Raw genomic sequence first — 72,089 nt, forward strand, 5'->3', positions numbered from 1 at the left:
AAAGTACGTGTTGGAATGAGGGGAGAGAGAGAATGGGGGGGGGGGGGGAGGTATAGGGGTTGAGGGTAGGGTAACCACGGAAGAGGTACTCTCACCTACCTGGTAAAGGGAAGCGAGGGTATAGCGAATGTAGGACAGAGACACCAAGGGAAGGAAAATACAGTATTAGAAAAGTAAAGGGGAGGATGGCCAATTTTGGGAGGGTCTCAAAGGGAGGTGAATTATGTAACAAAGAGGATAGAGTGTATCCAAGGGAGACGGCGTCACCACTGGAGAGAAGGGGAGCAGGGGCGTCAAGGGAGATGAGAGCATAGTATAGATGAAGGAGTACAGTGTAACCACGGGAGGGGCGAGTATATAACCAAGGGAATGGAGGGTCACCTCAAGGGATGGAGGAGTTTCGAACAGAGGGGGCAATGTCCTAACGGAATGGGGGGGGGGGGATAGGGGATGGGAAAACTGGAAGTGAAGTGCAAAGAAGAAGAATGTGCCAAAGGAGGGACGGGCGGAAGGAAGAGAGGAAATTAAAGAACAAGTTCACCTACATGTGAAATGAGTGAATGCAGCAATATTAGAACACAGTGAAAATTCTAAGAAAATCAGACATCAATCTGTTCAATAGTTATGAATTTTGAAAGTTTCTGTGTAGTCACTTATTATTATGATATAACGAAAATGTAAAGAAAATTACACAAAATTTCATTCTTTGAAAAAGTACACATTCACTGACGTATGTTAAGGGTAATATTATGTCCCCTGCTTTCTAAAAGATGCAAGTCAAGTGCTCTTTTATTATGCGCGAAAAGTGAAAATGTGTTGAATTTTCTTATGTTTTCTTTATATCGTTCTACACATGAGTCATCACAAGTTGTAGTAGTCTTCTCATCCAGCGATGGTGGCACTGAATTGAAAGTTCATTAAAAAAAATCACAATTTTTGAACAGATTGCCCGATTTTCCTCAAATTTTCACTGGTTGTAATCTATTAACATTGCTGCATTCTCTCAATTCACATGAATATGAAGTTGAACTCCCTCGTCCTTTAAGGATAGGGAGGCTCCCACTGAGGCGACCACATCGCAGCCATCGTTGGAGGAAGGGGTCTGATATAGATTCAAACTCATTGAAAATGGCGTGTATTTCTGCCCAATAATACGTGCCTTGGGGAAATTACGTGGCGATCACCGGGGAAATAAGAAAGTTGAAAACGTGCGCAAATTAGCTCTGAGGGTGTCAAACGGCGCCCGGCAGTTGCCCGCATTGGTTCTGTGTCTGTCACCGGTGTCTCGCTAGCTGGGGAGTTCATAGACTGAGTAGCAAGTTCAGACGTAGGTACCATGAATTAAAACCAAACAAACAAACAAACCAAGAAACACATAAAAGACAGAACGCTCACAGGGAAAAAATCTCACGCGAGAAAAAAAAAAGAAGATTTAAGAGCACTGAAGGCATAATTACAGCAATATTATGTACAATATAATGCTGTGATGACTATAACCTTGAAGAGTGTAATCTTTCCCTTCATGTCATTGCACATAATCTGTATTCCAATTTTCTCTTTTAAAGGACTACATTCTAGTGCAGTATAAAGATACATAATTACACACACAAATCTAAACGTAAATTTACACATTATAATGCATGCCACCGTAGAAAATTTCACCAATTTTGATGAGAAAGATAAGAAACATATTGCTGTTTTTCAATTCAACAGTCAAATGTTATCTCAACTGAATCGCTCTTCGAGATAAGAAACAAAAAACTATGATACATTATTTGTTTACGGAAACACAGTCAAACATGCTAACCTATACATCCGCCAAGAGAAACCAAAGATATCATTCGAAGACGGAACGCATGCCTTGCTAGAACCATACCCATTCCTTGAAAAAAACAAAAAAACAAGCAAACATTTATATAGAAACAAGATTGGGGAAACATCCCGCTGAGTACTTTTCGTTTTCTGCCTGAATGATAAAAACAAGAGCCCTTTTTGCTTCTTTTGACCGAGTGAATTTTATAGCTTCTGAAAGAGCCTTTTTTGACGAGCACTTTGAATCTCAGAAATCGTCTTCCAGACCATGACACGCCAAAGTGCACTCAACGCAAGTCTGCGTCACGACCTGTCACCCATCCCTGATGACTGAACAAAGACAGCGCACGTAGTATTCTGTTTGTTCCTTTTTGAAATCGTCATCCGAATTTCCCATACAGGCGAACAATCCTGATTCTTATCAACCTCTTTCTATCTTCTTTCATTTACTTCTGTATATCATGTCTGTCTTGCCTCTCACCAACTGTTCCTCTTTGTTGCTTCCATATAATAAGAAAAAAAAACTATGAGGATAATAATAATGATAATAATACTACTACTAATAATAATAACAATAATGATAATGATGATAATAATAATAATAATAATAATAATAATAATAATAATAATAATAATAATAATAATAATAATAACCTATTATTATTATCATTACCATTGTTATCATTATCATCATCATTATTATTATTACAATAACAACCATAGCTACAATAATAATGATAATGGCATGACGGTAACAATGAAAATGATATCAGTAGCAACAATAACTATATCATAGTGAATCTTATAGCCGTTATGACATAAAAGCGTTTATTTGATCGGTGTTCCCTACGCGCTTTGCAACTGTTGTCTATTTTACACAAACAAACATAATCATTAGTAGTCATCAATTACATTAAAGATGACAACAGATATAAATCTTGTATACCTATACCCTCTGGATTATGTATTATCTTATATTTTCATATATCACAGAACGGTTCAATTCGATTATCTTCCAAAATGGTGATTTCCATCAAATGATTTTGACATTATTTACTTAAATTACGAATGGAGGTGTATCATGCTGTCATGATGTCAAACATGACGATGAATGAATGAATGAATGAATGAATGAATGAATGAATGAATGAATGAATAGACGGATGGATGAATAAATGAATGAATGAATGAATGAATGGAATGAATGAATGAATGAATGAATGAATAAATGAATGAATGAATGAATGAATGAATGAATGAATGAATGAATGAATGAATGAATGAATGAATGAAATAATTAATTAATCAATTAATTACTATACGTCATTAGATGGTGAAAGAGTAAGAAGTGAATGAGGACTCAAACACGTGAGGGATCAAAATACAAGAAAAGTAATGAACGCATATGATTTAAAGAGTACACGCGTGTAATGTGGTTATCAAGAATAATAAAAGAAACAGAAACCTATTATGACATCATACAACAATGCCTTTGTATTGTGGTATCTTAAAAGTATGAGACAACAAAACACAAACATGATAGCCCTAACGAAAATAGGAATGCCTGAATACTACAATAGTGGACTATATTGCCATTGTGATGCCTGTCGAGTTTTTCCATCCCCTCACATCGTTCAAGTTATTATCTAGTGGAAAGAGCTGTATGTGTTTCTGTGTCTACATTATTTTGTCCGTGTGTGATTCTAAATACATGTACATGTGTATTTACATGATATCAACACGACGTGTTCCATCATCTTGCCAGCTAGCTATCTTTCTTGCTTCCTGTCATTCTGCGTGTTTATGTTTATGTTTATTATTATTCATTCTTAAATTCGTGTCCCATTCCTCCTTTCCGTTTGTCTCACGACTGCTCTAAGCATTTTTTCGGTGTTTTCTTTATACCTCTTGTCTCTTTCATCTTTGTCTCGTATAGGGCCCCCTTTTAATCTCTCAATTTCTTCTCCTTCTTTGTCTATGTCTGGTTTTTGTTTCATCGTATAGGATGAATAATGTATACAGATGATTCGACACCACCAAACATGGCAAGAAGTATTACTCCGCATACGTTTAAACAGATTAAGCTATGCAATGTACCATGCTGATCCTCACAATTCAAAGGTATTGGTGTCATCAGCGGTCTCTAAATTTCAGATAATGACGATTGATATTTGACGTGAACGTTTTGAAATTGATAGTGGACATTACATGCATTTGGGTCAAGCAACTCTTTACTGTCAATAGCATACCTCATTTCGCCTCTGGACAATAGAACAAGAAAAAAAAATTATCCACATCGCAAGCAGCCCCTAGCCATCCCTTTAACCTTATTTCTTCAGGCTGGTGCTTGTAAATGGCTATTGGATTGACATAATAGCTGTCAAATTTGACGCGGCTAGGACGTGACCACTGCGAGACGAATCACCGCGTTTTATGGTTTTCTTGGGGCATAATGCCGCTGGTCAAGTGTAGGTGTGGAAGTGGCCACTGGCTGCATGCAGTGCCGTACAAGAACAAAACTTAAGCCGCAGCTCATCAAATGAAAAATCGAGCAGCTAGGGGCATGTTTGGTGAAAGTATCACGGGAAAATGAAATAATGGGGTCGTAGAGGATGGAGTAATTTAGAAAAGCGAGAAAGTCACGCCGTCTCCGAGCCGACTCTTCAATGTAAAAGCATCGCAGTTTGATCGTTGTGTACCTCTCTGTCAAAGAGATTATACCTATAGAGTAAGTAGTCGTCATACGCGTGCGTACAAATAGTGCGTCCAAAATTGAAGAGGGAGCGCACACTCAGCTCCTGGCACTGGATCTAAGTCTACGTTCAAGTCATATCTTCTCATATCATATCTGGAATGATTCTTATTCTTCATTACACATTTTCATTTTCAGAATCACAATGTCGTTAATTGTTTGAATATTAGTTTCCACGATGGTATCACATCATTTGAACCATTTGGTAGAGTCCAGACTTTTTTGTTGTTCGCAAAATAAAGAGTGGGAACTTGGGTGTAGACTAGACAGTACTTGAGCATTATGACGTTTGTTTCGCGTACATTCCCACTCAAGCCATAAAATCAAACAACCTCAGCACCATTATGACGCTTAAAGATGACCATTGTGACGTCACAATAAAGCAACGCAAGGTCACTGCGCCGAATGTTCAAGTCGAGCGCATTAAACAGTGCGCTGCCAGGATCCGTGCAATGGCGGCTCCCACAACGGGAAATGGCAGCTACCTCGCGCGGCTGCCTCCCCACTGGACTACGCCCTCTTGTGTTATAATCTCTTTGCTCTCTGTCTGATGCCGCGCGTGATATAAAAATAGCGCGCCCGCCCGGAGCGCGAGCGTGCGAATGCGATTAAAAGCTCTCCCACTGTACATCAGCTTCTTCGCACATCTCGTCCCGGTTCACCTTTGGCGCCTTCGGACCTCGCAGCTTGGCGTATTGGAGAATTTCACACACCATCGATCTGCATTTTGGCCAACGGTGGATAGTACGGTGCATCGTGATTGAAAAAACACGAGGAAATCACATAAAACTCTCCCCACACCTTCAAAAGACATCAATATTACGGTGACGCCACCTGGCCACGTGTAATTTCTGCACTGGTGTTTGCGTGTGTGTGCGCGTGTACGTTTGTATATAGTGTATCAATAATCATTGCTAGCAACGACAGAATATCACGGTAGGCCTACTTTAAGTTTGTCGTCTAAAATGAATACATGTAGGCCTATAACTTGTAAGTGTAAGTAGCTCATCTTGACATGTGTGTAAATGATTTCCAGCAGTAATATTCGGAGTAGGCCTAAAAATAACTTTCTGATCGGCACTTCCGTGATTAATTATTGTTCATCTTCGGTTTATTACTGGTTTGGTCTTCAATGACATAGCAAATATCAATAATCCATCATATTGATTTTTACTGACACCACTGTAATGTACATGTTTTTATAAAAGGGAACAGAGAGGCGTTTTCCCGGCGATAAAGTTAAACGTTCATGAAAAACATAATGATGAAGAACCCGCGACACATTATTTTCCATGTTCAAACGGCACGGGCTTTTCTATGGAACGACATGTCTTGAAAAGTTAACTAAAAAGATGCTCTCAAATTTAGAAAACAAAATATTAAAACAGGAGTCAATGTTTATCGAATAAAATTGATATTGATATGTAGGCCCTACTTGTACAATGTATTATAGGTTTCCCCGCCCAATTTCATCAGATTTGCATTCGAATTGATGAAAAGGCGTTCAAATTCAAGCGATTTTGGCCACTGTTCTACTCTCACGGTTCATTTTAATTCTTAGAGCATTCAATTTCATTTCATGTCATTCCTTTTAGATTTTATTTCATTCAATTTAGAGAGAAATTCATTCATTATTTAACGACTCAAAGTTGGCATTCAGTTTCGCGCCAGCTGGAAAGACGTTCAAATTCGTTGCAAATACTAGTTTCAATTTCATTTATAGGAACACAACTTCGCGCTTTGAACGTTCGAATTCAATCAACATACACAACTTCTACGGGCCTTTTTTCACTGTTATACGATTGGGTGATACAATTTCATTTTCATTTCAAAGTCTCATTTGATTATCTTAATTGTTACAGTATTACATGTATATCTTTCCTGTTGACCTTTCTGTCACTTTCAATACATCCCTAACAGTATGGATGTAACATTTAGGAAATAGCCATATCCCAGAATATCTTAGTAGTCCTATTGTACGTCCAAATCCATATTGATCCATTTTGATTCCATTCCTTAGTTCCCCGTGTCCATATCATAAGTTGCCGCAATTTGATCAGCTGTAGATAGACCTATTTCACCAAAGGGTTATATCGCCAGTTTTGCTGGTTGTCAAGGTCATGCTTCATCGACTAATTCTGTCCGTATTCGAGATGTTCACGCATACTCTGTAATGTATCAGCGGCTAAAATCGTGCATGAACAAAGTGTAAATGTATGCAATGTTTGGAAGTGGGTTTACACGAGTTATTAGCTAGTATGATTCATAAATCACATTTCAATGTATATATTGAGTTTGCATATTCATACAGCTGAGTAACTACAAAGAATAAAAGCAACAACGAAAGAGACTGTCCATACTTTGTAGTTGTTTGCCTTATCGTGAATTTGAATTCTTATGGCACAGTACTGGTGGAGATGAAAATTGGGCTTTTAACTTTTTGCGATATACCAAGAAAACACCTATGATAATTATAGTACAAAACATACCATTTCAAGAGGAATTCAAAGATTATTTAATGAAAATCGGGTTTGGACTGACTGGAACATCCAAAAACAAAGTCGAACAAAGCGATCGTAATAATGTGGGTCCCACACTTTATTAGAATCGCTCTGTTTTGGATATCTCAGCCATTTCAAAACCAATTTTTATCAAAAGAAACGTTGAATTCCTCATGAAATTACATGCTCTTTCATATTTCATAAGAGATATCTCATTATCTCACCAAAAATGTTAGAAACCTGAAATTAGGTCTCAATCAAGACCATACGATCCCTTTAACGCTCTCACGGCGGTGCTGATGTGAATTTGAATGCGTTGCACTTGCATTTTTAATTTGAATGCCCTTTTTACACCCTTGTGTGAAAAACCCATGAAATCGCATGCTGATGAAATTAAACTGGATGAACTATATCTGTATTTACCTTTTCGAATGTCGATCTCGGTGATCATTCAAATTCACTCGAACTTGAATAACCGCGTCGTTAAATCGAATGCAAATCTGATAATATTGGGCGGGAAAACCTATAACATAACTTTCATAACAATTCAAAAAGACGCAGACAAGCACGTTTTTCAAACATAAGTATGTCACATAACATTACGGGAAGGTGCACTCTGCCTTTCTTCCACGCTGATCGATCTCGGATGATGCAAGGAATTAATATTCATGGCAACAGCGAAGTGTCCAATATTGCAAAAACACACAAAATATTAATCATGTCCGCGACGTCTTCTCAATTCTCAATCAGTCATAAGTTTTCTTATTAATTTCTTTGCTGCGTTTACGTGACTTTCCTAATACACAGAAACGACGAAGGATTCATCGGAATACACGACAACACTGGAGGTCGCATTTCCTATGTATCACCGCACATTGAACTTTCATTTCCAGTCATTTTCCTCTCTCTTTCGCTCTCCCTCTCCCTCAACCCCTTTCTCCTCCCCCATCCCCTCCCTTCCTCTTACTTTTTTTTCCCCGGTAGAAACGACTTTAGTCGTTAGTGGCACTCTAAAGTGCATGCACTTGACAGCGAAGGTTACCACAGGGGCGCGAAAACAGCGGACATTGCGCAGTCTCATTTTGATATACCAAAGAAATCAAAGTTATGCCCCCAATCTGCCTAAATCTCCGCACAATATGCGCATGGCGTCCCATTGATGCATACCGACCAAACCAAAATTGCTTTCTACTTTTGCTTGGGCGAATAACGGCGTCAAGGCTCAAAACCCGAAAGCATCGGATGACTATAAAAGTGAGTCCAACCACGGACTTTTTCAAACTGCATGTCGTGTCCTTTCACCCCACCCCCAATCAAGTAAAATCTTTTCTCCGATGAATATGCACAAAATTCTTTTACATCGTCCCGAAAAATCTGAAAATGAGTTTTCGACCTGCAGAAACGGTCTAAATAATCTACTTTCTTCTTTTCGGACATATTTCTTTGACACGTCCCACAAGGACAGAAAAGCAATCACAGATGATACTATGTGGGTGAGAGCCATATCTACAAAGCCCCATATATACAGTTCATTTTTCCTATCCCTTCTTCTTTGAGATTCGCGTTTGAGATGCCGTGTGGAGTGCGAGCAGTCTTCTATTGTGCCCATTGGAGGATTTGCGCAGGGACTATTCTGAGCTTTCACGAGTCACATAGGTGGAGATCAAATCTAAAGTTGTTTCTGATCCTGGATGATTGCCTCTACATTCTCCATCTATTTATATCATTTAAGTGCAATTCTTAGATATTTATCATCACAGTGAGTAAAACAAACAAACAAACAAACAAACAAACAAAAAACATATTCGAATGACTTCAATAAACAGAGTAAAATCAGACGAAAAGATTTGACAAAATTTTGTCCATATCGAACTATCGAGGTGAGAAATTCTTGGAATTTGAAGGTCGTATACATTTTCATCAAGTTGTGATACCATTCACAGCCATGCACTTATGCATATTAGCTGGAATGTTTTATTCACAACCTCCCCATTGGCATGCTTTTCCTTTCATGTCAGATGGAAACTTAAGTAAAGATTTGTGTGTGTAGGTCACTGAGAGAATGTCTTGTGGTGTCGTAAAAATCATAACCTCATTTAAACTTCACTACCCGTGGTTACTATACATACACGTACTATTTCATACACACGCATACAATTTGAAATTCCGTTACTTTCTTATACCACACTTAGGTTCGATTTTGATAAACCCTCTGCCTTATTATACTCTACTTACTGCTGCCAGTTGTACATTGTGTGAACTACTCGTATAATGTTTCATGATTTAAAAAAACCCCAAAAACCTTCAATTAATTCTTGTGCTGATTTGGAGGGGCGCCAGCAAGCGATCGCATGCAGACAACAAACGCATGGCGAGATCACAAAGTCGGCAAAAACAATTCCTCTTTTACAGCAATAAGACCCTTTCATGTTTGAGTCCTTCCAAAATACAAGTGTAAAAACAGTCACAAATTACACTTCGATGATAATAAAATTGCGTGACAACTTCCATCAGGTATAATCATAATGACATGAATGAAATGGCAAAAATACGTTTTCGTTCTCTTTATCTCTTTATTACCTCTAACAAAATCAAAGTGGGAAACTAAAGGGGGAAAATAAGAATTTCCTGTCAACTCAAACTGCAAATGATATAGGTAGTAATAAGCATGAATCAAGATGATAAAACGAGCAGAATTTCTTTATTTCTTTTAATCTAGTAATTTAAGAATTCATAAGACAAATTCAAGAACCAAACATTAGTTACAATTTCTTAATTTAAAAAAAAATCCTCAAATTTCTACCATTTTTGTTAATCATTACTTCTTCTCTATTTCATTTAAATTTAGATTTTTACAGAAGATTCTTTCTTTTCTTCCTCCATTGTTTTTAGCCTTCATTGATCTTTTGGGCTTCTAAAGATATCATAAAAGATCATAGGTTTATTTTTGCAACTTAATTCATGTTTCTTTTTGTGTGAAATTAGTTGTTTGCTCTTATTGTTAAATGGAAGAGCACACAATTATATTACGCATGAATGACAACTTCAGTTTTGCAATTTTTACCTTTGTGCCCTGGATAAAAAAAAAAAACCAAAGGTGTTCACTCATGCGTAAAGTTTCCCTTTTTGTTGACCTTGGTTATACCAGGATGATAGCTTATTGAGACTATATGGTATGTAATGCATTAATCTTTAGCCAAATATTTTGAGAAATTTAAACTTGAAAAAGCATTTACTTTTTTTTTTCTTTTTCGTTGAGTGCATATTGACTCTTGAACTACAAGTACGTTGTATATACACGAGTTTCGCGTCTGTATAGCATGCATAGTATGCAACGTATACTAACGATTTCTGCACGGGGCTTGATGTGGTCAAAACTCAGGATGTAACTGATTTCTAGACTACATGTACATTGTATGATTTGCGGATGATGCTTCCACCCTCGTATGGGTGGAATGAATCTCAAGTTTGTCATCGGAAACGAGTGGAACTTCCTCGATCCCTGCCCCCCCCCCCCCCCCCTCTCTCTCTCTCTCCACGCGGTGTTTACACTCGCAAACACACACATCGAATATTCCTAGTAAATACAGTAATCGGGAGGTTTCACTGTGTACAAGGGGCAGAAGAACTCTCCCACATCCCTACTGCGAGTTTCCAAATTTACTTTCCAAATACATGTACTCCGTTATTTGACACAAACATATTGTATGCTAACAAGACGACTCCCTCAGCTGCAAGTGGTGTTTACTGTGCCGCGACTGTCTGTGGGCCTACAAGTGTAAATCGAGCGAGATCGACTTAAGCGAGGTCGACTGTATTTTATGAGGGAAACCTATGGGCATCCGTTCTAACGAGACTTCGTTATACATGCAACGAGAATAATATTCTTGCGGTCCAGAGTATCTCGTTATAACGGGGTTTGCCTGTACAATAGTACTGGAGTACCGGTCTGTCTAAGTGATTGTTCATGGGCAATGTCGTTGATGGTGCAATTGTACAGTGTAAAAATGTTACCCATATGTCATATCACGAGTAGGTCCATACTTACTACATGTATGTTCTTTATAGTTTGTCGACAACTTTGTTTATACATAAGAGATATTGACACAGATCATACAATGTTGGTTATCATTGTTCTTTTTTATTTTCACAGCCGTTTTTATTCCAAAGGAAAATTACATATTCAAAATAGCACTGGAGCCTTCACATTTCAACACGCCTTTAAGAATGTCCATACAGGCAGGTGTGCATTTTAGCAAAACAATTCAGGAACATGCTGATATTCCCACAAGAAAAGAACAGCACCTGGTGTAGAGCATTTGAATCACACCAGAAAAGATAAACATGTCACTCTTGTCACATCTAATTAGAAAATCAACAGGAGATCACGCAATTATCTACAGGAATGAACAAATTTGATGCATTTTGCTGGCAATTTCTGTTCTCATTTTCATATACGAAGGTACTTTACACATCAGTGGCGGATCCAGAGGGGGCGCAACCGGCACACGTCCCCCCCCCCCTTTATTTTTTGTTAAAAACAAAAGAAATAAAAAGAAAACTAGAAATGTCGCTATGGCGACTGATGCCTCCGCCATAATGCATGATTCTCCCAATAGGCGTATAGTACAATGTCTTCACAATGTGTGATCCATGACAGTTTCACATAACTGGCAAAATATTGAAATGACAGGTTTGTCAGTAATGTCTTGAACTGGGTTTGCTATAATTTTCTAAGAGTGCAGGTACACATATTTGGGGAATTTTGGGGAAGTTTATGCATTGAGTAATTTCCAAGGTATGAAGAAAGAGTGTGATGACAGTCCAAAATAGATTTTTTTTTTTTTTTTTTTTTTTTGGGGGGGGGGGGGGGGGGGGGGAGGAGGCATTGAAACCTAGCCTTTGACCCTTAACCTTTGACCTTTTGGCTGGAAATTTCCCAGAGAATCTCCATTAGGTAATGCATGTATTAAGTTTTGAAACTAATAATGCAAGCATTGCATATACTAGTATATGAGGGAAATAGTAAAATTTTGAGGAGTTGACCTTGACCTTTGACCCATGACTATTGACCCATGACCCCTAAATTCCCTAGATAATCCCTGCCAGACAGTACATTCGTATGTACCAAGTTCCACGAAGATACATTGAACCATTTGCGAGAAAAGTGATATTGCAACATTTTCACCTAACCTTTGACCTTTTGACCTTTGACCTTATGACATGAAACTCTCTGGACAATCTTTACGCAGTAGTACATGTTCACACCAAGTTTCAAGAAAATACCTTCGGGCATTGCATAGATATGGGGGAAATTGCAACATTTGTAGCATTTGACCTTGACCTTTTGACCTTTGACCTCATGCCAATGTCACTAAAATCTACTCAACTAATTGTCCCATCATACATCATCCTTGGACCAAGTTTGGTGAAAGCTGCTTCATCCAGTTTTGAGTTATCACATAAACAGATAAATTTTAGGATTTGACCTTGATCTTTGACCTTTGACCTCTGTCCGATTTCACTGAAAAACTAATCAAGTAATTGTCCCGTCATACATCATCCTCCAACAAAGTTTGGTGAAATTTGCTCTATCCAGTCTTGAGTTATCTCGTAAACGGATACAATTTCATGATTTGACCTTGACCTTTGACCTTTAGCCGATTTCACCCAAAATCTATTCAAATAATTGCCCCATCATACTTCATACTTGGACCTAGTTTGGTAAAATTCCAGTAAATATTACTCAAGTTATCGCGTAAATGAAAGCGGACGGACGTACGTATGGACGTACGGACGGACGGACAACCCGAAAACATAATGCCTCCGGCACCACTTCGTGGCGGAGGCATAAAAAAGAAATGAAACCCGGAAGTGGCACCAGAAATATTAGTTGCGCCCCCCCCCCCCCCATTTACAGAATTCCTGGATCTGCCCCTGCACATTGACACACTTTTCAAATGCTACCTTTAAGCAATATCTGTCACAATTAAGATAAGCCTCTACGTGGATCTATGATGAAAGTTAAAGTAACACCCCCCCCCCCCCCCCCCCCCCCCCACGAGGTACAGTATTTCAATGTTTCTAATTTTTGCATGCTATTTGCACAAAAGGGAATATCTGCTCCAACTCATTTCAGACTGAATAAAAGTTTACACACATATCTGATGAGTATCAATGGCTACACTCATAAGAAAACCAATACAGGTGATTGACATGTGTAAATATCACGAAGCATGATTACACCATAATTATTGATGATAATATCCTCCTGAATGAACACTACCACATGCTCTCATTAAGAATTACAACAAAAATCAGTTACAATGACTACATCTGTATCTCTCAAGTTAATACTTGCAGTATTACTTCTTTTTTTTTTTTGTTAAATTTGTGATCATTCAGTAGCTTGGGAACATATACACTTGAATATGATAATGATCTTTTATTACACCTTCAAGTCCACAATAGGATCACTCATACAGCTTGGAGGGCAGCTAACTCTAATGCTGAATCAAGTGTTCAACTGAATCATTTTGTCAAATCCAAGTATAATAACAATGTGTACATTATTATTTGTCATACGGATGTGATCAATTTTTCTTGACTCATAATTTATGTTTTCAAATTACAATGGGTAATTTCAAGTTTGATGCTGCAAACACATAGTGTTACTTTTGGTCCTATATCAACAACAGCACCAACAATAATCCTAAACTTGAAATTGCAGGTGTTAGCAGATTGACGTCAAAATTGTGAAGATGTTTTGGTAGCTGCAGTTGAAAGTCATCTGCTGAACTGAGCTCCACAATTCTTGTTGGCCAATTACGTGATTATTCCCCTTTGGCTAACACCAGCCCCTAGAGACCATCATATTTGTCATTTCAAGTTCAGTGTTAGTATTAGCATTGCAACACTAAGACCCACATTCGCGTCCATGGATGCACTTCGTCCCCATTCACATCAAGTATGTGCATAGTCTACACAGTCTATGCAAGTGAAACAATCACCCGTGGAAAGTATATGAACACTCTGGACATGGCCACATAAATTTATGTCTTGAGGCAAAATTCAGATCGCTGTATTTTTTGAGACGTTAAGATATTTACGACATTTTAATCATGCTTCCACATCACTTGTCTTATGCTTAGCACTCATGGCTACATCTTCCTATATTCGACTTGAACCATGTGTAATAATTTTTTTTTTTTTTCACTGTGCAAATCCTGCACGACTTTGCAGAGGTGTGAAGATAACACAAGTGTTGGGGATGAATAATCATAATCGGTATAATTTGCATTAATATGACAGCCGGTTTTGGAGCTTGATTTAAAGGCAGTTGAGGTTTGGGAGACAATAGTGAACACCATCATCAGCACTAGCGATAAACTTAAAATCACCCAGTGTATTACATCATATTTTTGGTTCTTTTATTTATTTTGTGCAGTATGCACGTGCATATGCATACAAAATAATAATACAAATAATACCCAGAAATCCTTCAGTCCTAAGCAAACATAATGATGGTATGAACGGACACATATTCTAAAATGAAATGCCTCCTACACCCCGACAGCACAGGAATAAAGAACAAATGTCCAGCATTTTTCAGCAATACTGGTGTCACTTTGTTTCTATCCCCACAAAACAAATGTACACCCAAAAATGGATGTTAGGCTAAAGGTTCAATGGCGTGGTATTGTAACGTATTGAGCTTGTATCTCACCCTAGGACAAAAAAAAAATTAAAAAAAGGTAACTGGTGGTACATCAAACTCACTTGCATTGTCCAATTTTGCAAGCATATTCTGTAGAAAGCAAAGACTTCACTAAAAGCTTTTAGCAATATGGCAGTGTAACCTTTGCTGAGCTCCAAAGAAAAATACTTGAATGAGCTCATTGAAAGGCAGAAAGAGACAACAGGTCAAAAATGGAGATGGTCCTTTTTCATCATTCCATCATAGTTTTACACTCCTGGCGGATACATATTACTACACGTACTTCCAAAGTCTTATTTTCTAGCACATCGTACAATGATACACAAATTAAACAAAAACAATGCTGACTTTAAGTAAATGAGAGTCTTCTCTCTTTTTGTGCGTTACAATTCAACCACAGGCAAACTTGTAAACAAGAATACAGTACATGTATAACATAGTTTGTACCCTTGCTTCATAGCTTACCTATGGAGAAAATAAATAAACAACTACAGACAGTGGCTGTTGGAAACAAATGTCCATGGCTCAACTTAACCCGTTGAGGACGTACTGATTTTGTTAAAACACACATTTCCCACAGACGCCTGCCCAAGTATACTTGGGACTAGTCTTCAATGGGTTAATACATTTGTACCACATGGTCTTGTCCATAATCATGCTGACTTGTTTGCAACCTCCCTCACTTGGCAGGACATGAACATCAAGTATCATAGACAAGACAATCTGACAAAAATATGTGAGTACAACATATTGTGTAAACACAAGTACATGCAAATGCAATTAAATACGCACCATGCTGATTAAAAACTTAATAGCAACATAACTCACTGATAGTAAAAGCTACAAATTCAACATGAAACAGATTAACTTTGGGACAAGCAATGTCCATAATACAAAACACAGCACCAGACCGCAACGAATGATGGGAAGGCATTTAAGAGAGCAACGGTAATATCACCCACTGAAGAATTGATGCATATATGTAAGAATGTGCATAAGTTCAAAGGTCAGCCACCAATTTCTCTCCATGTGCTTACTTGAGCACATCTATGTAATCATTTCATAGGATCATGATCAAGTGTTTTACTCCTAAATAAAGGTGAAATCACAGGGGAACATGCAATTCTGTAGAAGAGGCAATTTTTCCACATTACCCTCAACATGACACTTAAGTAGTGCGAAAATAATAATGTACAAATTTTTTGCATTCTATATGATTGTATATCTTTGATTTTGCGCTATAAAAATTATGCTGCATGCCCGAGCACATAAAATTACTCGAGTAAACATTTCCACTTTTACACAACAGGGATTTATAGGCAAAACCTAGTCATTTTCAGTCTCATGATGAAAAAAGTTTGAATCCCGGGGGGACTGAGGTGCTTGCTAATATACACCAGTACTGGTGGGAAACAAATGTAACTCACTGCTCCTGAGATTCTTGATAACAGCCTAGAGGGGAAAAAAAGAATAACAAAACAGACCCTGAAGTGTGCATGGGATGACAAAATTCACACATTTAACTCTGCCATCATGTCCAGGACATCTTTGAATGGAGCCAGGGCAGGTTCTACTTCCTCTTCCAGGAATCGAGTTACCTGAAAAGAATTTTAAAAAAGGCAAAAGCATGACAATAATATTCAAACTTTGAGGTGGCCAAATAATAGCTCACACTAGCAATGTCGCTATGGCGACTGATATGCCTTTGCCAAAATGCATGGTTCTCCCAATAAATCTATAGTTGTACGTCTTGACAATGTGTGATGACATTTTCATGTAAATGGCCAAAAATCAAAATGACATGTTTGTCACAAACGTGGTGATTGTTCACTTTCCTTGAAGTAGGTTTAATTGGATCAATGGCTATATTGTTTAAGAGAGCAGGTATTAGGGGATTTCACGATTGTTACTTGACCTTTAACCCTTTCATATGCACTGACTAATTTCCGAAGTATGGAGAAAAAGTGTAATTTCAGCATTAAATAGTAAAATTTTAGCATTTTAACCTGGCCTTTGACCCTTGACTTTGGAACCCATGACCCTAAAATTACACAGGGAATCACTGACAGGCAGTACATGCATAGATATGTACGAAGTTTCACGATACCTTGAGCCACTTCCGAGATATGGAGGAAGAAGTGAAATGTAGCATTTCACTTGAGCTTTAACCTGTTGAACTTTGATATTTTGGCCAAAAACTTTCCCAGAGAAATTCTACTGGGTAATACATGTATACACTGAGTTTCAAGAAAAATCCTCCAGGCATTGCATAGATATGAGGGAAATAGTGAAATTTTGACCTTTAGACCCTTGACCTTTGACCCATGGCCTAAAAATTCCCAAGAGAATCATTGTCAGGCAGTACAGGCACATGTTCTAAGGTCCATGAGGATACCTTGGACCATTTCCGAGATATAGAGAAAAAAGTGAAATTTTAGCACTTTCACATGACCTTTGACCGCACGTCCTGAAACTTTCTCAGGTAATGCATGCATACACTATAAAGTTTCAAGGAAATACCTTCAGGCATAGCATATATATGGCGGAAATAGTGAAATCTTGAGCATTTGACCTTTGACCTTGAGCATGTGCCCTTAAAAGTTGATAGGCACAACTTCGTCCACTCATGCATATACATACCAAGTCTCATTAGGATACCGCAAACGTTTTTTTAGTTATGCTGTCCACAAAATTCATTACGGACAGACGGAACGACAGATGGAAGGACAGAAGGACGGATGGATGGAAGGATGGACAACCTGAAAACAAAATGCCTCCTGCGACACTTCATGGCGGAGGCATAACTAAAAAACAACGTGTCCTTCCCACCCTATGTATTCAGTGGAATGAAAAGGCATATTTTTGGTGTATAAACAGTATTTTTACCTTTGCTATCATAGTCGTGTGTAGTAATACAATTTGGAACTAGAAATGTTGCTATGGCGACTGGGTATGCCTTCGCCATTTAGCATGTTGCGGTTCTCCCATAGGTCTGTTGTACATATTGACAATGTGAGACAGTTTCTATAATTAGTGAAAATTGAAAAGACATGTTTGAAAGTTTGATGCCCAACCCCAAATATATTAAATGTTCACAAATTCCTTGAACCAGGGGCCCGTTGCATAAAACTTACCGTTGAATTTCAATGGTAACTACCGTCAAAATTAGGCATCACAGCCAATCAGCATCAAGGATTCTAAAATTTACCGCTAATTTGAAGACTTACCGCTAGAAAGGAGCGGTAAGTCCAGCGGTAAGGGGTAAGGGTTTTATGCAACAGGGCCCTGATTTCATTTGGATGGCTGGATTGTTTCAGAGAGCATTTATTTGAGAATTTGAACATTTTCACTTGACCTCTGACAATTGCCCTTTGACCCCATGGCCTGTATTTTTCTTCAAATGATCAATAGTTTTGGTAATATCCAATCTTCAGGACAATACTTTGAGCCTTTTTCAAAATATGGGGAACAATAGTGACAATTTAACATGATCATTCAACCATTGACGCCATGGCCCAAATCTTTCCTTACAGAATCATTGTGTAGTAGTACATGTATACACATATGCAACTAATTCAATAGTACATGCACTGAGTAACTTTCAAGGCATGGAAAAAATAGTGCAATTTGAGCAAATTTTTGGATTTTCACCTGATCCTTGACCTTTAACCTCATGACCAAGAAATTATCAAGAGAATCATTTATGAACAGAACATGTTTATAAGCTAAGTTTCATGATGATAGCAGGAGCTTTTTCCAAGATACAGAGAAAAAAGTGAAATGTTAGCATTTTCACTTGACCTTTTCCCTTTTGACCCCATGACCTGAAACTTTGCCAAGAGAATCTTGACCTGGTTATTCATGAAAGTACCATTAGGCATTGCATAGATATGGGGAAAATAACAAAATTTAATGAATTTCACAATGACCTTTAACCTTCAACCTCGGGCATGTGCACCTAAATGTTGATAGGCACAACTTTGCTCACTCATACATACATATCTATGCCAAATTTCATTTGGATACAACGGTTTTCTAGTTACCCTGTCCTCACAAATGATTAAGGACGGAAAGACAGACGGATGGACGGATGGACAACCCAAATACACAATGGCTCAGGTGTCACTTCATGGCTGAGGCATAAAAACAGTGTTTTTTTGGCAGTACAAAATACTGTAAAACTAGAAATGTCGCTATGGCGACTGGTATGCCTTCTCCATAATGTATGATTCTCTTAATAGGTCTACAGTACATGTGGACAATGTGTGATTACATTTGCACAAAATTGGCAAAATATAAAAATGACTTGTTTGTAACAAATGTGTCGAATGTTCACCTTCCTTGACCTAGGTTTAATTGGATGAATGGGAGAGCATGTATTTGGGATTTTAGGACTTTTACTTGACTTTGACTCCTTCATATTAAAGTTTATGCATTGAGTAATTTTCAAAGTACAGTTCGACCTCGATTATCCGGCCTCCTTTTATCCGGAAATCTCTATTATCCGGACGCGTTCACGCAGTGAAGGACTCTTTTTAAACATCTTTTCATGGATCTATTTCACTAATTTCATAAGATGTGCATGATAGGTTTCTCAATATCTAATGAGGTAAAAGTAAAACATGTATGATTTTCACATAAAGATATACTTTATTTTTGTGAAGAAGGGACTACAATTTTGCGCAGGCTAGCATAGATTACACCACCGTTGCAGGTAACTATACACAGCCCAGTCGCTGTACGTAGGTACGTCGCGACAGGGCTGTACTCGCAGGACCACCAACCACGAAGAGAGCTCAGTAATCGGATTACGATCGCTTTCAATTTTGATACGTATGATCATTTTTGTCACCTCAAACTCATCTAATACAATCTTCAATAATAAGACTCTATATCTATGCTATCAGTATTCAAATTTACGTCATGAAACTTACCGAAATTGATGATTATATCCAGCATGTCCAAGCGGTACATTGTCTTTCACGCCAGGCCAATTTGAATCACATACGTATACGTGATGTGAATGCCCCATAGAGCTGTATGCTATCGACCGTGCTGCTACACTCAAGCAGCGCACGCACGCATAATGGATCTTTCCGCAGCTAGCAGACGACGTTAGGCAGTAGGCTCTACGCAATACAATATAGGTTCTGTAATACAGTACGTTCTCACCGCATACACCGCATTGGAGCACGAAGGCGCCATTTTGAATTCTGCAACGATAAACGGTAAAACGCCACCCGGACGGTCAAATTGCGCCAGAAATTGTCTTTTTTTTTTGTTCCACGGACTTATCGCAAGGGGTCTCTATGGACCCGGTGTGGTGAACAATTCTTCTGTAATACAAGCATGCATTTAGCGTGAGTAACATATTCTTTGTAGAATAAAAGTATAAATTTTCATAAGTTTTTTAGTTGTGTTGAGGTTCCTCACTTTGAAGCTATATGCCTCGCTTGTCAGACGCTGTATTCGCACGGCGTAATTACAGCGTCTGGTCGGGCTACGTTGCGGGGTACGCTACCTGCCTAGCTGCCAGTGCACTGGGACGGCAGCTTGGACGGCAGCTATATACATTAACATTGTGTCTCCCATATCCGGCCAATTCGTTTATCCGGATGAGCACTGGTCCCGACATGGCCGGATAATCAAGGCCGAACTGTATGGAGAAAAAGTGCAATTTCTGTATTGAATAGTAAATTGTTACCATTTTCATCCGGCATTTGACCACTGACCTTTGACCCTAAAATTCATAGGAGAATCATTGTCAGGCAGAACATGCATAAAAATGTACTAATTTTCAAGATAACTTGGGCCACTTCCAAGATATGGAGGAAGAAGTAAAGTTCAGCACTTTCACTTGATCTTTGACCTTTTGACCTTTGACCTTTTTGGCAAAAAAGAAAAGAACACTTCCCAGAGAATCTCTATTGGGTTCAACATGCATACACCACGTTTTAAAAGAAAATAATCACGCAGGCATTGCATAAATATGATGGATAGAGTAAAGTGTTAACCTTGACCTTTAACCCTGACCTTTGACCCCATGAACCCCAAATTCCCTAATCACTGCTAGTTAGTACATGCATATATATACTGTGTTCCATGAAGATACCTTGAACCATTTCCAAGATATAGAGATAAAAGTGAAATTTTAACATTTTTACTTGACTCTTTGACTGCTAACCTTTGACCTCATGACCCCAAACTTTCACCACACAATCTTAATTGGGTAATACATGTATACACTAAGTTTCAAGAAAATATCTTCAGGCATTGCATAGATATGGGGGAAATAGTGAAATTTTGAGTATTTGACCTTGACCTTTTGACCTTTGACCTTGAGCACATGCACCCAAAAGTTGATAGGCACAACTTCACCCCCTAATACACATACATGCCAAGTTTCATGAAGATACCTCAAAAGGATTTTTAGTTATGCTGTCCACAAAATTCATTACGGACGGACGGAAGGACGGACAACCCGAAAACATCATGCCTCCGGCACCATTTCGTGGCGGAGGCATAAAAACTGTTGACACCACACGCTTATGAATGTTACATATCTCAGCAGAGAAGTTGGTGAAAGTTATGAGAGCTTTTCATCTCTTGGCAAATCTGTCCACAACTTTATCACATTAGCATTTACTCTTCATTGGTATCTCACCTGTTCTGGTGCCCTCCCAATGAAGGTAGCAGGGTTCAGTAATTCTGTCAGCCTGTTGTGAATGGGTGCAAAGTAGGGCGTGGCTTTGATCCTTTCAACGAGGTCATTGTCCCCACCCTGTTCCTTGACCACTGCAGCAGCTTCCTGGGATAACTGCCGTATATGTTCATGGCACACCTGAAAACCAGCAGAAAACAAAAAGAAAACTGCATTTAGCATATCATGACAAACAAATTTCATAGTATTCAGGGGGTTTAGTATGGGGTCCAGTTTAGGCCAAAATCCAAAGGTTCATTAGTGAAAACAAGCAAAAGGAAGGGCATATCAACCTGACTTTATTAGCAAATTTACTTGCAAAGCAAAATAATGTATTTCACACAATGCACTGTATAGGTATAGGAATCTGTGAAGGTGGTTACTTTTTACATATTTTTATTCCTTTCCTATTTTAAAGATAATAAAAAGTTTTGGTACCTCAAAAGCTTCCCTGAATTTCCTTGTCTTGGTTTGTGTTTCAGGTTAAAGTACGTTGTCTGTGAGAATTACTCGCCCCAAAGTGCTCTCATGTCTTAGTAATCATGCAATAATGGTTTCATACCACAGCCGTCGCGGTACCGCGTTGATAACTATTGTACAAAACAACTGACTGCGACCAGAAGCGTGCAGCCCATTGTACGCATAGCTAACTGCGACCAGCAGCCCCATACGCATAGCGTAATGATGCTTCGCATTGTAGCATTCAGGATCATGACAGAATTAGTATCGCGGGTAAATAAATGTCAACTTAAAATCCAAAAATTTCATAGTATTCAGGGGTTTTAGTATGGGGTCCAGTTTAGGCCAAAATCCTAAGGTTCATTAGTGAAGACAAGCAAAAGGAAGGGCATATCAACCTGACTTTATTAGCAAATTTACTTGCAAAGCAAAATAATGTATTTCACACAATGCACTGTATAGGTATAGGAATCTGTGAAGGTGGTTACTTTTTACATATTTTTATTCCTTTCCTATTTTAAAGATAATAAAAAGTTTTGGTACCTCAAAAGCTTCCCTGAATTTCCTTGTCTTGGTTTGTGTTTCAGGTTAAAGTACGTTGTCTGTGAGAATTACTCGCCCCAAAGTGCTCTCATGTCTTAGTAATCATGCAATAATGGTTTCGTACCAGAGCCGTCGCGGTACCGCGTTGATAACTATTGTACAAAACAACTGACTGCGACCAGAAGCGTGCAGCCCATTGTACGCATAGCTAACTGCGACCAGCAGCCCCATACGCATAGCGTAATGATGCTTCGCATTGTAGCATTCAGGATCATGACAGAATTAGTATCGCGGGTAAATAAATGTCAACTTAAAATCCAAAAATTTCTTCGATTTGAAGACTTACCAATTAAGTTGAAGTATTGAAAACAGGCTTCGAACAACGTTTGGTTCTGCCAATAGTCCCTTTCTGTTCGAATTGATGACTGAATGTGACTCGGTTGAGAGGACCTTGGGAGAGCTACATACACTGACTACTACGGCCAGCGCATGCGCACACAAACATCTTATCCCTTCATGGATTTGAAATTTGTGCGCATGTGATGTGTTCGCATGCACTGGCTGTAGTATTCATGATCTGTCATGATCCTGAATGCTACAATGCCAAGCCCGATTACGCTATGCGTATGGGACTGCTGGTCGCTATGCGTATGGGGCTGCTGGTCGCAGTTAATTGCATGATTACTAAGACATGAGAGCACTTTGGGGCGAGTAAGTCTCACAGTGTTAGTTATATGAAAGGTACTTTAACCTGAAACACAAACTAAGACAAGGAAATTCAAGGAAACTTTTGAGGTACCAAAACTTTTTATTATCTTTAAGTCATTTCATTTTATTCATCTATTTTCTTTCTCTCTCTCTCTCTCTCTCTCTCTCTCTCTCTCTCTTTTTTTTTTTTTTTTTTGGGGGGGGGGGGGGGGGTTAGGTGAATAAAGGGTTCCCACACATCATTCTCTTTTGTGCACCACCAACCCTGTCATCACATTATCACAGTGAAGATTTAGTTTTGGTTGTCTCCTCTATAGGGCATAATACGATATCATATAATCCTCATACATTACAAGTGATTTTTTCACTCTTCTTTTCACTCTACACAGTATCCTTCTCATAAACACCCGAAAACTACTTTGCAAGTTGACGCCACTTACCTGTCTATTCCCTCCTTCTTTCACCATGGCAACAATGATATTCTCTGATGCCATGAACGGAAGCTCCTGAAGAATGTGACGCTCTATGACCTAGGGGTGAAATTAAAGGTTTCCAAGTAAAAATTTGGAATGCAATGAAGCAATGCCAGGCTAGCAAGCTTGAATACAAAGAAACCATATTTCAGCGGTCTATGGTTGAAGCTGCATATCAAAACTTGATTAGTCATTTGAGCTCTACAATCATTCATTCACCATTATATGAAGTACAACTGATCCTTAAAGTGGCGACCTATTTGGGAGACGAAATGTTCCTCTCATCTCTACAAAGTTAGCAACTGCATATCAAAGTTCTTTCTGATTTTGTAACATAAAGTGAATTCAAACAGTTCCATCCGATTTTACTGCAATATGAGATGTGCAGTAAAATTCAGATTTGCCTATTAACTGATGACAATATGGTAACTTCTGCAGCAAATTGAGGGGATAAATTGGAGTTGTCTCATTTAAAAATTGACTAATAAAGAAAGTTACATCAGTGTCCACTAAAGACCAGAAGTTGCTTCATGATAAAATTTTCCTTTGTTTTGAGCAGTTTATGGGCTTTTTGTTTTTTTTGCTAACTCATGACTTCATATTGATGGACCCTTTCATTTTTCTAAATTGTCACAGAAATACTGTTCTAAAAGAAAACCAAGGAATTACAAATGCCTGGGACTAGGCCTTCACTACTGTGAACACTCTCTAAAGAATGCTGATACTTCGGCTCTAGTTGTCACAAGCATTTGCCCAGGTTCTGGCATCCCAGAGTTACCACTTCAATTCACACATACCTTAGGATAGACCACAGTTCCTTCCGCAATGTTCTGGAGAGTGTTTAGTAGGACATCAGCAGTAAGAAACGCCTCAGCGATACAGATTCTCCTGAAATGAAATCATGCATGACTTGTCAGTTTAACCCGTTGAGGATGAGTCCGGAGTATACTCGGGCAAGTTTCTATGGGAAATGACTGCTGTAGCAAAATCTGCCCGTCCTCAGCGGGTTAATAGTTAGAAGTGGGAGCACAGAAATTATGTTGACATGAAAGTTGCTAATTATGTGGAATTAGCCATACCTTGAATGTTAAGTTTAATTACTGAATGTGGCATGGGCATGAAGTAGTGCTGGAACAGTGAGATACATTGCTTTAGGATTCTCCATGCAGAACAATACATGTGCAATGCTATGAGGAGGTTTTAACCTTTGACTTCTTGACAATTTTTCACAAAATCTGGCCACACATTGATTTCCAAAACATGCATCATTTAGCAGACAGAGCTTGGAAAAAAAAACCAAACAAACAAAAAAACTGACATTAAAGGGACTGTACAGTACTGGTTGAGGTGGGGATTCATATTTTGAACATTACTAAGCAAGATAATGAGAAACCTCTTAGGAAATATGAAAGGACATGTAATTTTAAGAAGGATTCAACGCTTATTTGATGAAAATTGGTTTTCAAATCGCTGAGATATCAAAAAAAGTGATAATAATAAAAGGCAACAGGCCACGCCTTTTATTAGTATCTCTTTGTTTCACCTTGTTTTTGGATATCTCAGTCATTTCAAAACCGATTTTCATCAAATAAACTTTTGATACCCCTTAGAATTACATGCTCTTTGACATCTCATAGAGTGGTTTCTGAATATGTCGCAAAACATTAAAAGCTAAATCCTCACCTCAACCAGAACTGTACACACCCTTTAAAAACAGCAGTATTCAACTGAGTCAGCAAAAGCTTTCTTCACATCTAGATACTGTAAAATGAAGAATGTTCCTGTGCATTTTGATTTCACGCAATTCGCGAGAGCCGAGTTTCGTGAAATTAAAAAGCATGCTAAAGTTCTTGTCTACACTATATGAACTGAATGTTAGAGGCAACTTGCAAAAATTTCATGCTGCAAATAAGGCCGTCGGCTTCCATTAAAATTTCATACCTAGAAAATATTGTGTTTTACAGTACGCTAAGTGAACATGAACACTGCTGGAGCTGGCACATTCTTCATGAAGTCTTGGAAATTTCACAAAACAGTTCAAGAAGCCTAGTGACCATGAGGATATGGTATGACATCACAAAAACAAACGCAATTGTCAACATCAAATCATTGAAACTGAAATGAGTTCTTGTAGCAGCAATAGCGTAAAACCGGTAGACATACAAAGACTGTACATAAATTGGAGGGGGAGCAAGAGCCATCCCTCCTCACCCACCCTGAAAAACTAGGTTCTCACATCCTTGCATGGCAGTACCCATCAAATTGATGTCAAAAGCAAACTTGAAATATCACCATGTCAACTGGGATGCCTCCGCGATAAAGCATGGTTCTCCCAGTAGGTCTATGGTACATCTTGACAATGTTTCACCTAACTGGCAAAAAATTAAAATGACATGTTTGTCACAAATGTGTTGAGTGTTCACTTTCCTTGAACTAGGTTTAACAGGATGAATGGCTGTAATGTTTAAGAGAGTAGGTATTTGGGGATTTGATATTTACTTGACCTTTGACTTTTTACCAGTTAATACATTGAGTAATCTATAAGATATGGAGAAAAAGTGTAATTCAAACATTAAATAGTAAAATTTTAGCATTTTAAGCTGGCCTTAGACCCTTGACCTTTGATCCCATGGCCCTAGAACTGCCAAGAATTGCCAATTGTCAGGCAGTACATGCATACATATGTACTATGTTTCATGATGATACCTCGAGCCACTTCCGAGGTATTAAGGAAGAAGTGAAATTTAGCGTTTTCACTTGACCTTTGACCTTTTGGTCACAAACTTTCCCAGAGATTCTCTATCGGATAATACATGTATACACTAAGTTTCAAGAAAATACCTTCAGGCATAGCATAGATATGAGGGAAATAGTGAAATTTTGAGCATTTCATCATGACCTTTAGCCTTGAGCATGTGCACCCAAAACGCACCCAAAATGCACCCAAAGGTTGATAGGCACATCTTTATCTACTCATAGATACACATGCTAAGTTTCATTAGGATACCTCAAAACTTTTTTAGTTACGCTCTCCACAAAATTTATTACAGACGGAAGGACAGGCAGACGGACAACCCGAAAACATAATGCCTCCAGCGACACTTCGTGGCAGAGGCATAAAAACTGCCAACAGCATTGCTCACCTGTTTGCACTGTCATCGAGGGTGCGTTCAAACCACTGCACAGAGTGCGTCTGGAGGGGGTCCATGACGAGGGTGGTGAGGTGGCGGGCCAGGGAACAGCAGCGCTCGCTTCTCATCGGGTTCCTCTTGTAGGGCATGGCGCTGGAACCGATCTGGTCCTTCTCAAAGGGCTCCTCCACCTCCTTCAAGTTGGCCAAGAGTCGTATGTCTGTGCAAATCTGTTGGACAAGGAGGCAAGCATCCCATAAATAACACACACCGGCCAACATGGTTACATTATACCAGTAGGTTTATGCAGAGTTCACTATCTTCAAAGTGTTTTCCCATCCAGGGTTATACCAGGAGACAGACGACTGTACATGAGTAACACAAATGCTGTTTCTTTTCAGAGATTTATAGATTATTGAGCTGTGAGGGAATAAAAAATAAAAAAAAATCAATAAAATTATCATTATTTTCATCATCACTATGAATGATGCCATCAAAGTTTACAATCCTGACAAATGCATATATATGACAGCTGTTGCACACTGTCAAATAAAGTATTCCTTTATGCACTCATTCATCTATTAAATTGCAATTTTTGTCCCCGCCGAACAAGTTCGAGCAGGGGACTATGAAACGGGCTCCGTACGTGTGTGTGTCTGTGTGTCCGTGTGTGCGTCCGTGTGTGATCAAAATGTTCAATTTGCTACTTCTCTGTCATTTATGAGCCAATTTTGATCCTGTTTGCTTAATAAGATAGCACTACATGGGAGTTTTGAAACTTCTACACAGAATTTCAGTTGTGACCTTTGACCTTGACCTTTGACCTATATTGTACATTTTGCTACAAAATGCTACTCCTTCGCCATTTCTAACCCGATTTCGATTCCGTTTGCTTTATGTGATGGCACTAGGTGAGGGCTTCAAAACTTCTACACAGAATTTTGACCTTTGACTTCTTTGACCTTTGACCTTGATTTTTTACCTGTATTGTACATTTTGCTACAAAATGCTACTCCTTCGCCATTTCTAACCCGATTTCGATTCCGTTTGCTTTATGTGATGGCACTAGGTGAGGGTTTCAAAACTTCTACACAGAATTGTGACCTTTGACTTCTTTGACCTTTGACCTTGATTTTTTACCTATATTGTACATTTTGCTACAAAATGCTACTCCTTCGCCATTTCTAACCCGACTTCGATTCCATTTGCTTTATGTGATGGCACTAGGTGAGGGCTTAAAAACTTCTATACAGAATTGTGACCTTTGACTTCTTTGACCTTTGACCTTGATTTTTTACCTATATTGTACATTGGCTACAAAATGCTACTCCTTCGCCATTTCTATACCGATTTTGATTCCGTTTGCTTTATGTGATGGCACTACGTGAGGGCTTCAAAACTTCTACACAGAATTGTGACCTTTGACTTCTTTGACCTTTGACCTTGATTTTTGACCTATATTTTACATTTTGCTACAAAATGCTGCTCCTTCGCCATTTCTAACCCGATTTCGATTCCGTTTGCTTTATGTGATGGCACTAGGTGAGGGCTTCAAAACTTCTACACAGAATTTTGACCTTTGACTTCTTTGACCTTTGACCTTGATTTTTTACCTGTATTGTACATTTTGCTACAAAATGCTACTCCTTCGCCATTTCTAACCCAATTTCGATTCCGTTTGCTTTATGTGATGGCATAGGTGAGGGCTTCAAAACTTCTACACAGAATTGTGACCTTTGACTTCTTTGACTTTTGACCTATATTGTACATTGGCTACAAAATGCTACTCCTTCGCCATTTCTAACCCGATTTCGATTCCCTTTGCTTTATGTGATGGCACTAGGTGAGGGCTTCAAAACTTCTACACAGAATTTTGATCTTTGACTTCTTTGACCTTTGACCTTGATTTTTGACCTATATTGTACATTTTGCTACAAAATGCTACTTCCGGCGGGGACATATATTACGCACCGTGTAATTTCTACTTTTCCTTGTAAAAGCATGTAAAAGATTTCAAGGTCAAAAGACATGCAATTTGTTTTACACTAATGTGAAAAGTGTCGCAAACTCTTCAAAGTGGTTTCTATGGGATTAAATATCATGTAAGGGAATATTTGTGACTGTCAATACATTTTAACCAGTTTCCACCACCTTCTCCATATTAGCAATTGATGCTACTATTAAGCAGGCACTGACAATAAACTTGATGTTACTTCACCTTATGAACTGATGATCCAAGGCTTGCCAGAGCACATAGTACATCCACGTCAACTTTCCGGCTGTACGTCTGACCCGTGACTAGAAAAGATCTGTAATGGGCAACGTGTTTACAAGCAAAACACAAAACTATGGAGTATGGTAACAAGTTCTCATGAACACAACCTTGACACAGCCTTAATCTGGTGTGAAACCAATCAGAGCAACTGACACCACAAGTTACAAAAGCTCTACAATTTTTAATAACATCCTAGACATGGTTGATATTCTATTTGCAATGTCAGTTAGCAAATCCATAGTTATGCCCTACATTTTCCTATCAGGGCCAGACCCGGATAAAAACTGGTATGATGATGCTGACATTTGAAACACAAGTTCTCATAACAGACCTTCCACAGTTGTAAAACACAAAGGATGAGACAGACAGGAAGACCCTCGTGTTTATAAATCAAGGCAAAAAGAAAGAAAGAAAGAAAGAAAATCAACAGTGAGGATAACATTATTTCACATCCTCATAGTTCATTTTCACTATCAAAACACATGCAAGGCTTTTGGTAGCTTTTACAAACCATACCTGATCCTACAGCCAGCTTCAAATCTTTATCATCGAATCATGCCCACAACCTGTGTTTTGACCTCATAGCAATCCCTTGTTAGGACAGGTACACATTTCTTCATACATCTTCACACAACACCCCCACCCCCACCCCCTTTTAATACTCACTTTTTGAATCCTGCCTGTTTTGTGACAAAGTCATCTAGCCGGTCAACTTTCTCGCCATCTCCGTCAAATAGTGCAAGGAAACTGGCCTGCGTTCCTGTGGTCCCCTTCACACCCCGAAACCTGAGGTCATCCCTTGCCCTTGACAGGTTACGCAGGTCCATCAAGAGGTCAGAGATCCACAGGGAGGCTCTCTTACCGACAGTTGTCAGCTGGGCAGGCCTACGCAGAAAGGACCAACAAACTCATTAGAACTTGGCATGAGATAAACTGACAACAGCACTGAAATATATTCAAGATAGCACTGCATGACATGTCTCCATTACTAAGTACAAATGAAACAGATATCATGAGAACCAGATGTATCCAAAATCATTGAAAAAAAAAACAATTTTATGAGGGAGATCATTTTGATTTCCAAATACTTCTTAAAAATGTACTATGCCTCTTTACCAAGCTGCAAAATAAAGCAAACTGTATAAACTTGAGGCAAGTATCGCATGAGACTTGTGCAATATGAAGGCCCAACTTAGATAATAGTGAGTTTCAGATCTGCGACATGAACGCCAAGGCAATGCTAATTAGGCCCAAAATGGTGTTCTGCACATGCACAAGACAGCTGATTGCATTGTCCAACGCGGTAGGCTGCGTCGTCTTAGCATTTGCGTCGCAGATCTAAGGCTCGCTAAAAGTTTCAGGGTCTAAGAAACAAGGCCATCCAATGTAGCAGTGTCAGAAATTACATGATTTATCCCTGTCAGAACTGGATCTCATTCTTCATTGTTGAACATGTTACAATCAGCCACTGCATGTCTGTATGTGTCTGTGCATGGGCTAGCAACGCTATGGCCATGCAGTGAGAATGCACATAACATGTTATGCATGCATACAAATGGTATTTCTTGCAGTCTAGCAGGGACTACAGGCAAAAGGCTGTCATTCATTATCGTTGAATACTTGAGCATGTTGGTTGTTCGCACTTTAGACACCACACATATGCTCTGATACATGTATCGGACACTGAATTACCACAGTCAAGCTCGCACAAGCAAAACATTGGCTACATCAAAGAAATATTCTACCCCATATGGATATAAACATGTTTAATTCTATTAGAAGAATAAGTCAAAATTCATGTCAGTTGAAAGAATTCTTTTTTTCTGGTCCTGTTGGATTCAACTTAGGCAAAATTGACTATACATTACTCTTTGGGAAAGAACAGCACTCTCGATACAATGCGTATTTGGATGCACTGTCATTCAGACAAACCAAAGGCACTAAACACACATTTGTATTGTTGAGATAAACTGCACAATATGAATGACAACACAAAAAAAATACAATATTCATTATTTGATCAATTTTCCTCATTTCATCACACTCATGGTTATTATCTGTGTTTGTCAATTCTTTACTTGCTTCAAAATTTTCATGAATATAGATAAACATTACCCTAATTTTTTCAGCTCATCATCACTTGTAATAACTTACTGATAGTGAGTGAATCCAAGAGTTGGCAAACTCTTGAACTTGTCAGCAAAGTCGGACAGCTTGCGAATGCAACGGACCAGTCTCGGTAATATGATGTCCAAGGCGTCACGCATCACGATCAGGTCCTATAGGAAAGGAAATGCAGAAGAACACTAATTGAGGACGATCTCACAGCAGAAAATCGCCTGTTGACCAAAGCAAAAGAAGAAGTAGAAAAAAATGACAAACTCTGTGCAGCGTGGTCCAGTGATGGCAGAGTCATTGTGCTGATCAAAGCAACCAATGGATCCACTGTGAGAAAGAGAATATGGTCAGTCAGTGAATTGAAAAAGCTTTAAACAAAATGTGTTGTTTTCATAAACTGATATCTATGCATATGATATGTAAAACCAATCAAATTTCCTTGATACTTATCAGATGGCATTGCAGTTTGTGTTTTAAAAGGAGTTATTAATTGTGAACCTCTAAGTGCAATATTTAATAAGTGTTTAGATGCTGGTGTTTTTCCTGATAAATTGAAAATAGCACGTGTAATACCCGTATTTAAAAAAGGTTCACAAGAGATTTTAAGTATTTACCGTCTGATATCTGTTTTGTCTCTTTTTCAAAGATTTTTGATCAAGAAATGTATTTACGTTCGTTTATTATCCTTTATCAAAGAGTGCAATATATTCACTTCGAACCAATATGGTTTTAGGGAGAGGCACTCCACTCCTCATGCCTTAATAAATTTTATTCAAAATGTGATGTGTGCAATAGAAAACGAGCAAATTTTAATCGGCATATTTTTGGATTTGAGAAAGGATTTTGATACCCTTGATCATGATATTTTACTTAATAAGATGTAGTTGTATGGTATAAGAGGAGTTGTTTTAGATTTATTCCGTAGTTATTTATCTAAGAGAGTGCAGTATGTTGTTGTAGATGGTATTCAATCTAAAACTAAAGAATTGAAGTGTGGAGTGCCCCAAGGGTCAATCTTGGGACCTCTTTTATTTCTTTTGTATATGAATGACTTACGTAATACGTCTGAGGTTTTTAGATATTGTTTGCTGATGACACCACTATTTTTATGTCTCATAATGATCCCCAAACATTACGAATGATAGTCAATAATGAACTTACTGTAATTTCTGAATGGTTATAATCATATGAATAAACTATCAGTAAACATAAGTAAAACACATTTTATGATATTCACCAACAGAAATGTTGATGTGAAGGATATAACTATATATTTTGCTGGAATGGAAATTGAACAGGTGTCTGAAATTTTTAGGAATCACAATTGATAATACATGGATTTGGAAAGATTACATAAATATCATGCAATAAGATTTCAAAAAATATTGGGATACTTTTTTGACTTAAATCTCTACTCGACGTTGTTCTTAAAATGATTTATACGATGCAATTATTGCACCATTTTTAGAATATAGTCTTTCTGTTTGGCGTTGTGCTGCAAATATATATTTAGACACACTTTTATAAACAACTTCTAGTTCGCCGGCCGGCCTTTGTTGTGTGCACAACATGTGTGGCGTACGTATACTCTTATACTTATATGTGCGGGATTTCCGAGTGCGACATGCAATGTTTGGGACGAACATCTTCGAGCGAGTGCTACATGTGGCTGACTGGTATTGACCCATAAAGGTACCAGTACGTGAAAAATGCTGTTACAGTGTAGATTTTGACCCATTTTATAAAACAAATGATGCACAGGATTATTTCGTGGCGTTAGTGGAGATGCAGCTCACTTTCGGGTATTTACAATTGTGAAACATGCACGAGCAATGCGCTACATCTCCACTAACGCACTCTATCCTGTGCATCATTTGTATAATACAATCAAAGGGGGAAATATTAATGCCAAGCTTTTCATAGCAGACATAAACCATAGTAACGAGATTAAATTTGATAATTTTGTTATTGCAGACACAGAGTGAAATGTAGGACAGTGTGGGTTCTTCTAATTTATGAACAGCTGTACATTGCATAACTATTGCATTAATGCACATTTCTGACTCATGTCGAATTGGAAAGAATGTAGTTTGGCTGTAAACATGGCAAACCAAAGAAAATGGGCATGGAGGAAATATGTACTGTTAAACTTCCTCTGGCTTTGTTATTATTTAATTTCAGAGTGAGATAAGAGTCCATGTGTAAAATATCATATGCTTGCATATTGTGTGTGTTTAAGACACTCATGTGTACTAGGTTACCATGACAACATTGCCTCGTAATCTTGGGCACAATGATCCATCAGATGGACTCGATGATTTTCCAATGAACAGCAGTGACCTTTTCTGTTGTTGTTTCTTTTCATGCAGAGCATCAAAAAGAAAAATCTAATTTAGATGGGGGGGGGGGGGGGGGTGGTGGACGTGCCTGTTAACCTGTTGAGGACAAGTTCAGAGTATACTCGGGCATGCGTCTATGGGAAATGCGGGTTGTATCAAAATCAAACCGTCCTCAATGGGTTAATATGAGAGAAAGATATATGGATATTTAACTGTTAACAGACCAGGGGTTGTGTGAGTGATGCCTGTTTCGGAGACAATGCATACAACTGCTGGCCTGAAGTACAATGTAGTATCCCAACAAATGAATTGTGTGGGAAAGGACAGAGATGCTTAAGAAGATGTCAAGGCAGATGTCAAGGGCAAAGGTCACGCAGGGGGCACTGCCCATTTCCCAGAATTCAGCCTAATGTTCAGGGCTGCCAAATCTCACACAGTCACAGTCAGCACAGAGAGTGTCTAGACTAGAGTCGAATGCAATTCACTCAATTCTAACCACTGGCACTGCTCACTCAGTCAACTGTCTCACTATCTGATAAACTAATGTCAGCCAACAATGAATAGGATCTGGGGGGTCTAGATTTTGTTCATCAGATAATACTCCAGAGGCGAGCCTAGACTAACATTAAAGTTTAGAAGTAAACTTAGTCTTGACTGCTTATAAGTGGTGTGGGATTAGTGAAAAAAAAAAAAAGTTTTTGTACATTTTGTACAATTTTCGTACCTTTTGTCCCAGCGCAAGAAACAGCCACAACTTTCTCCAGGTCGAAAATTTTTTCGCTTCACTGAAATTATATGCCATTTCTTTGCTAGTATAGTGGGAAACTAACGGTGAATGGTATTTCAGCACAGACTGCAGGTCAGAGTGATGGATCCTGTCGAGTACCGAAGTAGAAGAAGCATTATTACTCTCCGAAGGCAGCCTTGATGTAGCCATAGAAGTAAAAATCACCCGATAGTTAGGGCTATTACAAATTAACCCCAAATTAAAAGGTCATATAATGTGGCAAAGCACTTTTAAACTTTAGACAAACCAGTGAGGATCCAAGAATAAACCCTCAGATTTATTCCCCCCCCAAAAAAAACAAAAACAAAAACCAACAACAACAACAAAAAACAACAAAAAACAACAAAAAAAGTGCTTAGGAAAGAGCACACAGTGGGCATTTGTGATTTGTGTACTGTGAAAAGTGGTAGGATATCTGTGTAGGCAGATTACAATGTGCTCCCAGAAGTGCTGGTTATCAGTTCAGGGAAATGGTACAGGAAACATTTTCTGTTTAAGATAATGACCAGGTTATAACATATGCAATTGCATGCAGGAAGTGGTGGGGTAACTCAAAGAAGCTTAGATGTACTTCAACAGTAAATATCTTGGAAATAGCTAAAGCATCTACAGCAGCTCTGTATTTATGCAAATGCATGCAACTGAACATCCCTGTTTTGCAACTAAATCACACACATACAAATTCATGCTGTTTGTCTGTAGCCACAAATTGTATTCAAAGGTTCTAGGGCAATTACCCCCTGGACAATTACCCCAGACCCTTCCCCTTCCCCTAACCCTAATCCTAAATTAATCCTAACCCTAATCCAAACTCTAACCATAACTGGGGGGGGGGGGGGGGGGGTTAATTGCCCTGACATGCACTCAAAACATTACAGCACTACTTCCATTGGTGACAAGAGGTCGACACTGCAAGAAACTTCTCAGTGCTTAGGCAAGGCAGGTCAACCTAACAAATTAGGAGTTTCTGCAGTAATTTATGAAACTTTTAAATCAACAAGGTTTTACAAATACCACATGTTCAGAGTTTACAACCCTCTCCGTGTGGTTTTTCTTCCTCTTTCTCTACCGACTACATCGAAGTAAATCTAGTATGTGTGTATTTGTAGCTTGGTTTACCTTTTATTCTACAATGCTCATAAATATAAAATAATTTGGCAAGCTCCACCCACACAAAAACTTTGGAAGAGCCTTGCAGAAAATAAGTTTTACCGTGTTATCCCCTACATAACAGGATGTTGCCCCTAGGTGGATGATGGGGGCGCTCTTTGGGCACTTTTGCCCAAAAGTGTAGACATGTGCCATTACATCATGCCGTCTTTTCTTTTCCTCTTCTGCGGCCATCTTGTAGTCGATGTTTTCCAGGTTCTCTTCCATCTCCTTGATCTGCTCATCACTGATGTTCAGGCCAAGTGCCTAATATGAGAGAAAAACACAAGTGAGACAAGATATTAAAGTATGGAAATGGAGAAAGAGGTAACTTTGCAATGACGGTGAACCTGAAAGTAAAAGCAAATCAGGCTTTATGTACAGATCAACTCTCAAAACTGTGCAGCAGTAAAATGTGTCCAAAGAAAAATGAACTGTAGTGTAATGAGAATGTGTACACTAATTATTCGTTGGTGCAGCATGGGGCAGAATACACCAAAGGTACACTGAGTAAACAACATCTTATATGTCACCTGAGCTACAATATATATCCTACACATAATTCATCTCACATCTGTTTAATTAAAACACATTTTTGTGATGAGCTGCAGACATGCTCAAACTTGCCTATGCACCAAGGCAACTTGTTCAAACTTGGCTTTGAATTGACAGGGTGACTTGTCGAGACTTGCCTTTGGGGGGGCAAAGGTGATGTGGTTCATGCAAACTCGCCCAACAATTACAGGCACCAAGCTCAGACTCAGAGCATTATCATTTTCAATGTCAAACTCACCTGGCTCCGCACCAAGGTCAGAGTCAAGATTCGCCCAAACTTGCCTCGGCACCAATTAGCAGACTTGTCAATAATTTGCCTAAGCACCATATCAACTTGTTCAAACTTGCCTTGATGAGTGCCGATTTTGACTTGAAAAAACTACAGTGTAGCCCGACCAGACGCCGTGTGAAGCAAGTGAGGACAGCGATAGGGCTGTGTATAGACTAGTTAATTTTACTGATAAAATAAATAGGCACCAAAAAAGGACAACAGGTTAGTATAAGGCCATAGAACACAACGATAACTTTGCTTTGAATGCCCATTAAAACATGTGTGTTTTAATGGGCGCTCTGCATCGGTTGATTAAAACTCGATTTTTGAAAAAAAAAAACAGATAGGATTTTTTCTTCTTTTCATCATGGATAGTGGACATGTGTGTGTAACAAAAAATCACCGTGCAAAGTTGCGACAATTTATACATCAGATGTGAGATGAATAGAAATGAAAAGGGGGGCCTCATGAGGCGTTCCCCCCGGGCCTCATGAGGCATGGGGGCGGTCCTCATGAGGCGAGGCAGTCCTCGTACGCGGGAGCGGTCCTCATGATTGGGTTTCCCGGACTGATACTACTAGTACTAGTCTAGTAGATCTACTACTCCAGAGCTTGTGTTAGACTTACTGCGACCAGCCCCATACACATAGTATGCGTATGGGGCTGCTGGTCGCAGTTTAATAGTGTTAGACTAAAGTTCAGAAGTAGCCTAAACTCTTGATGGCAGCTTAGTGGTGTGGGATTACTGAAAAAAAAAACAGTTTTAGTACATTTTGTACTTTTGTAGAATATAACCGAGACTATAAACAGTTCAGTTTTCGTACGGTACCTTTTGTCCCATCGCAAGAAAAAGCCACAACTTTCTCCAGGTTGAAAATTTTTTCGCTTCACTGAAGTTATATGCCATTTCTTTGCTAGCGTAGCGGGAAACTAGCGGTGAACGGTATCTCTGCAAGTCAGCATTATCACCCTCCGAAGGCACCCTTGATGTAGCCATAGACATAAAAATCACGCGATAATTATTACAAAATTAAAAGGCCGGTTTCACGTTTCAGCTTCAGTTTTCGCGTGCTTGCCTTGATAACTTGACCATACGCCACACGCGCGGGGCATAACAACCCGACCCCTGGACAATATACCATCCGAACCGTGGATAGCTTTCCTAGCAGGGTCGGCCTTGCTTGGGTTTGCGATAAGACTTAATTCGCTACATTTTTTTTTTTTTTTGCGAATAAGTCTAGTTTTTGTCTGACAAAAAAAAAAGGATAAGATGGGTGATGTATAGAAAAGTATTTTTTTTTTCATGTTTTCAAACAAATCCCTGTCCGAACCATGGACAAGTCGAACTGGTCGAGCTGTTTAGGGTCAGGTTATTTTCAGGTCGAGTTGTCTGGATTCTAAACATGTGTGCATGGAGCTAGGCCTACACTGGCCTACACACCGTGGGGTATCGTTGCGTTCCAAGCATCGACTCAGCTGCTGCATGTACGATGTGTGTTCGCGCGTTCATTTGACTACGGAAGCCCTGATTGACTGCCTATAGAGGGCGGCCTATGTAAATTTCTGTCCACTGTCATCAGAGCACATCAGTGAAAGTTTGAGGAAAATCGGACAATCCGTTCAAAAGTTGTGAATGTTTAAAGTTTCTGCTCAGTCACTGCTAAGACTACTACAGCTTGTGATGTCACAATCATGTGTACAAAGATATAAAGAAAATGATTAAAGAAGAATCAACATATCATTTTCTCGCATGTTAAAAGAACACTTCACTTGCTCGTTTCAAAAGGCAGGGGGAATTTAATATTATGTCGAGAAAATGTGCACTGTTTTCAAAAAATATTTTTTATTTGGTGCAATTCTCGTTATATTTTCCTTAGTTCTACGCACGTGACATCATCCATTGTAGTAGTTTTCCCATCCAGCAGTGACTGCGCAGATACTTTTAAAATTCATAACTTTTGAACGGATTGTCAGATTTCCCCCCAAACTTTCATTGATGTATTTTACTGAGATTGCTGCATTCACTCAATCCACATGTTATATTATGAAGGTGGCACCAATACAACTGAACAATGGCATTGTATGAAGGGTTTGTTTACAAAAACCGATAAGTCCATTTTTGAAGATTTTGAAGTACGATCTCTGTCATAAAGTTCAAAATAATACCTTTTAAAAGATATATTGGTCACTACATATACAGGTATATTTTTTAAGTTATGGTCAAAAGAAGCAAAAAATTTCTTATTATTCTTTGTATTTTTCTTGACCTTTAATCGCAAATATCTCCATTTGGCAAATATGGACTTATCGGTTTTTGCAAACAAACTCTTCGTACACTCCTAACCTAGAGTATAGTACCGCCGTTGGGTGGGAGCCTGCTACTGTACAGTTGCATAATTCACGAGTAAGCAGGTATAGAGGATCAGGGCTCGTATTAACTTTTTCTCTTTAACAGTTTCGTTTGGCCCGAAAAAGAAATAAAAGGAAAACTGAAATTTCATTTTGAATTTTAGCTGCCCGACCGGGCCACCAAAGGATACAGGGTCAGTTTTGGAAATTTGTTGGCCGTCGCTGATGTCGAGTCCTTTGTGTGTGTGTGTGTGTGTATGCATATATGTATATATTGTAGCGAACAACGGGGCCTTGGCACTTATGCAGACCGAGCCGACCGTCCGTTCGGATCGAAATATACGATTAAAACCTTAAGTTTCCCACCACTCGTACGTCACCAGTCTACACCTTGCACTTCACACCATCTGATTCAACGGCACATTCTCACTTTCATAATTATCTTATTCACCCATCACACTGACAAGTGAATTTTCACTCTCACTCCCGACGTCGTTTCTAGAGTACGTCGTCCTCCGACGTTCGCCCTGGAAGTACGTCGTTTGTACTTTTCATTTCCAAAGTACAATACATTTAAATGTATCTCTGGTTTATCACCTCTTTGGATCACAAGACGAGAAGAAGCACCGTTTGAGTTGAGTTTATTTATTGACTCTGTTGACCCCCTTCCGGAGTATATGAGACCACCTCCCTGATGAGAGTCAAGACAAAATCGGGGGAAAAAAAAAACCACCATTATACAGCCAGACATGCAACATAAAATGACACGAAATACATACACTGTAAAAAATTTACTGTAGTTTTTACAGTAAATTGCTGGCAACTCTGCTGCACAGTAATTTACTGTAATTTTCATCTTACAGTAAGCTGCTGTAACTTTGTCCTACGGCAAATTACTGTAAATTTCTAATATCTACAGGGAGATACTGTACTATGTACTGTATCTTGCTGTAAAATATAAAACTTTTGTAATGGTAGCTACTGTAAATTTTGGTTAAACTACAGTAATGTATTGTAATTTTTTTGGTTACATTACAGTGATACTGTACACTTCCTACAGTAAATTGCTGTAAACCTGCCCAATTTACCCCATACACTGTACACTTTCCACAGTAAATTACTGTAAATTCACCCAATTTACAGTGAAATACCGTTTAGATTAAAGTGTATTGTTTTACAGTAATTGACACAAAAATACACTGAAGTACAACATTTGCATGAAACTTTGGAAAGTCTTTATTGCATAAACACACGTACAACACAACAATATCCTATTTCCAAACAAAAACAAAATCCAGTTAAAAAATTAGCATTTTTGAGCTTTATGTAGTGATTCAGAGCAAAAACTCTGATTTCATGTATAAATTAGCATAATTAAAACAATAAAATCATTGAAGGAAATTAACTATACGATTTTGTAGATCATGACGCAGGCAACATGCATGCTGATTTGTGATCGGGCAATCCACGGCTAAGTTTGTAGGGGGGCATAACCCCCCCCCCCCCCCCCCCACACACACACACACGACTACAAATAGCCTGGCATTTTAGGTTTAAATTGCTCCACTTAATGCAATCGTCACACCAAAAAGATTTGAGCTCAGTCAGACTTCAGCAAATGATGCCAACAAAAGGCTTACATTAAGACTAGTGTTCAAAAGTTATTCCATAATTTTAGAGATTTGAAAATAAATCTGGGTTTCATTTTCTTTACCCACACTTTGTAATATATCTACTAAATTTTGGTCAAAGTATTTTACGATTTTTTTTTTCAGCATAATGGACGGATATCACTATGATTCCTTAATCTTAATACCTTAACCTTGGTGGGCTAGACAAGTTAGTCCCATAAATTAAATGTTAACAATGTTCCCAGTAAACAGCTTATCACAGTATTTGTCAATATCTTCATGAGCAAAGGCATACTATGCAGTGCAGTATACATACAACTCAGTTTTGAAATTCTTTACAATTCAATTAACCAAAACAAGATGAATGCGACTGCATCTCCTATATGCCTCCTCCGAATTGATGGCTCAAATTGTACTTTAATTATTGTGATACCCAGAATGAAAAACATAAAATTACATATTAGTTGACCTCTTTGAAAATGGACCTCACATCTTATAACTCCAAAGTCTGATCACTTTACCTCCTCCTAGTCATGAGTACAAAATAGTTGAGGTATAGAAATGTATGATAACAAGGCTAAAACAACCCAATAACTTCACAAATGTATAATGACAGCTATGACCTCTTGACTTTGACCTCAGTGAACAAAAAACTAATCAGTTTGTCTCACTATGGTGATGAATACTACATGTTGTTCCAAGTTTTAAGTTCATGGCTCAAATTGTTCAAGAGTGTTGTTAGCAATGCAAAACCTGAATTTTCATGGTAAATGACCTTTGGCATACATTTGTCACAATCTAATCTGATTGTCTTCCTATGGTGATACATACATGTACTAGTACCAAGTACAAGTTTGAAGTTAATGGAACGAGTGGTTCTTGAGATATATGGGGTGTTGCAAGAAAGTTGCAATCAATTGCAAATAATTGCTAATTTTGAAACAACCATTCTGATTGGCTCAGGGTCTGCCCTATTAAGAAGACATGCATGCAACAATGATTTTGATTGGCCAGTGACAATCAGTCGCAAGTTGCAATTAATTGCAACTTTCTTGCAACACCCCAATAGTGTAAACAAGGCGAAAAATCCTTCAATTTCAGAATTTACCTGAGCTCTAACCTTTGACCTTTGACCTACGCACCCGAGATCATCTACCTATCCTGATACATACACCAAGTTCGAACTTCATGCCTCAAATCGGTCTGGAGATATCGCATTAACAAGGCTAACGTCTGAAATACCAGCATAGCAACTGATGTCTGTGACCTTGACCTTCGACCTACATATCCCCAAATCTAATCATATCGTCTTCATAATCTGGTGATACATACTAGCATCATGTTTGCAGTTCATACCTCAAATGGATTTTGAGTTATTGCAAGAACAAGGAAGCAGGTGAAAGGTTAAAACTTTTTGCCACGACTTTTTTCCACGCCACAATGCCATCACCCCCCCCCCCCCCCCCCCCAAGGATCTAACAAGACTAGAAATTAACCCAGCTCTTTCAGGGTTAGCCTGTGCCTTTAAATTACCAACTACACATTAAATTGCCAAATAGACGAAATTGCATTCAGTAAAATATTCCTAATACTGCCATACTGACCAGTGGGGCTGGCCGCCACAAGCTCGAGACTGCCAAAAAATCTTTGGACAAACCAGCTGTTATTTCAGAACTATATTCACAATGTACATCACCGACCGATATTCATTACACAAGTTTACAATGCTCAAGGTAAACAGCTTTACACTAGTAGTCTAATATCATACATGTATAAAACTTGATGATTGCAAAGAACTTCAAAATTTGTTTTCTCAGATGTTCATTAATGCATCAGATTTTGAACATGAATATATACATGTACAAATGTAATTCAAAGAACGAGGTATTATATGGCCAGTCAGTGCCATTGTTATCCTTATAATAGTTGAAAAAGCTGGATGCATGTGAGTGGGCTTATGATGTCACTCCCTACTTTCCTTTTCCTTTTTTTATTATATGAAATCATGTTCATTTCATTTCCTTATATGTGTGTGTAAAACATGTCTCCCTTGTAACACAATAAGTTTCTGTAATGATGATCGTACACATACATGAAATCAACAGTCAATCCAATTTCTAACATTCTTTAAGGAGAAAATGCTAATAATTGTAATTTCATATAATATAAAATATAAAAGATTCGAGTAGGGAGATGACATCATCAAGTCTCTCACTGCATATTCATGAAGACACATACGTAGAACTGCTTCACTAAAATAATGCAATAACTTTTATGTATATTTTATACATGACAACAAATTATCTTGAATCTTGAATTAACTTTGTTATTCTTCATCTGATTTGATGAAATTTTCTGTGTTTGCTTGTTTGATGTTACTATTCTTATCATATTATCTTCAGCCTAGTGTACCCATGTAAGCGTATCCGGACAAGTACCCCTTAGACAACTACCCCCCCCCCCCCCCCCAGAAAACCACCCTCTGACAACTACCCCCTAGACAACTACCGAGACTACTACCCCTCGAACAACTACCCCAGGGTAGCTGTCCAAGGGGTAGTTGTTTGGTGGTTAGTTGTCCTGGGGATAGTTGTCAGGGGCTGGTTTTCCGGGGGGGGGGGGGGGGGGGGGGGTTCCTGGGGTAGTTCTCCGGGGCATACTTGTCTATTAGGTAGTTGTCCTAGAATCCCCTTTAAAGGGGGTACCCAATGCTGAAACAATCTTAGTTCATTTAAAAGATCATGATTTTATTAGCAGAATATCACCTGCCTTAGGTTCACGTATCGCAGATGTGTTGCGCGCTAGACTGTACAAAATGCTCTAAACCTTGCGCACATTTTGCTAGAATTGGGAGACAAGGTAACCACTTTGACGTCATTGTGGTTAACTAGCTGAAATTGGGACACAGCTGAGGGGACAAACTATCCTAAGATCTTACTGTATTTCAGGGTTTTTCTGGCAACACAAATTTTTAAACTAGAAATGTCGCTATGGCGACTGGTATGCCTCCGCCATAATGCATGGTTCTCCTAATAGGTCTATAGTACATGTGGACAATGTGTGATTACATTTTCACAAAATTGGCAAAATATTAAAATGACATGTTTGTCACAAATGTATTGAATGTTTACCTTCCTTGACCTATGTTTAATTGGATGAATAAGAGAGCATGTATTTGGGGATTTAAGAACTTTAACTTGACTTTGACCATTTCATAAGTTTATGCACTGAGTAATTTTCAAGGTATGAAGAACTAGATATATCGCTACGGCTACTGATATGCCTCCGCCATAATGCATGGTTCTCCTAATAGGTCTATAGTACAATGTCTTGACAATGTGTGATGACAGTTTCACACAATTGGCAAAATATCAAATGACATTATCTAAACCTGGCCTTTGACCTTTGACCTCACAGTTCCAAAGAGAATCACTGTTAGGTTGAACATGCATAAATATGTAAGTTTCATGATGATACCTTGAGTTACTTTCGAGATATGGAGGAAAAAGTGCAATTTAGCACTTTCACTTGACCTTTTGACCTTTGACCTTTTGGCAAGAAACTTCCCCAAAAATATATATTGGGTAATACATGCCATACATCAAGTTTAAAAAAAAAAAACCTTCAGGCATACTGCATTTTAAGGAAAGTAGTGATATTTTGAGGAGTTGACCTTGACCTTTGACCCCCTGACCTTTGACCCATGACCCCCAACTTCCCTAGATAATCACTGCCCATCGGTACAAGCACATATACTAAGTTTCATGAAGATACCTTGAACCATTTGCGAGATATGGAGAAAAACATGAAATTTCAATTTTTTCACAAAATAACCTGTGACCTTTGACCTTTGACCCTGTGACCCTAAAATCCACACAAAGTATTATCCCCCAAGGATATACCCTCATACCAAGTTTGATGTAAAACCACCACACGGTTGTTGAGATATCGACAAAAACAAAACGGGACGGACGGACGTACGGACGGACGGACGGACGGACGGACGACCCGAAAACATAATGCCTCCGGCCACTTCGTTGCGGAGGCATAAAAAGCGCAATTTCTGTATTGAACAGTAAATTGTTATCATTTTCATCTGGCCTTTGATTCATAAGAGAATCACTGTCAGGCAGAACATGTATACATAAATTCAGCATGTACTAAGTTTCAAGATAACTTGAGCCACTTCCGAGATATGGAGAAAGAAGTAAGTTCAGCACTTTCACTTGATCTTTGACCTTTTGACCTTTGACCTTCTTGGCAAAAAAAAAAAAATCTCAGAGAATCTCTATTGGGTTATACATGCATACATCAAGTTTTAAAACAAAAAATCCTGCTGGCATTGCATAAATATAAGGAAAATAATAAAATTTTGAAGTATTACCCTTGACCTTTGACCCCTGACCTTTGACCCCATGAACCCTAATTCCCCTAGATAACCACTGCCAGTCAGTAGATGCATATATACTATGTTCCATGAAGATACCTTGAACAATTTCCAAGATACAGAGAAAAAAGTGACATTTTAACATTTTACTTGACCTTTTGACCTTTGACCTCACGACCCCAAACTTTCACCAGAGAATCTTAATTGGGTAGTACATGTATACACTAAGTTTCAAGAAAATATCTTCAGGCATTGCATAGATATGGGGGAAATAGTAAAATTTTAAGCATTTGACCTTGACCTTTTGACCTTTGACCTTGAGCATGTGCACCCAAAAGTTGATAGGCACAACTTCACCCCCTAATACACATACATGCCAAGTTTCATTAGGATACCTCAAAAGGATTTGGTAGTTACCCTGTCCACAAAATTCATTACGGACGGACAACCCGAAAACATAATGCCTCCGGCACCACTTCGTGGCGGAGGCATAAAAACTTAAGGCAGATGAATTTCTGCTAATAAAAACATGTGTTTTTTTTTTTATGAACTAACATTGTTTCAGCATTCGGTATCCCCTTTAATAAATATGTGATGTCAAAGTATGGAGCAACAACTCAACATGAATTTCTATGATAATTATAGGGCCTTTACAATGTGAATATTTCTACACATTCAAATTGAAAAAAGAAAAGGTCTAAAATTTGGACTTTGGAAGTAAAAAAAACCCACTCAGAATCAGATTGTAATCTACACTTCTATGACAATACACAGGCATGTGTGTGATTGTTCATACAGGCATTTGACATTCAGGATGACCTAACAACTGGCGAAATCCACATAAAATGTACAGGTTTAAGCATTAAGCCCAGTGAAAATCAGCATATCGGCGTATGAACGACACTTATTTTGGGGTTGTACTGCTGCCTCTTAGATCCTCTGCACTTGGACCCATCAGGACTGATTCTAATTAAGTGTGCCAGCATTCATGCAGGCACTTGGTGGTAACTACACCCTAGAACTGGCTACATGCAGGTATATAGGTGAAGCATAAAAGCACTGAAAGTCAGCAAATCGGCGTACGAATGACACTATTTTGGGTTGCAGTGCTGCCTCTTACATCCTCTGCACTTGGACCCATCAGGACTGATTCCAATTAAGTGTGCCAGCATTCATGCAGGCACTTGGTTGTAACGACACCCTTGAACTGGCTACATGCGGGTAATAATATATAGGTGAAGCATAAAAGCACTGGATGTCAGCAAATCGGCGTACGAATGACACTATTTTGGGTTGCAGTGCTGCCTCTGGCTACAGGAGTGTAGATTTCAATCTCTAGAGGTGAAGATTAAAGCCACTGGAAGTCAGCGAAGCGGCGTACAGATGCCACTACTTTGGGGTTGCACTGTCTCTTACACTGAGTCCGCCGCACTTGGGTCCGTCCGGACTTATTCCAAGGAGACATCTGACAGAAAGAAAGAAAAAATGATGGCAAGATATTACAAAAATAGATTAATTTCACAATTGAAATGATTTTATAATTTTTTGTTTGGCTTTATATAAATAATGGACTCATGATTAGCAAGCCTATACTGACATTTATCAAACATTAGTTATAAATCATACATATTTTGGGGGGCTAGTAAAGAGTAAAGAGCCAAGCTCTTCTCTAAAACAAAGGAGGCAAAAAAAAAAAAAAACTAACTAACAAACAAAAAACCACAAACAAACGCAAACACAAACTAAAAAAACACCTTAGTATGCCTGATGCTTGTCTGCTAGTAGTTCATAGTTCTTGACATTCTGGAGTTTCACACAGCATTGTCCGAAGGTATGTTCACCTTCAAAATGTGACAGTTGTGAAGAAAATCATATTTGCTTTACCAAAAACTTATGCCATGAATGCTTTTGTTTTCTCGGGCAAGCCCACAAGTGCATGTTGCTCACTCCATCAATCATGATTTTGGTAGCAAAGTACATGAAACATATTTTGGAATCGTCTATTTTTTCAAGAAAAAATGCTCTAGAATCAAAATGCCTTAAGTTCTGAGAATCAATGATATGGATGTCAGATAAAACGGGAAGTGCTGATCCATTAAATACCTCAAACAATTCCACATCACAATCAAAAGATCTAGAATGTTGCATTTCCTTAAAGCCACCCCGAATAAATCCCTTCCAATGAAAACAATAAAATAACCAGATGGATTCTTGAAAGGCAGTCAAAATTAATGCCTCCAACATTGCCATATCTGAATATACTGAACTTTTAATATTTTCAAAAAAAAATTGATAATCTAATCAGATTATCATTGCCATGCATACATGTACATGGGTAAAGTTTATAGTTGTTCTGTCAGTTGCTTCCTAAGTCATCACAAGAATGATAGTATTTTTCATGTATACAATAACCTCTATGACTTTTGACCCCAAATGAGCCAAGTTTGAGGGGGAGCCACCAAAAGGGTCTTCAGCTATCGAGAGAATGAAAACAGGACGGATGAACGGACAACAACAACAACAAATGAATCCCTCCGGCACCCACCTCCAGCAGGCTGCAGCATATTGACACATGATAAAGTACATTCCAAACAAAAAAAGAGCTCAGATATTCTATGCTTCTGATATTTTGCATGCCAGTTGTACCTCTGAATGAATTCAAGTGTTGTGGATGCGGTGCTCTGATACTGCAAGTTCAGATTGTAGTATGAGGCAAACGGGAAGGATAACCCACAAATGAAGCCTGCTTCAGCTGGTGTAGATTGACCAATAACACCATTTTCCACAAGAACCGTCCATTTGGATCTTGCCGAGGCAATGGGATCTCCTATCAAACAAAGATAAAGTTAAGATTTAATCATTATGACCTTCATTTGGCTAAACTGATTTATGGCTTTGCTTCTGCTACACTGGCTGATGGGAACATCTCTGACACCTTTCACTAAAGAGTAAAATATATTGTACGAAACAAGGTTTCTGATTGGTCAGATTCACGCGTCTTGCCATTGCGTAATTCATTATATGACATTTTTTACAGAAACTGCCATAGACAACGCTCGATAACGATAAAAATTAATTGATAATAGAGTTCATTGCACTTTATCAATGAATGTTGCAATGTAGAGTTTTGTGAGTTCTGATTCCAAATGCAGTTTCCCATCTTACATGTATATAACGCATAGTACATTCTCATTTTCGTCAAATATACCGTATATGGATGCACATACCATGGTACATATTCAACTCGAGAGCATGCACTATATGTGTAATATTTTCTTCTCATTTTTGATAGACCAGATATGTTTTCTCCTTCCCCCCCCCCCTCCTCCTCCAATCCAATACACATTGCGGAAATATCACAAGACAAGAGCACAGAGTGAAAAGTATAGATCGTTTTTAGCGCTTTTCTTCCTCTCTTGTTTTTACCATTTGGTTAGGATCATACAGTATTCACATGTCTCCTTGGTAAGTGATTGCATTGTACATTCAAATTATGTTACAGTTTGAAATAAATTAAAAACTGTAAAAGGCTGAAAGTGTGATAACTACAAGTCTGGTTAAGAAGATGGACACATAATCTACACAGACATTAATCTACACCCAAAGGTGTGAATGTTTACAATGTCCAATCATATCATTCTACAACGATTTTCAATCAAAATCTTTGGAAGTCATAATTGATAACGAACCTTGGATGACAAGCTTCGGTGCTTCACATTCAACCTCCTCGCTTGCTCTTTCGATTTCCTCAGCAGTAGCAGTTACCTGAAGATTAAGGGTGCATAAAGGAAAAGAATAATATGAAAATCAAGTGTTTCTACCACAATTACACATTCGATTCAACTCTACACTATAGTGTCATTTAATTGATTTTAATTTGAAATATAGCAGTCCCCAAATTTGAAGCTCCTATCCAATCTCAAATTAATTTTCAATTGTTCTTCAATGAACTTGCATAATACTTGCAGGGGGAGGGGGAGTGATTTTTTTAAGATGGGGTGTGCCATGGCTAACTCAACCCCCCCCCCCCCCCCCCCAACAAAAAAAGTCTAAGGAACAGTTCCAGAGAGAAAAGAATTTAAGGTTCTTGAGAACTAATAGCTCAAACACATTTAACCGCTTCAATCCTTCAATCCAATGCACTAGCTGGCAAGATGAATTTTATAAAGAAAGCATATTTACAAAGCATAGAGTGATTGGCATGAAAGCAATAACCAAATGCCTAATTTTTGCACTCCAGACTAATATCGCAAAATATTTTTGGGGTACAGGTAAGATTAAAATGTAATTATTCATTCTTACATACCAGAGGAGGAAGAGTGCATCATCCTTCTCTTTAAGAAGCTCTGGAGACCCGTCAAGATGGCCCATGCGACCTGGTGCAAGTTGGGATCCTCTTCGCCATATACCGGTACCGCTTCCACAATTTGGCGGGCATCGTTCTTATCGTCCCATTTCTCCTTCACTAGGAATTGAAGGATGGCTTGTCCTTTCTCTCTAAATGTGGTCAGAAGGGTGGAGGTAATATTGACACCAGCAAGGGTTGCAAAATGCTTACTGAACATGGTAGGAAGGAAGAGATATGAGCTGGTACACCGAATCAAGGACCAGTGGCACTGGTCCTTGATTTGGTGTACCAGCTGTGGTGGTGGCCCATTTATAACCTTTCGTTGTAACGTTAGATAATTATGTAATGGTCATTAAAATCTCGACAAATTTGCTGGTGGCGATTCAGGCCCTCTCTTCAAGAATGTGCTTCGGAGAGTTTTTTTTTTTCTACTTGTGACTCAAGGCTTTCGCCTGCAGAACATACATGAAAATGCACATATGGGACTAGATTGTAAATGTAAACAAGTAGGCCTAATGAATGCACCTCTAACTGTTAGTACTGCCGCACCTTATTTTGACACCTCGGAAGGCATTGATATCAAATACTTGTTGTTAATCTTCGATCTGATTTAGCTGATAAAATATATAGAATCACATAGATAAAGAGTTATCTTATTTGATTTTTTACCGAGGGCAAGGGGTCCATTCAGTCACGTTGGAACTGTCCGCACATACGTACAAAATATGCGCAGTACAGCGCATATATCATGGTAGGAAATAAAAAAAAAGGTTGCGTTGTCTGTCAGGCTACCTGCGCTGCTGGGCCATACAAATAAAAAAACAATCACTCCCTGCACTGTGATTATGATATGAATAAGGAAACGATCTCTACGTTAGATAGATCTCAGTTCACACACAGGCAGGCTGTACGCTAGCGTAGCGCGCTGTCGAACAAAAGTCGCCTATATGGCCAATCATTGTCGTTGTCATTATTGTCAGCCGGCAACCGCCTACTATACACGTACTGTAGTACTGCACAGTACTTTTGCATGATATGCATTAGGAACAGCTCTTCTTCTGCCTGTCTGCCTCCTTCAATTGACTGTGGATTCTTGCAAACTATGTTACTGCGAATAAAAAAGCGCACCCTGCGACATCAGGGCTGCCAACTCTCACGCATTTTGGTCCTTTCTCACTCTAAAACTTTATTTCATTTGCATGCATTTCTATGGATCTAACTCATTTTGACTCCTATAGTATAAAGTATATGGGCATGGCCTAAAAACGTTACACGTTAGGGAGTCTCACTCTCAACTACTAGTTTCCAGTGTTGGCAGACTTGGACGTGATACCAATAAAATGTTAAGAAGCACTTATAAGATAATTTCAACTTGTTCTAACGTTCAGTAGATAGATTGTGTTGTGCATTCAAAACTAAGTTATTAAAGTCGTTCAGTCCAGTCCAATCGTCTCGTTCGAATCTGCATGGCATAGGCATAGACACACACATAAAACACCCCGCACACGTACACATCTTAGGTAGACAACATGTATACACCTAACTACACGCAGCGCTGTCGCAAATCGCGACAGCGCTGCACCCCTTTTCCTTCGCGGACGTTGTTATCGCGCTTATATCGTTCACTGTTTCCTTCATGAATATCTTTATTAATCGTGGAAAACTAAAATATAAGGAACTATCGTAATCTATGATCATCATTCAATAACCGGTATGCGATTTTTTGTTTAATTACGTCTAAGACTTACCGAAATCTATGGCTGAAATCAGGTCTGTAAACGTCCTTACTGCTTCACTCCTCATCTGCGTGTTGTATGAATAGCATTCACTCTCGTATACTACAACGTAGGTAGTCGCAGATAGTCGGATGACCCCGACTAAAAAAGTTCAAATCATTGCCGGTGCAGCACGCGCGGATCTACTACAAGCTTTACGTAACACATGAAACGCACGGGCGTACGTAAAAAGCAACCACTTCTGAATGCGCATGCGTGGTAGTTTGTTGCTTTTGTGAAGCTCTCGAAGGAAAAGATGCCACGGCACGATCTACTCCGAAAAATTCAACAATAAGGTCTGGATACCAACAAAACGCCGAATTTAACTCAACCATCAGGAAAATACGCTGTAGGTAAGTGTTGACAATTATTTTACTCTTAAAATCATACCAAATAAAAGGTATTTTATGTGATTTTGCTGTCAACAGTGACGGTCGTTGACAACGTTGAAACACTAACTCATGTCAGACCCTGTTCACAGTGTCTGGTCAGGCTAGTATACACCGCACAACACAACACACACATCCTCCGTAGACAACACAGAAAGTGCGAAAAGTGAGTACGATGAATTGAATATCAAATTTCCATGAAATATTACATAATATTGGAAAAAAATAGACACAAAATTTCCACATCTAAAAGATCCACAGAAAAAAACATCATCACCACTTACCAGGGAAATGTACACCTGCACTTGATTCTCGATGATTTCCACAGATAACTGGCAACTTATGTTCTCCTTCAGACACCCAAACGTTTGCAGAGATTTATGTTCTGCGCTCGCGCATGGTGCGCATGCGCGTGTGACGTTGTGTATCCCAGAATGCACTTCGGGCGCTCTGTTACAATAATTTACCGTAACATTTGTCTCCGAAAAGAACAGCACTAATGCTTCCAGGAAATTACCGTGAACCGCCTAAGATATACGGCAAATTGCTGTAAAATCGCTCCTACAGCATTTTACCGTTAAAAATTACTGTAATTTTTACAGCAATTTTTTACAGTGTAGTATAGGGCCTATGGTTTGATAATACAAACAAAAACACAACAAAACCTTAAAAATGCTATAGAACAAGTTTATTACAAATTTAGAATACTGTATTGTAGAAAAGTTAGCATAATATGAATGACACTAAAATATCAGAACTATGAAAAACTATTTACAAGTTATCTCTACATAATCGATGAGATATAAAAGTTATATACACATGGATAAAAATAAGGATAGTACATATTTACAAGTAAAGCCGTGTTATGCCGAAGGGCCCGTTATTGCGAAGATAAGTCATCGAAACACACAAATTCCCCATAAGCCATATACCCATAGACGTTCGTTAATTCAAAAATGACAAAGGGTTCGTTAATCCTAGCATTTGGGACATTATTCCGAAGATTTGTATTCTGAAGGCTCGTTAATCCAAACATGAAATAACGATTGCTATTCTGAAGGTTTGCTAATCAAAAATGAAACATACGATTCGATATTTCACATGTTCGACGCCCGAACAGCCCTTCCAGCCACCTGCAGGATCCAGCGAGAAGAGGGGCTGTTTCCTGCTACGGTGGTCTATCTACAAAGCTATCACACACATACAAGGGACCAGACGTCATTTACCAGCCACTAGAATGCTGTGATGATGCATGGCTTCCGTAAAGACCTCACGGGAACCCCCGGTGCCCTTTCCTGTCAAGACGAGCATATACATGTACAGTCCTTTCATGCATGCATGAAGACATATTTTATTTTGCAGTCCATCAGGCCGTCAGGAGAACAAATTATGGTTGCCCTGCATGGTCCAGCTGCAACAGACGCGACAATACCGATATCAACCCTTGAGAACATTCGCATCCCGCCTCCGTGGTCAAGCAAGCATTATGCAAATACCAGGTCACATGTGCCTGCAATAGCGAAGTGGGCTACATTGCATGATGTCATCTTAAATGATGTCCTCATTGGTGTGTGTGTGTGTGGGGGGGGGGGTATAGCGGATGCATTGTAAACATTGGACAAATAGGCCCTACCTATCGGGCGAGACCAAGAAGTACGAAACTTTAGAGACAGCTACTCGCCTTTGTCGAAGACACAGATAAGGAGAGTGGGGAAATTAGGGACCGCCAGCCGCATCCTCGGGAAGCCCCTCCTCCTCCGCTGCCATCATAGCTCCTATCCCCACCTAGTGAAGAGCCGCACCTTGGGCCCACCCAGCGACTCACCCCACTGACAATCCCATGCGGCCTGTGGCAAGACTAAGGCCATCGACGCACTGACGGGAAAGGTAGAAGGAATGCTCGGCCTATGGCCACAATATTGCTTCAGGTGTATAGCATCTTCATTTTGAGGCTGTATGCCTCCAAACTACCTGGCCGCAAGCTACAGTCGCCCATCTTAGCATTGGCACCCTCCCCACCTGATGACGCCACAGCAGCTTTCGACATGCTGTGCTTGATCGTTTGATAGCCCCATCCTTCTGCCAGCAATACTATCCAACTTGAGCACCGCGTGGACGAATTCCTGCAGACATTGGTGAGGGGTGCCTCCAACCCACGGCCCATGCATGGTCACTGTCGGCATCCGAGCCATCCCATCAGACACTTCGAGCCCTGCGCCTGCCCACACGGTTCGTCTGTCCTTATACGCCAGTTCTTCAGTGCTCTGCTTTGGCTGACGCTGACTGCCAGTCTTGTCTAGATAGCACCTCCCTCCTACCAGGCCATGGGTTCGGGCTTACCAAGTATCATCTCTAGCTCCCCGTCACCATGCAGGTGACCGACAATAAGAATGGGATAGACATCGCAGTGGCGCTGGTGCTCTAGACCCGAGGCACTTCCCCATCTGGGCAAAACTCGTCAGATCTTGTTCTTCATTGACACATCCACAAGATTCTTCGATCCTATCCTTGTCCGGCATGCGTCGCATTGGGGCTCATCTCAAAGGCACTCCCGAAAATCGGCGACACAATGGAACCCGCAGCAAAAACCACCGCCTTGCTCTCTACCCCACCGTGATCTATTCAACCCTGACAGACGATGCCACTGCCCTAATGCACTGAGCCCCCTCCCCCCCCCCCTCCCCCACTTCAGCATTGCAGTTCATGACCACAGAGGAGAATCGAGAGAAACTCGAAAAGTGGCTTCCTGATTATCATCATCTTGCTACCAGCTCGTGAGCACTATACGTGCTTCCCATGATGTCTTGCCCACCATTGTGTCTGCTATCTTCCACCTCCATGGTCTGATGTGGACCCCAACGCTCGTCCAGTAATAGCCACACTCCGATGCCTGTCCCAGCTCACTGGCAGGACGACGTTAAAGCAAGCCCTGACCAGGATGTCCGTCGAGGAGTGATTGAACATTCCCCATCGGCACCCGCGGTTACTTGGGGTCACAAGATAGTCATCTGCCCTGAAAAGTGGGGCAAGCCTTGACTTCATGTTGACTTCCAGCCCCTCAATCACCATGCCCTAAGACAGACGCACCTTATCACAATTTCCACTATAGCCGCAGGTTGTTCCACCCAACACCCGCCAGACAGTGTTTCATAGTGGAATGGTTACCACCTATAGCGTAAACCTCGATGAGCATGACCGGGGCCCGATCACATTCATCACCCCTTGAGGTCGCTGTCGGTACAACGTTACCCCTATGGGTACATGGCATGGGGTGATGGTTACAGCTTTGATGAGATCTTTGATGAGATACCCCCGGAAAACAAAACATAACAAAACAAAACAAAACATGTGCTTTGATGACACCCTCATGTAGTCCGACTCAATATTGAAGAGGCATTCCTCCAAGTTAGCAGTGGCTCGACATTGTGGGCGCAAAATAGGCTCAACCCCTCGAAAATCGTGTTCGCACAACAAGACGGTGGAATTTGCAGGGTTTGAGACCACCTCGACCACTGTTTAAAATCCTGCAGGCTTTCTGTGATTTTTCCCAACCCAACCACCATCACGGATATTCATAGTTGGTTTGACCCTGTAGACTGGATGCTGCTATTCGCGCTTTCCTGAACCCTGGCACACCTTTCGTGCTGACCGCACACGCTCTGTTTGCGAATCAAAACAGCTGATAATCATCTCCACAGAGGAATCGACGTCTTTGACAAGTCATGTCCAACCTATACCTGGCGATTTATTGGAGCAAGGAAAAGATCGGCGATTTGGCCATTTCAGAAACACTGCTCGTGCCCTTCCTTCAAGCCATTCCGTTGCAGATCGGACTGAAAAATTACCGTTAGGGAGCCTTTCACGTCCGGAACGGAATCTTGATGTGAGCCTATATCGAGGACGAGCCCTCGCTGTTATCATTGTTGTCACTTTGTCATTGAATGCCCTGATCTCATCGTGGCCTTTGATTTTTAGAAAAAAAAAATTCTACCCAAGAGATATTGTGTTGAAAGTGAAATGTCAAGAAGTTACGAAAAATGCATCAAAAATTCACTATCATTTCTCATGACGGTGAACATTATTGATCGAAGTTTGATAAAAGTTATGACATCAACTATGAAATCGTGAAGTTTTGCAAATTATTTCCCAAACAGATATGAACATACAAATTAGTGAAGTGATGATGTCTTGCTCTCGAAATTTTCCAGAAATGTGTGCAAAACAAAAACCCTATAATAACAACCTGACAATATTACACTTGTCTTACTAGCACTAAAATCTTCACAAAATTTCTTATTCCTGGCTGAATAGGGTCAAAACAATGAATAATGAGATGATATATCAGGATTTGAGACTGGGGTATAATTGACTTTAAACCGAAAAAATGGAAACTGGAAGCAAAATGTTGATTTGTTACGATCATCTGTCTTCTAGAAATGAGACCTATAGTTTTTTTTTTCTGTTAGTTATTAGGTTGTATATATACTGGTCACAATTCTATACGATCTAAACTAACTGATGAGGACCAAAATGTCCCAGGTCATTACCATGACAACTATAATGTACTTCTTTCAGCTACTGTTGGCAAACCAGTTCAATGTGCAGATCCGGGCTGGCGAGATTAATTCCTCCATTTCGGTTTGGCCCTCCATAATGAGTTTCTGTTGTCAACCGAGAAAAAAAAAACCCGAAAGAAGAGAAAATAAATGCATTATTGCAACGCATTTAGTAAACACAAGTTTGTGACGTTACCATATCTGTAAAGAGTACCATCAGAGCAACAACAACAACAACAACAACGGAATCGACGAATCAATTAAGGTTCATGAGTTTTTATTTATTTTTTTATTTGCACTGTTATTAGATTATTGAAACTGTAATTGAGGATATCTCACGTGCAAGTTACAGGGAGTAAGAAAGTCAGAGTTATCAAACGTTTGAATATCAAAGAAGAACTACCCCGTGAAGAGTTTATTGACAGCAATATTCTGCTTCGAATTTACATTGAATAAAGGACTTTGAGAAAGTTAAATAAAGTAACAGAGTGGGATCGAGTTTTACGGAAATCGGATCTAAACCTAAAATGCCAGTGGATTTGAAAATAAGATTATTATGTTCTGAAAAAACGGTGATGTCAGTCTTAACAATGTATGTATGACACAGATGCTTTTTAGGCAAATGAAGATGTCATCGTCTCAGATAATAATCTCCAGGTGACTTGCACTCAAATCTTCACACAATTTCTGTTTGGAAAGAGAGGGTATCCCCCACATGAAATACCATCAATGATCGTTGGATTTTGCAAAATCCAACGATCATTGATGAGGGTTTTTTTTATAACCATTATTGAGCGGTAACGGCTTTTGCGAAGGAAGGACTATGCGTGCTGAATAACCAGAAGAAACGGGGGGGGGGGGGGGGGGGACCATAATATCTGGCGCTGAAGGGAAACCTTGCAAGGCGCCCTCTTCGTTGATTACCAGCGCATGTCGGCATGTCGATGGGGCGGATACCGAAACTAGACCCGCCTCATCGAATACAGTACTCTCCGCATAATCGGGTAGGCTCGATCAGAGCGTTTCTTACCCGATTAAGCGGAGTACCCGATTAACAGAAGAACATGTCTCATTCAAAATTGACACACACAATACAATGTGTATGTATATTGTACACTGCACCAAACACCTAACACTGTATGCTTAACACGCGTGCTTGCACGGCACATTGCATACCTTATACTTGCTCGGTCACGAGCAATGATTTACACTCTTTTTATGGAGAAATATGTCTTCAGAAAACTTTGTCGTTTGACTATGGACTCCTTGTTAACACGCAGGCGTTTTCAGAAATGAATACGTCTCTTTGCGTTCATTAGTCTCATAGAACATCGGGTAACCGGGTATACTTTTCGAGAAGTGACTTGGGAAAAGCAAAATTATGGAGCTGATGCATGGCCTGGTTTTCGTTGCAAACTTCTCGTATTGTGAATGTTGTTGCGGAGCAAGTAAAATGAGGAGCAAGTAAAGGGAGGAGCGCAAAACTTGTGTGTTCAAGCTGTCTGTCTATGCAATTGTGAGTGCCAGCTACATGTGTAATGTTCGTTCACATGTGGTAAATCGGTATACTGGTACGTGTGTTTTCATGTTTAATCACTCCCCAGATGATCGGTCTTCTTTGCAAAGCAGAGAATACATTAGGCCTAGTCGTGGGAGATTTTTGACATTCATGATTTTTCAAAGTGTTTTATCTGCGATAAAATGTGGACAGAAATTAGATTAGAAGAAAATTATTTACCCATTTATGCGGAGAGGCAACCCGATTATCAGGTACTTTTAATGTGCATTGGAACTGATTTTGACATTACTACCCAAATAAACGGAGTACCCGGTTAAGCGATACCCGATTACGCGGAGAGTACTGTATAAACCTTGCCTGAATTCGCTTTGATCAGGACGAGAATGGGATGGCGAGTAAGTGCCATCTTCTCTTCTCACCTTTACATTTTGGACATAATTATAGTGCCTTGACGAGCTCTTTCCCGTCCTTTCGAAGACTCCTTGATGGGCGAATTTCGACTATGAGTTGCCTTCTCGGAGAAGAGAATCATGAAATACAAAATTGAATTTCTGCACAAAACTATAAATGCTCAAATTCCGCCCGTATGTCTTTATACGCTAACCGTCAAATCCGGGGCACTTGAATTTCTGCACAAAATTAAAAATGAATTTACATTGGAGATTTTTGTTTGTGATCACCGATGTCGTCAATTCCAGTTCGTGGCATTAAAAAAAAATCATAAAATATCACAATATTTGGAGTTTATGATATAATTATCACTGATATTATATTCTGTGATAACTTACTAATGATATCCTGATTTTGTGATATCACTATGCTATATCTAAAGTAGAATTTGTGATGAGATTGTCATGAACATAATTTACAATTTCAATATGATATTCGGATTTTTTTTTTTTTTTGAGGGGGGGGGGGGATTGATAATATCACAAATTCCCATTCGGTTGTCACATTAAAATCCAAATAGGACTATATCAAGAAATTGAATTTGATAATACAAGTTCATCATAATATATTATCACAAAATCGTGTCTGCAAAAAGTCACGAACTGAATTTTATGATACCAAAGATATCGTGATTATTTTTTTTTTCATAATGAATTAAGATTGTTATTTTATTTGATAAACGACGGGAACTTTGGCTGCCAAAAATTCGATTCGTGGTATTACAAGGTCAATATTTTTCTATTCACTTCCATCCCACGAAAGGTAATATAATACAAAATATGCATTTTACACATTCAATTTATTGGAAGCAGGAGGCCTCACAGATCATAAAGTATGTAGGCCCTATGGCTTGGTATATTGCAGTTATACGAATTATATAATTAGTCATTTGCATTCTTTGTATAGGTTTTCCCGGCCAATTTCGCACTTTTGTCAGTCCATTTGATAAAAGGTTCATTCAATTTAGCGAAAATCCTCGTCACTGCACATTCTGTCATTCAAAATTGCAAGTTGGTCGTTATTTAGCATTTCGATCAATGAAATTTGCACATGTGCCATTCGAATTCGTAAGACGAGCATTCAAATTGGCACGTGCTCTTCAGTCATTCAAATTCGCCAACACTGGCCGAAAGGGGTATTTCAGTCATTCAATTTCGCGTATGGGCAGTCAAATTCCTAACATGTTCATTCAAATTAACGTCATGTTATTTCTCTTTTGAAAAGGTGATAACATTTAAACGTGTATTTCTATGTGACTTTTTGTTTCACCCACGCACTGTTAAGCTGTAAAAGTATCATATTTTTTGCCATACATAACTCGGGTTTGTTGTTCTGTAACGCCCCTTTTCTTTCATACATGTCATTTTAGGCCTACATGTACCAATACTACAGATTAACTTCATCTTCTTACAGTCATGACAGCACAAATTAGATACATGTGCAGACGTATTTCTCAAAAAGACAGAAAAAGAATTACAGAAACATTTGATGATCATAACCTTGACTTCCTAGAACTGGCCGATACATACCATACATAACTCGGGTTTGTTGTTCTGTAACGCCCCTTTTCTTTCATACATGTCATTTTAGGCCTACATGTACCAATACTACAGATTAACTTCATCTTCTTACAGTCATGACAGCACAAATTAGATACATGTGCAGACGTATTTCTCAAAAAGACAGAAAAAGAATTATAGAAACATTTGATGATCATAACCTTGACTTCCTAGAACTGGCCGACACACTCGGAATAAAGCACTCAACGGCCAGATAAGTTGTGGCCACATGATGTACTAAATATTGGGACTGGAAGAATCACTAAGCATATTGAAGAAAAAAAAAACTGTTGCCAAAATCTCTAAAATGAGTACGAAAATATGAAATGTCATGACGCTTGCAAAACAGTAACTGTTTTGACAAAAAAAAATAAAGAAAGAACCAAAGCATAAACATGCGTGCTAAATTGACTGCAAAAGATGCTAAATTGGATGCCCAAAAATGAATTTGAATGAACGAGTGCGGCATGTCCGTGATCACGTGACTATATCATTCTAAATTGAATGAACGAATAACGAAATGGTGCTAATTTTACGAATTTCAATTGAAAAAGTGTTAATTAGAATGACGCTAAAGGTAATTTGAATGCTCCAAAATGAATTTGAATGAAGAGATCATAAAATTGAACTACCGAACATGTCATTAATTACGCTAAACTTTGCTAAATTGAATGCAGCAATTAGGAATTGGACTGACACAAGTGCGAAATTGGCCGGGAAAACCTAGATTATGTATATTGCCTTCGTTGGATGGAAATAAAGTATAGATTAATTGAATTTGATATCACGACTTGGAATTCGTGGTATCGAAAAATAACAATACTGTAAAATTATATGATAGTATAGATAACGACATGTTTATACATGCCATTATATGGAAACGAGCGCCATGTTACTTACATAGTCATGCTTTATGCACGAATAAGCCAGTTCACGATCCGAATTCAGAGCACTGTAACTTGGTGCTTCTGCAAAGAAGATCAAAAACACTTGCAATGGCTGATGCAATAAGCCAAGTGTATACATGCATAAACCAGGGAACTCGAATGACCGGGTCTCATGATTGTCAGTCGGTTATGGTCTCCACTGAGCCACAACAGCCCCTCGAATCATAATTCTGTGTATCATTATTGAAGAAGTTGCGCAGAATTTAGGTGATAACGATGCAAACGAGTTGATGATAAATGTTAACAAAAGAAAAACAGTAATACATAGGCCTAATAAATTGTGTTTAATAGCATGATTTTGGTTTTACCTTGCCTATAATCAGCTAATCATGCTGAAAGAGGAATCCCGCACCAGTCAAAAGATAGTCTGAAAAGATAGAGTGAAATTCTATAAACAGAGTGTGCCAACTTGATCAGAATCAGTCGATGGAAATAAGGGAAGTTCTGAAATTTAGCAAAAACGGATTTCAAACACTTGATATGAATAATATGCAAATAATAATTGTAGCACCTTTACGGGTTCAAGTTTGCACTTTTTAGACCTGCTATATTCTGGTCTGAAAGGTACAATAAAAGACACATTTTAAGGATGCATTCTGATAAAACATAATAATTGTGTCACACGTAAAGGTGAAAGTTGTAACATTTTTGCTTAGAGTGTTCTCGCCTTAAATACTTTTTCACATGCAGCTCGGAGAATTTTTTATTCCAGGCTTATGAAGATGTTTATGACTATACAAAAATGGCGACGAATTGATATCAAAATGGTTCTTTGGAGGTAAAAGATTTGTACTGCATGCTTCAATGGTTTACATGGTCATTGAATTCTTCACTCTTAGAGCTTTTGCCTAGAAAACGTTGCACATTTTGGCCCTAAAACATAATTATAGGCCTATATACCTGAGACCAATCTCTAGAGAATGACATTGGCACAAATTGCTTCATTGTTACAATCCTGTCATGTCCTTAATTGAACTAAAGTAATTATTCACAAAAGCATATACTTACGTGAATTCATGCACTTGGAATCGGCGTATTTTGACCTCACGGTTCTATACACCATCACCGCCTGACAACTCGTTCTGCTATCTGTTCAGTGTTCTCGTTCTCGCCTTGTAGGGTGGTTCACACAAAAACAAAATAATGTATAAAGTACACTATTATGTTATTATGCATACATGTATAATGTTTGCTGAGCATTCCTGTTTCGAGTTTATAAACGCATGTTCCTGTTGGGACTTGTTCTTTTTTTTCTGACCTGTCACGACTTGTCCTCTCCCTGATGGCTAATCTCATTCTATATATAGGCCCCTACATCGCACAAAAAGAGTTACAAAAGTCAAGGGTTTAACTCTCAGGATCACGTCCAATTGCACCTTGTGGTCACAGACATTGCACAAACACAGCTAGATTGCCAATGGGATAAAATGTGACCCGATGGTAATAAGCGGGTGGATTAGCTTCATTTTTCTGGTCGTTTTCATGTTATTCGTGCAGTTTCATTTATTAATTTTCTGTACTTATAACTGGCATAATTATTCATTGTGCCATTTTCTTTGCTCATCTAAAGCAGTAAATAAATCAAAGCGTTTACGGTCTTCAATATGATTTATCTATTTATTTATTCATTTATTATTAAGTCAGTGTTTGATGACAGTCCTCTCCCAGAGGGCCCTGCCGTGATTGTACCTTTGTACCCCAGAATTGCCAAACATGTAACCCTATAACCAGCAGGGTCAAGAGCGCGGATTGTGGGCTAAAGATCTTTTCCAAAGATGAGCGCACCGTGCAGGATTCGAACCCGTGATCTTCTGTTCAAAAATCCATGAAGAGCCTTGTCTATTCCTTTCGCAGCCCCTACTATAGGGCCTATACCCTTCCACGAAATTGTTAGGAGTGGGGACCTGTGTATCTTTGCAACATGTCCCCAGTTGAACATTTACTGTAATTAGAGCTTATAAAGCTGTATGACTGCATGTGTAAACATGTATACAACAATGTCAATGCCGGGTCCAGAGTGCATGATTGGGTGCTCATATAGAAAGCAGAAAAAAAAGAAAGCACGCATAAAATATTCTACACGGCTGAGACTGTTAAGCAAGCTGTGTAATGGAATTACATTGCTATACGTTTCTGAAATATCTTGTGTGAGCCTAAACTCTTTGTTCAGTGTATAGATTATTTTGGGTTTTTCAGAGAATAGGCGTTTTCACATCAGCCCGATGTTTCGAAATAGCGCGCTATTTTCTGACTTGGGAAATTAAACCGATCACGAAAATAGCGCGCTATAATGTGAATACAAATTAGCGCGCTAATTTTATCGCTCTGATCGAGAAAATTTCTCGAGTCCAACTCGGCAAATTTCCGGAATAGCGGGGTACAGTCACCAGCTTGTACATGCGCTTTCCATAGCCAGCTGGCTAATGCCCCAGTCACACAGTGCTTTGCGATGGGTTACGTCCGCCGCGGATAGATACTGATGAGTGAACGCAGGGGAACGCAGCGTGAACGCAGGCATCTGCAGGGACGTATGTAGACGTAACTGTCCGTAACTCATCCGTAAAGAAACGCAAAATGACGGCGCCAAGTCTGCGAAATTTTGAAATGTTCAAAATTTCGCAGAGGGATTCTACGGATGCAGACTTACGCAAGTAACCGTAACCAAGCGTAATTATCCGTAACTGAACGTAACTATCCGTAGCCTGGACGCAGACCATCCGCAATAAATTTTACCTCCCGTCCGTTTGCGTTCGTTTACGTCCACCGTAAGTATCCGAAAGTAACCGCAAGTTAACGTATCTCAACACTTTCGTCCGCTTACGGATATTTGCGGACAGTTACGGATACTGCGGACGATTACGTCCTTCGACGTTTTCTGTTTTCCAGTCGCATGGGAACACAGAGACTCGTGGGAAGCCACACAACTCGTGTTGCCAAGCTGCAGCGCATTTACCTGAAGGAATGCTTGAACACAGTTGGAGCAGTGGAGAGGCAGAACCGCTTGGTCAAATTATGACATTTCTCCCACAAAATGGTCACTTTTAGGTGGCACCCATATACTCATGACATCGGTTGACCCTTGGTGCTGAACTTTTTTTTGCACTCTTTGAATGTATTTTTTTTTTCTCTCGAAAAGGCAATATTTTGGGTAGGGGATGGGGTGACAACATTTCATTCACTTTTCTGGGCGGGAAAGGTGTGTGACAGCGATAACTATATAAATTCTCTATGTCAATGATATGTCAAAATTTTCTCTATGTCAATGATATGCCAAATTCTTCAAACATCCTCTCTTTCTTATTATTTGCGGATGATAATAATGTGCCTTACCATTACTGCGTACATAAAATAAGCACGATATATTTCATTCCATGTCAGATAACAATATGTATAGGATACTTTGTATTCACACATTATTATTTTCATAGTGCATATTCGGTCATTACTCCGGCAAAGGCAACTGAACGTGTTAACTTTAATATCATTATCATATTGTATTTATCATCATTACTATTATTGTAAAGTATTTGGAGTGGTACACATCCACTCTGTAACTTTCCCTTTTCCCCCTACCCTTCCCTATTTTTCTCTTTCTCTATTCCCTATTCCATCCAGAGTAGGTAAGCATATAGTCTCCATACCGTCAAGCCTCGGCTTATTTTGGAGACCCTTCTGTTTAAGTTCCATAAGCTGTTTGTATTTGTCTTGTATAATTGTACTAAAAACTATGTGTCGATATACTGTTTGTCATAAATGACATGTACGTAATCATATCTGATGTAACGGAATTAAGCAGAAATAAATCAAATCAAATCAAATCAAATGTTTTATCTGATTCTGATTGATTATTGATACTTTAAACGGTGAATTAACGAAGGTACTCCATTGGATAAGAACGAACAAACTGTCAATAAATTTGCAAAAAAAAAACTGCAAAAAAAATGCCGTTCGGTAATTCGCTGGAAAATTTACCGAGACATGTTTTCCTGGAAGACACGGTCATAAAAGAAGTCTTTTCCATCAAATTTCTAGGTTTGATTCTGGATAATAAACTTACCTGGGGTTTGCATATTGATTCTGTATGTCGTGTTATTTCAAGGAATATAGGTATTGTAAACAAAGTTACATTTTATCTTCCCAAAATGTACTTTTTATGTTATATTCTACTTTGATAATACCTTACTTAAACTATGGCACACTCCCATGGGGAAACACTTTTTCTACTCATACAGACAGAATATCATTATTACAGAAAAAAGCTCTTCGTATCATTTGTCACGAATCGTGGAGAAGTCATATTAATAGTTTATTTCACGAAAATAATATTTTGAAAATTTTTGACGTTTATTGTTTGCAATTAGGACAATTCATGTATAAACTCACTAACCATTTTCTCCCCCTTGTGTTTGATTCCATGTTCTTAAAGAATGAAACTGTTCATGCATATCCAACCCGTCAATCCCATGAATATCATTTGCCTTTGACTAGGACGGTTTTTTGCAAAATCTTCATTCTCCTTTTCTGGACCAAAATTCTGGAATTCTCTTGATAATAATACAAAAGAAGCTTTAAGTTTTAATACATTTTCTTTAAAGTAAAAGAATTATTTGAAAAACTTCGTATGCAGCAAAATAATTCATTCTTTCTTTTTTTTTTACTTTTAATTTTCAAAATCGTTGTTGCGTCGGTAACCTCACTACTCTTTGTTTATCAGCGAGCCCGTGCTTCTGTGCCTCCACTGCCCTGGTTATGACCCATCATTTCCCTCTCCTCCCCCCCCCCTTTTCACCTCGGACTTCCTACCTTCCTTACTATCTTTCTACCCTCTCATCAATCTTTCCTTATAAGAGAGCCGCTTTGTGTTTGTTAATGTGCGTTGGTGTGTGTGTGCATGTATGTGTGTATTACTCTGTCTGTCTTTTTTTATACCGTTTAGGGAAATTGTTGTTGTTGTTGTTGTTTTTTTTTTGCTATTATATTTTTTCTGTATGAGGGGACTGCATTCTACAAGCCCTGCTTTTTAGTAGTCTCCTCCATTTCCAGCAATATTGTTTATGCATTCACCACAGTGACGTAACAGTTATTTGTATCTCTGTTGATTATTTACCTGTATCTCTTTTACAATGTTATTCTGTTCATCGCATTGTGGTACTGATTTCCTGACATTTGTGTATTCGAGTGTTTCATTGTATTTCTAATTATTTTGTTTGTTGGAAGTGAAATAAATCAACTTGAAAACTGAGAACGAATTTAGTATTTCTTTATAGTCTTACCGACTTTACGCTCCATGGAATGTGTATTACATTTTTTGTATATGTTGTACTTGGGTGTGGGAGGGGTGTTTGAAAGTCTTGATGTCTTTTTTTCTCTGGAAATTTAATAAGCATTGTTTTATTATAAAAATCTCCTTAACATAACCCAATAAGTCATGAATATCGCTGCACAACGACAACGTAACCACAGTTTCTCTATTCCATGACTGTGAGTGATAATTTTCTTTCTCTAATGTTTAACTTATCGATCTATATTGTGTTATATTTGTGGTATAATTATGTTATGTATTCTTTACATTTATCATTTATGAAGTTTATTCATATTTGAGTTGCACAAATAAAATTTCAACCCCAAGTTCAAAATTTCATATATCTTTTATCACTGTAAAGCAAATTAAAAGATTACGAAATTTGTACTACGTGATTCAATTTCACTTTTCCCCAGTGATGCCAGTGTACAGTGTAAGACAGTCCAATATGTGATAACCTTGCTGTCATAATACACTGACTTAGCAGGGATCGTCACAGAAAACAATACTGTCCATAATTATCTATAACAATCTGTAACTATCCGTAACTATCCGAAAATATCCGCAACTCTCTGCAAGTGTTCAGAACTATTATGTGCCAATTCGTAAGAATATCCGCAAATGGACGCAAGTATTCGCATCTGGTCGTATTTGTCCGTATCGCCCGCATTTTTCCCGGTATGTTTTGAATAAAATTTCTAGTGACGGCAAAGGATCCGCGGAAGTCCGCAGAAAAACTGACTTTTTTGGACGTAACGCAGGACGCAGAGCATTATGTGACTGGGGCTTAAAGGGGGTTTCACACCAAGCTTTGCGTAGAGTTGCGTGGAGTTGCGTAGCGACTACACCGAAATCGGCTGCGTACTCATGAAAAATAATTGTGATGATCCGCGCAGGATTTGCGTAGTCCAGGCGTAGGGTTACGTATGGTTGCGTAGGAAGCGCGTATCAACCTAGCTTATTCGGCGTTTAAGGGGGTTTCACACCAAGCTTTGCGTAGAGTTACGTAGTATTGCGTAGGGTTGCGTAGGGTTGCGTAGTGACTACGCAACACTACGCAACTATGCGCTGTGAGCACGCAACTCTGCGTAACAGTATGCCGAGGGACGCAAAATTTGTACGCGAGATGTACGCAGAAAATTAAACATGTTTAATTTTTTCGCGTACCGTCCGCGTACCGCACTGGTACGCAAATTGTACGCAAATGTACGCAACACTACGCAACTCTGCGCCATTTAAACGCAACAGTACGCCACCAAACCGTGTTCACACGAAAGGACTTTTGGGGCTCGCGTATAACATGGCGTAGTGTTGCGTACTGTTACGTAGACATTTGTGTAGACTTGCGTAGACCTGGCGTACATTTGCGTAGTGTTGCTTACAGTTGCGTAGCCTTTATTACTGTTCATCCAAATTTGGCATTCCCATGCATGATCCGTGTTGGAAAACTGCTTGGTTTCATTCATTCCACTTGACTCTGCACATCGCTGGTGAATGATTCTACCTGTGCTCTTCGAGACTATTCTTCTTGTGTAGGCCTAAATAACTGCACAATGCCGAAAAGGAAGAGCAAAGGGTGTAATACGGGCAAGAGTTCTTCTCCTGCTCATCAAGATGCAGATAATTCGCCAGCACTATCTGAACCTAGTGATGAATCTGGCAATGAAGATGCCCGGGAAGTTTCAAAACCATTGAAGAAGAGGAGACAAACCAAGCTTCCACCCCTTTCAGTTTCAAGTGACCAATAGAGGGTGGCAATTATGGAGTGGGTGCAACAACACCCGATGCTCTATGATAAGGCTTGTGAAGACTATAGTAATAAGGAGGCAAAGAAGCAGCTGTATCAGGAAAAGGCCTTGGAGATTGGGGTGGAAGGTACAGGTGACCAGCCAGGACAGAACTTGCAGACATGGGTGAAAACTCAACGAGATAAAGTTGGTAGGCTTATGAAGATCTCTAGAGGAGCATCAGGGAGTGGATCTATCAACATGACAGCAGAAAACAGTCGCTTCCTGAAACGATTTGGTTGGATCCATCAGTACCGAAACGTGAAGAACACTGGAACCCCAAGTGTTGCTGGATTGGTAAGTATAGGTTCCCTACACGACAACCTCCCACTTTAATCAGGGTATCGCTGGTTCTACTCCCTGTTTCATTTAATGTAGAAATAAATGTTTCTTGAATGGAATGAATGCCTTTGTCCCCACTGCGCACTACATGTATATTCAATTGTATTTCCTGACAAGGCTTATTTATATTCCAAGGTCCTGTGAGACATTTGTTCAAGGAGTCGCACTTCTCTTTAATGCATGTCCATAATTATTCATCAGAAATGAATATATTAACTTCAAGGGACACAAAAATCAACAGTGATCAAGTCAATATTAATGAAAATGTCACGTTTTGCTTTTTTAACCTGGTGTAGAAAGGAACAGTAGGCCAATGTGCATCATCAGAAGGGAAAAGAGAATCCGAGGACGACGATGAGGGGGCTGATGAAGAAGAGAACGATGAAGACGAAACCATAGACCTCAGTTTCAACAGCTCGATAGACAGCAGGCCTCCCAGCCGGGCATCTTCCAGCAAGGCTTCACGAAGCAAAGGAGGGCCATGCAAGAAGAGAGATATCTCCCCTGCATCAGATTTTGCTCAGGTAAAGTGTTTCTAGATTTTATCATGTTTATGGAACGAATGCAGTAAACACAAAATTGTCACAGCGGCAATTACACAGAATTTATAGAAAGAAAGAGAAAAGAGAAGATTAAAAGGGGAACGAGACATGAAAACTCGTCACATTGAGGACGAGTTAGGTGATACGCTTGTGGTCATGAGATGACAGTCATCTGTGATCGACAAAGAAAAGAATGTGATATAGGCACCTTGAAGTTATATTGAGCGTGCATGCGAAACCGTATCTGTAACCACTCGACCACGGGTCATCCACGGAAATGGTAAGACAAAAAAACAACAACAATGTATAGATATAACGGGGGGAAAGTCAATGCCCACTCAACTAACGTGGCCGTGTGAACATCTATTGCATTGCTAGACGGAAAAGCGGCCTTGTAACGACTGAGGTCGCTATGCCATTTCTGGCAACTTGGGAAAAATACGTTCCGCAGACATAAAACCTATAATCGGCTGGTTTTGATACCTTGCCTTTAATCACAATTTTCAGTGTAATGACGTCATCAAATTACAAAACAATGACATGGTCTTGAAAGAAAATTGTTCAAAGTACAACACCTCAGTCGTCGTCATTACATACTATGATCGGTTTGACAAAGTCAACCTGCAAAATGTTGCTGCAGTCGAAGCAATGTGGTCTCCAACACACAAAAAAGAGGGATATGGCGTGTGTGTGTGTCTGTGTGTGTGTAGGACTATAGGTGCGTTTATATACGAACGTGATTTCTACATGGACGAATATGTAATACAAAATTGAAGAAAAAAAAACAGTAAAGTAGCTAATTATTTTGTTTCGTGATCTTGTGGGGTTCGAACCCGCAACCTCACGTCTCTGAGACGTCGCCTTTAACCACTCGGCGACACGTCTCGACGGGAAAATATGGGGAACGTTATGGACTTGAAAGACAGTTGTTCAATATATAACACATTCATCGTACGTTGTCAGTTTGCTATTGACATGACGATCTATCATTTGAATATGAGGCAGGCATTAGTACCTGTATGAAATTATTATAGGCATGGTTATCATATTGCCCTAAAATATCCTTATAATTGCCTTATTTTTACACACAGTTACGCTATCCCTTTAAACTCGTCACAGTTTAATCAGAATCATTAACATCATACATTAGTACCATATTCAGTTCCATAGCTGATCACGTTTGCTAATCAATTAAGAGTAATTGTCTAGCATGTGTCATATGGCCAACCTGTATACACACGTATATACACACACACACAATGCTAAATGTATGTATCAAACATCTGTAACACAGCTTTGAACTAACTATAGGAATTATCGCTGCACTTATCATCCATACTTTTTATCACTATCTGAAACTCCACAAAAACCACTAATTGACAAATAATCATCAATACAGAAGACTGAATACCTTTTTTACAATGTATAGCTTGTTACATGTATAAATCAGCACAAAGTAACCACGACTACATTGTGTTACTGAATTAATATGAACAAATTTCATGTTGTGACAGTATACTATATAAGTTTGAAAAGCCCAACCTGCAAAACTATAATTTTGCAGCAGTCGAAGTAATGCAGTCTCCAACGCAAAACAAAGGTATACTGTGTGAGTGTGTGCGTATAGGTGTGTTTACATGCAAACGTGATTTCTACATGGACGAAGGTGTAGTACTCTATTGAAGAAAAAAAGTAAAAAAAATATATTATTTTCTTTCGTGCTCTTGTGAGGATCGAACCCGTACGTGTGCAACCTCACGTTTCTAAGACGACGCCTCTAACCACTCGACCATACGTCTCGACGAGAAAATTAGAGGAACGTAAGCTTATGTACGTGAAAGATGAATCAGGAATCGTTTGGTCCGCATTCCATTCTCATTTTCAGTTTTAAATTGCAAAATTGTCAACCTCATGAGGAGATTTCAAAGAATAAAATGCATGATTACTGCAGCTTATTGTCACAGCTACAACATAAATAAGTTTCAGAGGAAATGAAGCAAAATCAGCTGAGATAAAGGTGCTTAAACGTTGTCAAGTCAATGCATGGTTTCTAAAAAAATCACCTCCCATAGACATAACACGTAAACTTGTCCGATTTTGCGTCTTTACCTTTAAACACAATTTAAAGCATGATGACGTCATCAAATTTCAAAACCATGACATGGACTTGAAAGGCAAATGTTCAAAGTACAACATATCTGAATTTGGGATAATATTGAGCTTAAACAACAGAGATACGAGCAAATGAATGTCAGAAACAGTACCTCAAAAAAATTAATTCCACTTTTTTGATTTCAGATGACGATATGATGACGTCATAATGTAATTATGGAAATAATGATACTTGAAACGTCATGTCCAATTTATATGCTTTTGTAATATGCAATAAAAACATAGGGTCACCTGACGTTTTAAAGAGCTATGGCGAAATAAACAAAGACATGTTTTTTCACTATATTTGCACATAGACGCGCACGCGAAATTTGAACTTTGACGCAAGTGCATTGCTTTGTTATTTGTAGGAATCGATTAGAAATCAATGGATATTGTTGCTCAAAGTATCAGGAATCCAAATCTGTCAAAAAAAGTGTATTTTCATGTTGCTGACGCGCTGTGCGCGCGAAAATGCGCGGACGGACGCGCACGCGCAAAATTGTTTGAAACGCATAAAATTGTCTGAAACTTCGAGATTTCCCATTGGAAAGTTGTTTTGAGCCTTTTAAAATTTTGACGCGCGCTTACGCGCACTTAATGATGTCCTAGGTAATTAGCATCAAAAGAAGTAAGATAGAACGTGACCTGAACTTTATGTCCACAAAAAATGATACAGAAATGACCTTTAGTTATGAAGTTATGATCGATCATGTAACATGGTCCAAAAATCACAAAATGGCGCCTAGACGACGTCATAGATATGTTACTGTCATGAAAACCTTATTGTGGCTAGATATTGTCATGAGACATGTTCCCTGAAAATGTCATGTTATTCCGTAATGTCATTCTTGAGATATTGATGACACAAAATTGTCCAGAAAGAAAGAAGAATAAAAAGAAACTAGACTTGGAATTTGTCAAGACTGACAAATTAGGTGATCCGATTTGTTTTAATCGATGATTCGAGTCCTGATCGCAATAGGCATGACCATATAGGTTTCATCTGTGTTTAGAGACATTGGCCGTGTGATGTTTGGATTCCCATTTAGAAAAGAGAGTCAGGTCTGCCATCTTTGGTACCAAATTCGGTATACACTATAACGAAGATACAGAATGAAGTATATTTGACCATTGACCCAACTTTGCGCAGCCAAGATGGCATCTGAGCAAAAAGTGGTTATTTTGTGAAATGATTCTTGTAACATGGTCTTTGCGTGTGGAAAATACGGGAAAGATAGGACATGTATTCACCAAGATACAGGTTGAAACATTTATGACCTTTGACCCTAATTTACATACCCAAGATGGTGTCTGATCAAGTAGTTGTTATTTTATGAAATAAAGTACGTGACATGACCTAAACATGTGCAAAATATGGGCGTGATAGGGGCTGGTTTTTTAACTTATTGCAAAGAAAGTGGCATAAAGAAAGAAATATCTCAATACATCGAAGATAAGTATAATTTCAACCAAGTTTTTTGACGTGATATCGGCGCCGTATGAAAAAATGGAGGGTATAGTCGCGATAGCCCAAAGTCTGAGCTACAACATATTAAAATCTGGGAGAAATTCACGAAAGAGTAAGTGAGCTAGTGTTCGATAAAGACCGTCATGTCAATTTTCATTTCCAGAAAAATTCCCTCCCGTAGAGATAACACGTAAACTGGTTAAATTTGACAAGGTTACATTATATCTATTTTCACGAGGTGAAGACATCATCCGATTAAAACTTTGATTGAACAAAACTTAAAGAGTATTACAT

At 39.0% G+C, this 72,089-nt stretch overlaps 1 protein-coding gene across 1 annotated transcript; it reads right to left on the bottom strand.

Moving 5' to 3' along the window:
• Positions 1-16,293: 16,293 nt before the first annotated feature.
• LOC139729026 (adenylosuccinate lyase-like) lies at positions 16,294-37,212 on the bottom strand. Its single transcript, XM_071639950.1, has 10 exons — positions 37,120-37,212; positions 35,528-35,731; positions 31,226-31,350; positions 29,738-29,956; positions 29,015-29,105; positions 26,809-27,026; positions 24,463-24,553; positions 23,633-23,722; positions 21,447-21,623; positions 16,294-16,380 (listed from the first exon to the last, which is right to left on the bottom strand). Exons 1-10 carry the CDS (start codon positions 37,195-37,197, stop codon positions 16,294-16,296), a joined length of 1,380 nt encoding a protein of 459 aa, XP_071496051.1. The 5' UTR covers positions 37,198-37,212.
• Positions 37,213-72,089: the final 34,877 nt, after the last annotated feature.

This window comes from Diadema antillarum, unplaced genomic scaffold (assembly GCF_040938485.1).
Source record: "Diadema antillarum isolate AM-2024a unplaced genomic scaffold, OU_Dant_1.0 seq00000216_RagTag, whole genome shotgun sequence".
In the NCBI taxonomy this organism is placed as follows: Eukaryota; Metazoa; Echinodermata; class Echinoidea; order Diadematoida; family Diadematidae; genus Diadema; species Diadema antillarum.

Excerpts from the sequence above, each read along its gene's own strand:
- LOC139729026 (XM_071639950.1), bottom strand. The coding sequence starts at position 37,197 with ATGGCATATAACTTCAGTGAAGCGAAAAAATTTTCAACCTGGAGAAAG. Across the intron at positions 29,106-29,737 it reads AAACAGGCAGGATTCAAAAA|ATCTTTTCTAGTCACGGGTC; the intron begins GTGAGTATTAAA and ends TGCCCATTACAG. Across the intron at positions 16,381-21,446 it reads TTGGGAGGGCACCAGAACAG|GTAACTCGATTCCTGGAAGA; the intron begins GTGAGATACCAA and ends AATTCTTTTCAG.